Here is a 72089-nt window from a genome sequence, read left to right as displayed (position 1 = left end):
GTCACATGGATGCAACCGCACCTACAACTAGGAACGTTATCAAATGGTTAAGCAAGCGGTAACATAGCCAATCAGTGGTTTGCTAGGTTGTAGAAAGGTTGAAGATTTCATGGCAATGTTGAGAGGCAGACATTTAACAGGTGGGAGGCAAAGAGACATAACGAAAGAAATGAGAAAACTAGCATGGCATTGATTGTAATTGTATCTAGGGAAATGGTCATCTTGCATGTGTTCCCGCTTGGAAGAAGAACGAATCCGTGAAGCTGATGAACCGACGTAGTCGAACGTATCCTCACACTCTGAAGCGGTTTGGAACAGTATCGAGAAGAAACAACCCGGAACAACAAGCAACATACAATAACACCACACATATTCAAGACATGATGCACAACACATATGATGCATGTTCGGTTTAATTATGCAAGGCACGACACATCAATTCACAACAATCAAAACACTACACATTAAGTGAAGCTCAATATGCAGCGAGTTGCATATTGACGAAACTCCACATACGAATTATTTAGTTGACACCCGTTTAGGTACATCACAATATTAAATGTTTTTCAAACATGGAAGGAGGTGAAGCATAATTAAACTATCTATCTAGGCATTTTAAATGAGGTCGGAAACAACTGATAGCATCTTCGAACTGACCCCATATGTTATTTAGAATTCTGTCTAGATCTGAACTAACATGTTTTAAAATTAGTTAAACAACAGAATAAAGTAGTTCACGTGATTATACCAATCATTCTAGTCGATTTACATATAGAGATCCTTGCAAATGATGTCGGTGTTCTCGGAATGGGGGTACCCACACCTGCTTGTGTGCGGCCCAGGGCTGGCTCACTTCATCAACCCAACACCCTTAGGCTCGGCGTCACTCAAGGAAACGCCCTCGCGAGGGGCCAAGCCTCGCGAGGAGGAATGGCATCAAGACCCGCAGGGGGCCTCCTCAGGACCCCTCCGGAGCGGCAGATATTCCGAGGCAAGGCTCGACATCAGGAGTCAAGGATGACGTATGGGAAGGACAGGCGAGTAGCAGACAACAGGACGGCTTGGTTTCCCCTTTAGTGCAAAGTGGGCAAGGACGCACCGGGATTCCGAGGGCACCTTCCAAAGGTTTCCATTCTGGTGCAACAAGGCCGTCGCCGCCCGCTAGTAGGGCAGACGTAACCCCCGGGCCCGTCCCTGCAGCGTTGACATTCCTTTGAAGGCGAAGACCACCTTTCGGCAGGGGAGCATGTTCCCCTGTTCCCCTAAAAAATGGCCACTTTGGGATCCCTTCCCGCCGAAACTATAAGGGAAGAGGACCGGGGCCGCCACTATAAAGGGGTATAGGTTGTTTCGTAGAGGAGGGCGAACTATTCATTCTTCCACCAGCTCCATGCAAAACCACCTGGCCACCCGAGGCTCCCAGGCACTGTACTACTTCATCCACTAACCTACCCATGAAGCTTCCCACCAGAGGAGGAGTAGGGTATTATGCTACCCAGCGGCCCAGACCTGGGTAAACTGCCGTGTCCATTGTTTTCCTCACCATCAAGTGAGTTCTTTGCCTTGTTCATCGAGTAGCGAGTCGGATAAACCGAAGCTGCTAAGTGGTCTCCGCGCATGCCCCTAAGTTTGAATCCTTAGGGTTTCGCGGAGCTCGAAATCTGACATTTGGCATGCCAGGTAGGGGGCGCGTGTCGGAGCCTCCATGCCGACAGCAAGATCCAGATCTCAACTCAGCGACTCCATGGCAAGTGCAACCATGAACGAACGCTGGTCCACGGCGGTGGACGGCGTATGAGCAAGTAGGGCCTCCCCTGCGGTCGCAGGCATTCTTTGCGGATTGCAGGCGCCACCTTCCGGCCGTCACATCAAGCGTTTCCTACAGCACGGGGGCGGCTCACCCGAGGCCCGAGCCCCTAGAACGCCGTGTGTGGCCAGAGGTAAACATCACCTTCGGCCCCGACGATCACCCCAAGGCCACAACGGCCGCCGGGACGCTTCCCATGATGTGCACGCCGACCATATCCGGCGTGGCCTTCTCCAAACCCCTCATCGATGGCGGCGCAGGCCTCAACGTCATCTTAGTGGAGGCCATCGACGCGCTGCGGTTACCCTGAGAGAGGCGTGCGCCCTGAAAGCCTTTCTTTGGGGTGGTGGCATGATCCGTCACCCATGTGGGACGGTTTCGCCTCCCCGTCACATTAGGCACCTGCTCCAACTTCCGCACCGAGCAAATCGACTTCGACGTCGCCCACATCCACCTACCGTACAACGTAATACTCGGCTACCCTGCCCTCGCGCAGTTCATGGCGGCGACGCACCTGGGATACAACGTCCTCAAGATGCCTGGGAGCAACGGCATGCTCACCATCTGGGGGACATCAAGGACGCCTCACGGGTGCTCAAGCTCTCCCACAAGTCTACGGCCATGGCGCGTGCCAACTTCTGGGGCGAGGTGCGCGCCACGGAGGACCCAGGGGACGTCCACGACATCGTGCCCGTTAAGAAGAACCAGTTGTTCTCCGAGGACCGGACAGAGATGAAGCAAGTTCATATAAATGAAGGAAGCTCGGTTCCCACCTTCACCATTGGCGCCAACCTCCCTCAAGATCAAGAGAAGGCATTGGTGGGTTTCCTGAGGGCGAACAAGGACGCGTTCACTTGGAGCGCCTCTGACCTGGTAGGGGTCCCGAGCGACGCCATCGACCACCACCTCATGATGTGCCCAAACGCGGCTTGCATTTGCCTTTTTTGGTTTGGATTTGCTAATGCTCACAAAATCAAACTCGGGGCATTTCCAAATGAAGCCATTGTGAAAACTCATTTTAATTGCCACTCTTCGTAGCACGCTCTCTTCCTCTGAGTCGAGCATTGGCATGTCCCCACCTTCTCGTACCCCGCAAGCGGGGGCTGGGGGGCACGGTGCCGGCACCTCACCAAGGCCTTGGCGCCCGGAACCTCGCACGACACTCACAGATGAATCGGCAGACTCATGCCATCTGATACTCGCTCAAGAGTCCCATTCACGGTTCGGCGCACCATCATGGAGAGGAAACAAATTTGGTGTTTCCTTACAACATGTGTTTCTCTTGGGACAGCTTGAGCGCCTAAGGGGGCTCTTGAACATCGTTCCTCAGGAGCCTTACCGGTCAAGGACCACTTGGCACCCTGGTGCCAGGGCCTCGCCCCGTGAGGAACGACCTTGGTAACGGGTCATGCCTCGCGACGGCAGGGAAATGAGCGGGACTGGGACCTGTCGACGCAGATCTTCCTGAATGCAGACTAGGGATCTCTAGAAAACAGAATTCATGAGGGCTTGTTGGACGTCTAAGGGGGCTCCTGAGCATCGCACCTCAGGAACCTTACCGGTCACAAAGCCACCTCGTACCCAGGTGCCAGGGCCTTGTTCCACGAGGGACGACCTTAACGGGTCGTGCCTCATGGCAAAGAAATGTGCAGGACTGGGACCTGTCCATGTAGACTTGCTTGAATGTCTAAATGGGATCGTGAGCATAGAGCCTCACGAGCCTTATCGGTCAGAAAGCCACTAGGCACCCTGGTGCCAGAGCCTTGCCTCGTGAGGAGAGACCTTGGTAACGGGTCATGCCCCACGGAGGCAGGGAAGTGTGCGGGCCGCAACAAAGAGAAACCAACTGCTCAGCAAGCCCCTCGAGCGCCATAGTCATGCGTCACAACAAAGAAGTTCACTGCAAGTGTAACAAGCTAAGTATCCAAACCAACAGAGATGCAACGGTACTAACAAAAAGGACGACCACCCAAATCCATTACATGCACGAAGGGCCTATCCTAGTTTTCATGGACGTAAGACAGAAAGCAAGAAGGAGACATCTAGCGATGGCGATCCCGGAGGAGGGCTACCACCGAAGACGTGTGACACCCGCACAGCGACACTCCGTCCGTGTCCTCCTCCCCCTTCACAAGCACCACAGGAGGAAACAGGCGGCACCGTGCTTGGGGGCTCATCCCCGAGGTGAGGGCACGGCGGTGAGGCGGCTCGTGGTAGCTGCTGTCACCGCTGTCGCTCAGGCTCCTTCCGGAGGGGGTGTCGTTGCTGCTGGAGGAGCGGCACCCACCGCCGAAAACAGGCTCATCCATGGGATCGTCATTGCCGACATCCTCCGGGCAGCAACCCACATGCTCGCTCTCGTCCTCAAAGATCTTTACGAAGAGCATCGCCTCCCCATTGTCCTTGAAGTTGAGGTAGCGCCTTCCCTTCAGGCCTCAAGAGTGGGCGAATGGATGCCACCCACGGTTCAGGTACACGTAGCCGCGGGGGGTAACCTCGACTTCCACCCAGGACGCCCTGCCGCAGCAGCCGTCGGCCTGCAACCAGAGGCCCGGGGGGCTGCCGGGACGGCAGTACCTTCACGAAGAAGTCTGGAAGCTCGAACCAAGCAGCTTCCGGCCTCTCTACCCATGTCATGAACTCCATCACCGAGTCAGCCGAGTGAAGCTGCGGGGGTGGCGGCCTGGTGGCCATCGCCGACCTCCCACCTCGGCCGCTACGGGCGCCCGCGCCAATCAACGCTCTGTCGTCACCACCGATGGTGATTCCTGGGCGGGCAGAACCACGGCCGCGTCCACCGGAGGCCACTATAAGTGCCGTCGGGTACTTTAGAGGGCGGCCTCGGCCCCTCTTGTTAGGTGGGGCCGCGAGACCTTCAACGGAAGCCTTCCCCTTCTCGGCGACAGAGTATCTCCTCACCGGCGCCATATTGAGAGAATGGAGGGCTCAAGGTGGAAGATGAAGAAGACGGAGGCAATGTGAGCCTTATCGCCCTTGCCGAGTTAAATAGGTCGCCGAGAGCGAGCTCGCGTCCTCTCGCGTTCCTAGGCCCACACAGTTTGTAAGGGGCCGCGCCCGCGTGGCGTGTGCATAGGCATCGCCTCCAAGGAGCAATGATGGCTGGCGCAACATCCCGGCATCGCATCAGTTTGACCAGGCGCGTCTTCGGGCGCCTCGGGAACTGGAGGTGGTGCCACTTGACCGTGCGTCACGTGTGGAGCCTAGTCCGCAGACATTTAGGGCCCGCGACGCTTTAGGCTTCCCCCAACGGTTCGCCAGGAAGCTAGCCCGGGTGGTCTTTGGGCCCGGTGGCTACCGTCGACATTCTGGGAATGTGGGTACCCAGACCTGCGTGCATGTGGTCCAGGTCTGGCCCACTTCAGCAATCAAACACCCGCAGGCTCGGCGTCACTCAAGTCAAGGCCCTCGCGAGGGGCTAAGCCTCGCGAGGAGGAACGGCATCAAGACCCGCAGGGGCCCTCCTCAGGACCCCTCTAGAGTGGAGGATATCCTGAGGCAAGGCTCGGCCTTAGGAGTCTAGGATAATGTATGGGAAGGACAAGCGAGCAGCAGACAGCAGGATGGCGCGGTTTCCCCTTTAGTGCGAAGGGGGCAAGGACGTACCAGGATTCCGAGGGCACCTTCCAAAGGTTCCCATTCTCGTGCAACAAGGAAGTTGCCGCCCGCTAGTAGGGCAAACGTCACCCCCGGGGCCGTCCCTGTAGCGTTGAAAGTCAGTTTGCAGGCGAGGACCACCTTTGTGTAGGGGAGCATGTTCCCCTGTTCCCCTTCAAAACTGGCCACTTTGGGATCCCTTCCCACCAAAACTATAATGGAAGAGGACAGGGCCGCCACTATAAGGGGGGTATAGGTTGCTTCGTAGAGGAGGGCGAACTCTTCATTCTTCCACCAGCTCCACGCAAAACCACCCAGCCTCCGGAGGCTCCCAAGCAGTTTACTAGTTATCCACTAACCTCTCCATGAAGCAATCCACCAAAGCAGGAGTAGGGTATTACGCTTCCCGGCGGCCCGAACCTGGGTAAACTATCGTGTCCCTTGTTTTCCTCACCGTCGAGTGAGTTCTTTTCCTTTTTCATCGAGTAGCGAGTCGGGTGAACCGAAGCTTCCAAGCGGTCTCCACGCGCGCCCCTGAGTTCGAATTCTTAGGGTTTTCCGGAGCTCGAAATCCGACAAACGGAGCTACGGTTCAGAAGATATGATCACCACAAGATATGATGCCATGAATGTCGTATGTATGCAAATGATAGTCGCAAGCATTGCAATCCCTGATGGCACCAAGTTATAATGAAACTATTCGAGATTGTAAGCATGTTTCATATACTAGATGACCCGGTTGCGCCCGTGGCGCAAGAAGCTGGTTAGAAGTGATGTTAGTAGTAAGTAAGTAGGAGATGTATCTGGAATTACAGATATTAGAATGGCTTACATCGGCTTACACAAGCACTTATATAGAGGCAGCTTCACAACTCATTTAGGCATTTCTTAGTTTGATTGTGTCCTTGAGAGGTGTGAATGTACGAATAGGCAGAGTGTCATAGTCAGATAATACTTGCATACTATACTTCCACATGTATTTCAGGGCATGTAACCCATTGCGCCCCCGACGCAGGAACCCGAAGGAGGTGAATTTATTAGCTTAGTAATATTATTTTTGGTGACCATTAACTATATATTTTTTGCTGGGAATTTCCATCTGAAAAAGTGTAGTCTAAAAACGTTTTTAACCGACGGAGTTTGTTTGTACAATGAAATATCATACCTCCTAACAGCACCTAAGTGTGAACTTGAAAATATAAACATAACAAGTAACTTTACAATGTATATAATAATACAAGCTTGTGAGGTCCACCAGATTCTGCTTCAAAATGCAACAAGAAATAAAACATGGATTCTATATAGCAGCACTGATATACATGGATAAAAACACAAGTGTCTTACATGACGAGGTTGAAAAAGACAGGTAGTATGCACTATGCACCTAGTGTTACAATCAAAACAAAAGACATGGGTAGTAAGGCAAAATGACATTGGCTACATAATGTTTGTACTATGTTTGATCAGATAAGCACTAACATAGGAGAGTGGTACTCTACTGTTAGCAATTAGATATATAGCTGAAATACTCTACTAATAGTACCTGGGCATGGCGATCATGGTGGAAAAACCCATGTGTTAAAGTGATCTATATAGATACTCACAATCATAGTGCAACACCCATCACTGTCAAAGATGATCTCATCATCGAGGATGCTCATAATGTTAAGTGGGAACAAAGTCTAAATTATGCTCCAGTCATCATGGTGATCTAACCAAGAAATTAGTACAAGAGTCTGAACCTGATTTGCTATAAAACTCATTCTTCTATCGGCAATGTTGCAATCTTGCAAGTAAAAATACCGCTTGACTCCACAATCACAAACAGTTACTGCATCAGCTGAAACAAATGGTACAAATGATAAGAACATTTAGAAAATTCTCATATCCAAATCTAGTGCATTTGCTGAAATAAGATTTCCAAAGACAACAGTAAATACAAGTAAAAGCGGACGCACACTCCAAATCTATCCATTCAAAAACACATCAAGCACTACTGAAATTGAGAATTTTGCCGTCTGCCTTGCCTTTGCCATCTGCTGACGCATGGCAAAGGTACTATTTGCCGTCAGTTGACACAGTGCTAACGGCAAAGAGGTGGCTGATGGCCAAGGTTTTATTTGCCGCCGGCCACCTCTTTGCCGTCTGCTGGCGGATGGCAAAGGGTGGGTAGATGGCAAAGCCCCCCCCCCCCCAACGGCCGAAACCCCACCCCTACCCACCCCGCCCGTGTGCCGTCCGCCACCCTCCCTTTGCAGATAGCAAAGAGGGCATGGCCCTAACGGCTCTAGCGCCTCTAACGGCTCCCACCCCGCATCCAATCCCTGCCCGCCTACCCCCCCTCTCTCTCTCTCGCGCGCGCCGTCGTCTGCCCACCCCGCCGCCGTTGTAGCCCCCCTCCCCAGCCACCCCACACCGCCGCCCTCCCGGCCGCCGCCCCCTCCCACCTTCCTCCCGACCGCTGCCCCCCTCCCACCTCCCTCCTGGCCGCCGCCCCCCTCCCACCTCCCTCCAAGCCGCCGCCGCCCCCTCCCACCTCCCTCTCGAACCCCCTCCCACCTCCCTCCCGGCCACCGCCGCCCCCTCCCACCTACTTCCCGGCCGCCGCCCCCCTCCCACCTCCCTCCCGGTCGCCGCCCCAGCCTCACCTCCCCTGTGCCGGCGACCCCGACGCCCTCCCCTCCGGTTAGTATGGTTTTTATAATATATTTTTTCCTATTTTTTCTTCTTCTTTTTTGCTAGAATGTCCGACCAATAAAAAGAAAAAGTAGAAAAGGTAGAAAAAGTAGAAGAAGAATATGTAGTTTAGTGCTAGGTTTAGTTTTTTTTTCTCTTTTTTATATTAAATTAGATAGTTAGTTTATTAGGTAGAAAAAGTTGATACAAAAGAAAAAAATAGATAGAAAAAAACCTTAGAAGAAAATAAGAGAATAATAAACTAGAAGAAAGAAGAAGAAGAAGAAGAAGAAGAAGAAGAAGAAGAAGAAGAAGAAGAAGAAAGAGGAGAGGAGGAGAAAGATAAAAGAAAGAAGAAGAAGAAGAAGAAGAGGAGGAGGAGGAGGAGGAGAAAAAAGACGAATAATAATAATAATAAGATGATCAAGAAGAAGAAGAAGAAAAAGAGGAGAGAGGAGAAGAAGAAAGAAGAGGACCCTGACCCCCGACGCGCGGCCCCGGACCACCGGCGCCCGACGCCACCAACCCCCGACCCTCGACCCCCTACCTCCGACGCCACTGACACCCGACTCCCGACCCTCGACAGCCGACACGACTGACCCCCGACACCCGACTCTCGACCCCTGACGCCCGACGCCACCAACCCTCGACGCCGACGCCACCAACCTCCGACCCTCGACCCCCGACCCCCGACGCCATTGTTGCCCTTCTTCCCTCTTTTCTCCTCTCTTTGTACCTCTCTTTCCTCCTCTCCTCTCTTCCCTCTTTTCTCCTCTCCTCTCTCTAAGTTGCTTATCCACCATTGTTGCCCTTCTTCTCTCTTCTTTCTACCTCTCTTCTATCCCCATTAAGGCACCCTCCACACTAATTATCCTCCATAAATGGCCTCTTCTAACTCTACCTTCCACATTTATTTGGCTCTCCCTCCTTCCATACATATAGATCTAGATAGCTAGGTCATCTCTCTCCCTCTCCACAAGTTATCTAGAGGCATCTCTCCTAACAACAACTACATCTAGCTATTTACTTAGACGTGCACAATCTCTCTCGGGATATAGGTGAGTAAAAAGTTGTGTATTTCAATAATGGGAATATGTGTGTTTGCGATATGAAGGAATTTGTGTGAGTGACATGCCCCGTGAGTTGCTTATGTTTTGCCGAAATGTTGATTTATTTCCGTTTCGGAGAATCTCGAGCAAACTCAATATGTCCTATTTTTAGGCAACGTCCCCGACCCTCGACCACCGACCCCGACGCCACTGACACCCGACTCCCGACCCCCGACCCCCGACGCCCGACACCACTGACCCCCGACCCCCAACTCCCGACGCCCGACACCACTGACCCCCGACCCCCGACCTCCAACCCCCGACTCCCGACCCCCGACCCCCGACCCCCGACGCCACTAACCTCGACCCCCGACCCCCTACCCCCGACCCCCGATGCCACTAACCCCCAACCCCAGGCCCCCGACACCTCTTTGGCCCCTTGTTGATTGAAAAGACCCCAACCCCCGATGCTAGTGACCCTCGACCCCCGATGACATTGACCCCCGACCATCGACGTATTTAACCCGACTCCCGACCACCGACACCCGACATCACTGACCCTCGACGACACTGACTCCCGACACCACTAAGCTGTTGGAAATATGCCCTAGAGGCAATAATAAATTAGTTATTATTATATTTCTTTTTTCATGATAATCGTTTATTATCCATGCTATAATTGTATTGATTGGAAACACAGTGCATGTGTGGATACATAGACAAAGCAATGTCCCTAGTAAGCCTCTAGTTGACTAGCTCGTTGATCAAAGATGGTCAAGGTTTCCTGACCATAGGCAAGTTTTGTCACTTGATAACGGGATCACATCATTAGGAGAATCATGTGATGGACTAGACCCAAACTAATAGACGTAGCATGTTGATCGTGTCATTTTGTTGCTACTGTTTTCTGCGTGTCAAGTATTTGTTCCTATGACCATGAGATCATATAACTCACTGACACCGGAGGAATGCTCTGTGTGTATCAAACGTCGCAACGTAACTGGGTGACTATAAAGATGCTCTACAGGTATCTCCGAAGGTGTTCGTTGAGTTAGTATGGATCAAGACTGGGATTTGTCACTCCGTATGACGGAGAGGTATCTCGGGGCCCACTCGGTAATACAATATCACACACAAGCCTTGCAAGCAATGTGACTTAGTGTAAGTTGCGGGATCTTGTATTAGGGAACGAGTAAAGAGACTTTTCGGTAAACGATATTGAAATAGGTATGCGGATACTGACGATCGAATCTCGGGCAAGTAACATACCGAAGGACAAAGGGAATGACATACGGGATTATATGAATCCTTGGCACTGAGGTTCAAACGATAAGATATTCGTAGAATATGTAGGATCTAATATGGGCATCCAGGTCCCGCTATTGGATATTGACCGAGGAGTGTCTCGGGTCATGTCTACATAGTTCTCGAACCCGCGGGGTCTGCACACTTAAGGTTCGACGTTGTTTTATGCGTATTATAGTTATATGGTTGGTTACCGAATGTTGTTTGGAGTCCCGGATGATATCACGGACGTCACGAGCGTTTCCGGAATGGTCCGGAAACGAAGATTGATATATAGGATGACCTCATTTGGTTACCGGAAGGTTTTCGTGCATTACCGGAAAAGTTTCGGGCTCATCAGTATTGTACTGGGAGTGCCGGGAGGGGTGCCGTGGACCATCAGGAGGGGTTACACGCCCCAAGGGGTCTCATGGGCTATGGGAAGAGAATAACCAGCCCCTAGTGGGCTGGAATAAGTTCCCACTAAGGCCCATAAGGTTTGAGAAGAAAAAACACAAGGTGGAAAGAGTTTCCAAGTGGGAAGGTGGAATCCTACTCGAAGTAGGATTGGAGTAGGACTCCTCCACCTCCAATTTCGGTCAAACCTTTAGGTTTTGAGGTTGCCTCCTCCCCTCCCTCCCTCCTATATATAGTGGGGTTTTAGGGCTGATTTGAGACAACTTTTGCCACGGCAGCCCGACAACATACCTCCACGGTTTTTCCTCTAGATCGCGTTTCTACGGAGCTCGGGCGGAGCCCTGCTGAGATTAGATGACCACCAACCTCCGGAGCGCCGTCACGCTGCCGGAGAACTCATCTACCTCTCTGTCTCTCTTGCTGGATCAAGAAGGCCGAGATCATCGTCGAGCTGTACGTGTGCTGAACGCGGAGGTGCCGTCCGTTCGGCACTAGATCGGAGCGGATCGTGGGACGGATCGCTGGACGGTTCGTGGGACGGTTCACGGGGCGGATCGAGGGACGTGAGGACGTTCCACTACATCAACCGCATTTCTTAATGCTTCTGCTATGCGATCTACAAGGGTACATAGATCTGAAATCCCCTCTCGTAGATGGACATCACCATGATAGGTCTTCGTGCGCGTAGGAAAATATTGTTTCCCATGCGACGTTCCCCAACATAAGCCCCGACCCCCGACACCTCTTCTGCCTTCTGTTGAACGAGAAGGTGGTTTTCGGCCTTCTAGAGGCCCACGGGGTCATAATTTTGTAAATTATGAGTTAGGTCAGATATTTTCCAATTATGTTAATTATAAAAACATCGTATTTGTATTGATCGTGTGAATTTCAATGTGCAGTTGTTCGACGACCTCCACGTGTGTTGGACGAGCTCCGCCCTTGCGTTTGTTGGTGAGCACAAATGACTTCTCCTCCTACCCTCTTAATTTGCTCTGTCCCGGTCTTCGTGCCGATGAAACTTGCGTCTCCCGTACGAAAGGGCGACATCTAGAAATATGCATTTCTTTGCATATTTATAACCGACATCCTTTCGAATTGTCCAACATTATCCATGGACAGCCCGAGTATGTGTAGATTGGGTTTGTTTTCCCGTATGCTGTGCTCCGGATCCGATGCGTAATTACATCAGTGCCTCCCCTGTTGTTCTCCGGGTACACATCCTCTCTTAAGAACGGCCGTTTGATTAATAAATAAAAAGTTTGACTTGTCGAAACCAAATGTACAGTCTATGTGCGAGAAGAACGGCCAAGTCCCTCCGCCGATTCCAGTCATTAACGTGGCGGGGACGGTGAGTTTCATTTCAGTGCAGTGATCTTAAGAGTGTCCTCATGCTAACTACACATTGCAAACAATGTTTGGTGCAGAATATCTCCCGAAACGCATCGCACGACCCTTCTACAGTCGAGCCTTCTCCAGGGCAGCCTTCTCTAGGCGAAACAAGCCAGAGCCACCGTGCTTGACCCTAACTTAGGTATATTATTTATAGTGTTTTAATAAAAGATAGCTAGATGACATAATTACCTTAGTTAGCTCCAAAATGACCGATTTAATAAAAAAATGACCTATACTTAGCTAATTATCCTCGAAATGACATAATTAGCTCCAAAAAGGCATTCTTAGCCAATTTAGCCCGAAGAAGGGGACAAGAGGAGAAGAAAGAGGAAAAATGAAAGGAATGAAGAAGAAGAAGAGGAGAAGAAGAAGAATGAGAGGGAGGAGGATAAGAAGAAGGAGAAGGAGGAGAAGCAGGAGAAGGAGCTCCTCCTTCTCCTTCTTCCTCCTCCGTCTCCTTCTCCTTCTTCTTTTCTTCTTCTTCTCCTCTCCTTCTCCTTCTCCTCCTCCTCCTCCTCCTCCTCCTTCTTTTACTTCTTCTTCTCTTTCTATTCTTCTACGTAGCTTAGACTCATCCAAGAAAGGCTCAATTGGCTAATTATCTATCTAAATGACATAATTAGCTTAGTTAGCTCCAAAAAGGCATTCTTAGCCAATTTAGCCCAAAGAAGGGGACAAGAGGAGAAGAAAGAGGAAAAATAAAAGGAAGGAAGAAGAAGAAGAGGAGAAGAAGAAGAAGGAGAGGGAGGAGGATAAGAAGAAGGAGAAGAAGGAGGAGAAGAAGGAGAAGGAGCTCCTCCTTCTCCTTCTTCTTCCTCCTTCTTCCTCCTTCTCCTTCTCCTTCTTCTTTTCTTCTTCTTCTCCTCTTCCTTCTCCTTCTCCTCCTCCTCCTCCTCCTCCTCCTCCTCCTTTTACTTCTTCTTCTCTTTCTCTTTTTCTACGTAGCTTAGACTCATCCAAGAAGGGCTAAATTGGCTAATTATCAATCTAAATGACATAATTAGCTTAGTTAGCTCCAAAATGACCTATTTAATAAAAAATGACCTATACTTAGCTAATTATCCTCGAAATGACATAATTAGCTCCAAAAAGGCATTCTTAGCCAATTTAGCCCGAAGAAGGGGACAAGAGGAGAAGAAAGAGGAAAAATGAAAGGATGGAAGAAGAAGAAGAGGAGAAGAACAAGAAGGAGAGGGACGAGGATAAGAAGAAGGAGAAGAAGGAGAAGGGGCTCCTCCTTCTCCTTCTTCTTCCTCCTTCTTCCTCCTTCTCCTTCTCCTTCTTCTTTTCTTCTTCTTCTCCTCTTCCTTCTCCTTCTCCTCCTCCTCCTCCTCCTTCTTTTACTTCTTCTTCTCTTTCTCTTCTTCTACGTAGCTTAGACTCATCCAAGAAAGGCTAAATTGGCTAATTATCCATCTAAATGACATAATTAGCTGAGTTAGTTCCAAAATGACCTATTTAATAAAAAATGACCTATACTTAGCTAATTATCCTCGAAATGACATAATTAGCTCCAAAATGGCATTCTTAGCCAATTTAGCCCGAAGAAGGGGACAAGAGGAGAAGAAAGAGGAAAAATGAAAGGAAGGAAGAAGATGAAGAGGAGAATAACAAGAAGGAGAGGGAGGAGGATAAGAAGAAGGAGAAGGAGGAGAAGAAGGAGAAGGAGATCCTCCTTCTCCTTCTTCTTCCTCCTTCTTCCTCCTTCTCCTTCTCCTTCTTCTTTTCTTCTTCTTCTCCTCTTCCTTCTCCTTCTCCTCCTCCTCCTCCTCCTCCTCCTTCTTTTACTTCTTCTTCTCTTTCTCTTCTTCTACGTAGCTTAGACTCATCCAAGAAGGGCTAAATTGGCTAATTATCCATCTAAATGACATAATTAGCTTAGTTATCTCCAAAATGATCTATTTAATAAAAAATGACCTATACTTAGCTAATTATCCTCGAAATGACATAATTAGCTCCAAAAAGGCATTCTTAGCCAATTTAGCCCGAAGAAGGGGACAAGAGGAGAAGAAAGAGGAAAAATGAAAGGAAGGAAGAAGAAGAAGAGGAGAAGAAGAAGAAGGAGAGGGAGGAGGATAAGAAGAAGGAGAAGAAGGAGGAGAAGAAGGAGAAGCAGCTCCTCCTTCTCCTTCTTATTACTCCTTCTTCCTCCTTCTCCTTCTCCTTCTTCTTTTCTTTTCCTTCTCCTCTTCCTTCTCCTTCTCCTCCTCCTCCTCCTCCTTCTTTTACTTCTTCTTCTCTTTCTCTTCTTCTACGTACCTTAGAGTCATCCAAGAAAGGCTAAATTGGCTAATTATCCATCTAAATGACATAGTTAGCTTAGTTAGCTCCAAAATGACCTATTTAATAAAAAATGACCTATACTTAGCTAATTATCCTCGAAATGACATAATTAGCTCCAAAAAGGCATTCTTAGCCAATTTAGCCCGAAGAAGGGGACAAGAGGAGAAGAAAGAGGAAAAATGAAAGGAAGGAAGAAGAAGAAGAGGAGAAGAAGAAGAAGGAGATGGTGGAGGATAAGAAGAAGGAGAAGGAGGAGAAGAAGGAGAAGGAGCTCCTCCTTCTCCTTCTTCTTCCTCCTTCTTCCTCCTTCTCCTTCTCCTTCTTCTTTTCTTCTTCTTCTCCTCTTCCTTCTCCTTCTCCTCCTCCTCCTCCTCCTCCTCCTTCTTTTACTTCTTCTTATCTTTCTCTTCTTCTACGTAGCTTAGACTAATCCAAGAAGGGCTAAATTGGCTAATTATCCATCTAAATAACATAATTAGCTTAGTTAGCTCCAAAATGACCTATTTAATAAAAAATGATCTATACTTAGCTAATTATCCTGGAAATAACATAATTAGCTCCAAAAAGGCATTCTTAGCCAATTTAGCCCGAAGAAGGGGACAAGAGGAGAAGAAAGAGGAAAAATGAAAGGAAGGAAGAAGAAGAAGAGGAGAAGAAGAAGAAGGAGAGGGAGGAGGATAAGAAGAAGGAGAAGAAGGAGGAGAAGAAGGAGAAGGAGCTCCTCCTTCTCCTTCTTCTTCCTCCTTCTTCCTCCTTCTCCTTCTCCTTCTTCTTTTCTTCTTCTTCTCCTCTTCCTTCTCCTTCTCCTCCTCCTCCTCCTCCTCCTTTTACTTCTTCTTCTCTTTCTCTTCTTCTACGTAGCTTAGACTCATCCAAAAAAGGCTAAATTGGCTAATTATCCATCTAAATGACATAATTTGCTTAGTTAGCTCCAAAATGACCTATTTAATAAAAAATGACCTATACTTAGCTAATTATCCTCGAAATAACATAATTAGCTCCAAAAAGGCATTCTTAGCCAATTTAGCCCGAAGAAGGGGACAAGAGGAGAAGAAAGAGGAAAAATGAAAGGAAGGAAGAAGAAGAAGAGGAGAAGAACAAGAAGGAGAGGGAGGAGGATAAGAAGAAGGAGAAGGAGGAGAAGAAGGAGAAGGAGCTCCTCCTTCTCCTTCTTCTTCCTCCTTCTCATTCTCCTTGTTCTTTTCTTCTTCTTCTCCTCTTCCTTCTCCTTCTCCTCCTCCTCCTCCTCCTCCTTCTTTTACTTCTTCTTCTCTTTCTCTTCTTCTACGTAGCTTAGACTAATCCAAGAAGGGCTAAATTGGCCAATTATCCATCTAAATAACATAATTAGCTTAGTTAGCTCCAAAATGACCTATTTAATAAAAAATGATCTATACTTAGCTAATTATCCTCGAAATAACATAATTAGCTCCAAAAAGGCATTCTTAGCCAATTTAGCCCGAAGAAGGGGACAAGAGGAGAAGAAAGAGGAAAAATGAAAGGAAGGAAGAAGAAGAAGAGGAGAAGAAGAAGAAGGAGAGGGAGGAGGATAAGAAGAAGGAGAAGAAGGAGGAGAAGAAGGAGAAGCAGCTCCTCCTTCTCCTTCTTATTACTCCTTCTTCCTCCTTCTCCTTCTCCTTCTTCTTTTCTTTTCCTTCTCCTCTTCCTTCTCCTTCTCCTCCTCCTCCTCCTCCTTCTTTTACTTCTTCTTCTCTTTCTCTTCTTCTACGTACCTTAGAGTCATCCAAGAAAGGCTAAATTGGCTAATTATCCATCTAAATGACATAGTTAGCTTAGTTAGCTCCAAAATGACCTATTTAATAAAAAATGACCTATACTTAGCTAATTATCCTCGAAATGACATAATTAGCTCCAAAAAGGCATTCTTAGCCAATTTAGCCCGAAGAAGGGGACAAGAGGAGAAGAAAGAGGAAAAATGAAAGGAAGGAAGAAGAAGAAGAGGAGAAGAAGAAGAAGGAGAGGGTGGAGGATAAGAAGAAGGAGAAGGAGGAGAAGAAGGAGAAGGAGCTCCTCCTTCTCCTTCTTCTTCCTCCTTCTTCCTCCTTCTCCTTCTCCTTCTTCTTTTCTTCTTCTTCTCCTCTTCCTTCTCCTTCTCCTCCTCCTCCTCCTCCTCCTCCTTCTTTTACTTCTTCTTATCTTTCTCTTCTTCTACGTAGCTTAGACTAATCCAAGAAGGGCTAAATTGGCTAATTATCCATCTAAATAACATAATTAGCTTAGTTAGCTCCAAAATGACCTATTTAATAAAAAATGACCTATACTTAGCTAATTATCCTCGAAATAACATAATTAGCTCCAAAAAGGCATTCTTAGCCAATTTAGCCCGAAGAAGGGGACAAGAGGAGAAGAAAGAGGAAAAATGAAAGGAAGGAAGAAGAAGAAGAGGAGAAGAAGAAGAAGGAGAGGAAGGAGGATAAGAAGAAGGAGAAGAAGGAGAAGGAGCTCCTCCTTCTCCTTCTTCTTCCTCCTTCTTCCTCCTTCTCCTTCTCCTTCTTCTTTTCTTCTTCTTCTCCTCTTCCTTCTCCTTCTCCTCCTCCTCCTCCTCCTCCTTCTTTTACTTCTTCTTCTCTTTCTCTTCTTCTACGTAGCTTAGACTCATCCAAGAAGGGCTAAATTGGCTAATTATCCATCTAAATGACATAATTAGCTTAGTTATCTCCAAAATGATCTATTTAATAAAAAATGACCTATACTTAGCTAATTATCCTCGAAATGACATAATTAGCTCCAAAAAGGCATTCTTAGCCAATTTAGCCCGAAGAAGGGGACAAGAGGAGAAGAAAGAGGAAAAATGAAAGGAAGGAAGAAGAAGAAGAGGAGAAGAAGAAGAAGGAGAGGGAGGAGGATAAGAAGAAGGAGAAGAAGGAGGAGAAGAAGGAGAAGCAGCTCCTCCTTCTCCTTCTTATTACTCCTTCTTCCTCCTTCTCCTTCTCCTTCTTCTTTTCTTTTCCTTCTCCTCTTCCTTCTCCTTCTCCTCCTCCTCCTCCTCCTTCTTTTACTTCTTCTTCTCTTTCTCTTCTTCTACGTACCTTAGAGTCATCCAAGAAAGGCTAAATTGGCTAATTATCCATCTAAATGACATAGTTAGCTTAGTTAGCTCCAAAATGACCTATTTAATAAAAAATGACCTATACTTAGCTAATTATCCTCGAAATGACATAATTAGCTCCAAAAAGGCATTCTTAGCCAATTTAGCCCGAAGAAGGGGACAAGAGGAGAAGAAAGAGGAAAAATGAAAGGAAGGAAGAAGAAGAAGAGGAGAAGAAGAAGAAGGAGAGGGTGGAGGATAAGAAGAAGGAGAAGGAGGAGAAGAAGGAGAAGGAGCTCCTCCTTCTCCTTCTTCTTCCTCCTTCTTCCTCCTTCTCCTTCTCCTTCTTCTTTTCTTCTTCTTCTCCTCTTCCTTCTCCTTCTCCTCCTCCTCCTCCTCCTCCTCCTTCTTTTACTTCTTCTTATCTTTCTCTTCGTCTACGTAGCTTAGACTAATCCGAGAAGGGCTAAATTGGCTAATTATCCATCTAAATAACATAATTAGCTTAGTTAGCTCCAAAATGACCTATTTAATAAAAAATGATCTATAGTTAGCTAATTATCCTCGAAATAACATAATTAGCTCCAAAAAGGCATTCTTAGCCAATTTAGCCCGAAGAAGGGGACAAGAGGAGAAGAAAGAGGAAAAATGAAAGGAAGGAAGAAGAAGAAGAGGAGAAGAAGAAGAAGGAGAGGGAGGAGGATAAGAAGAAGGAGAAGAAGGAGGAGAAGAAGGAGAAGGAGCTCCTCCTTCTCCTTCTTCTTCCTCCTTCTTCCTCCTTCTCCTTCTCCTTCTTCTTTTCTTCTTCTTCTCCTCTTCCTTCTCCTTCTCCTCCTCCTCCTCCTCCTCCTTTTACTTCTTCTTCTCTTTCTCTTCTTCTACGTAGCTTAGACTCATCCAAAAAAGGCTAAATTGGCTAATTATCCATCTAAATGACATAATTAGCTTACTTAGCTCCAAAATGACCTATTTAATAAAAAATGACCTATACTTAGCTAATTATCCTCGAAATAACATAATTAGCTCCAAAAAGGCATTCTTAGCCAATTTAGCCCGAAGAAGGGGACAAGAGGAGAAGAAAGAGGGAAAATGAAAGGAAGGAAGAAGACGAAGAGGAGAAGAACAAGAAGGAGAGGGAGGAGGATAAGAAGAAGGAGAAGGAGGAGAAGAAGGAGAAGGAGCACCTCCTTCTCCTTCTTCTTCCTCCTTCTTCCTCCTTCTCATTCTCCTTGTTCTTTTCTTCTTCTTCTCCTCTTCCTTCTCCTTCTCCTCCTCCTCCTCCTCCTCCTTCTTTTACTTCTTCTTCTCTTTCTCTTCTTCTACGTAGCTTAGGCTCATCCAAGAAGGGCTAAATTAGCTAATTACCCATCTAAATTACATAATTAGCTTAGTTAGCTCCAAAATGACCTATTTAATAAAAAATGACCTATACTTAGCTAATTATCCTCGAAATGACATAATTAGCTCCAAAAAGGCATTCTTAGCCAATTTAGCCCGAAGAAGGGGACAAGAGGAGAAGAAAGAGGAAAAATGAAAGGAAGGAAGAAGAAGAAGAGGAGAAGAAGAAGAAGGAGAGGGTGGAGGATAAGAAGAAGGAGAAGGAGGAGAAGAAGGAGAAGGAGCTCCTCCTTCTCCTTCTTCTTCCTCCTTCTTCCTCCTTCTCCTTCTCCTTCTTCTTTTCTTCTTCTTCTCCTCTTCCTTCTCCTTCTCCTCCTCCTCCTCCTCCTCCTTCTTTTACTTCTTCTTATCTTTCTCTTCTTCTACGTAGCTTAGACTAATCCAAGAAGGGCTAAATTGGCTAATTATCCATCTAAATAACATAATTAGCTTAGTTAGCTCCAAAATGACCTATTTAATAAAAAATGATCTATACTTAGCTAATTATCCTCGAAATAACATAATTAGCTCCAAAAAGGCATTCTTAGCCAATTTAGCCCGAAGAAGGGGACAAGAGGAGAAGAAAGAGGAAAAATGAAAGGAAGGAAGAAGAAGAAGAGGAGAAGAAGAAGAAGGAGAGGGAGGAGGATAAGAAGAAGGAGAAGAAGGAGGAGAAGAAGGAGAAGGAGCTCCTCCTTCTCCTTCTTCTTCCTCCTTCTTCCTCCTTCTCCTTCTCCTTCTTCTTTTCTTCTTCTTCTCCTCTTCCTTCTCCTTCTCCTCCTCCTCCTCCTCCTCCTTTTACTTCTTCTTCTCTTTCTCTTCTTCTACGTAGCTTAGACTCATCCAAAAAAGGCTAAATTGGCTAATTATCCATCTAAATGACATAATTAGCTTACTTAGCTCCAAAATGACCTATTTAATAAAAAATGACCTATACTTAGCTAATTATCCTCGAAATAACATAATTAGCTCCAAAAAGGCATTCTTAGCCAATTTAGCCCGAAGAAGGGGACAAGAGGAGAAGAAAGAGGGAAAATGAAAGGAAGGAAGGAAGAAGAAGAAGAGGAGAAGAACAAGAAGGAGAGGGAGGATGATAAGAAGAAGGAGAAGGAGGAGAAGAAGGAGAAGGAGCACCTCCTTCTCCTTCTTCTTCCTCCTTCTTCCTCCTTCTCATTCTCCTTGTTCTTTTCTTCTTCTTCTCCTCTTCCTTCTCCTTCTCCTCCTCCTCCTCCTCCTCCTTCTTTTACTTCTTATTCTCTTTCTCTTCTTGTACGTAGCTTAGGCTCATCCAAGAAGGGCTAAATTAGCTAATTACCCATCTAAATTACATAATTAGCTTAGTTAGCTCCAAAATGACCTATTTAATAAAAAATGACCTATACTTAGCTAATTATCGTCGAAATGGCATAATTAGCTCCAAAAAGGCATTCTTAGCCAATTTAGCCCGAAGAAGGGGACAAGAGGAGAATAAAGAGGAAAAATGAAAGGAAGGAAGAAGAAGAAGAGGAGAAGAAGAAGAAGGAGAGGAAGGAGGATAAGAAGAAGGAGAAGAAGGAGAAGGAGCTCCTCCTTCTCCTTCTTCTTCCTCCTTCTTCCTCCTTCTCCTTCTCCTTCTTCTTTTCTTCTTCTTCTCCTCTTCCTTCTCCTTCTCCTCCTCCTCCTCCTCCTCCTTCTTTTACTTCTTCTTCTCTTTCTCTTCTTCTACGTAGCTTAGACTCATCCAAGAAGGGCTAAATTGGCTAATTATCCATCTAAATGACATAATTAGCTTAGTTATCTCCAAAATGATCTATTTAATAAAAAATGACCTATACTTAGCTAATTATCCTCGAAATGACATAATTAGCTCCAAAAAGGCATTCTTAGCCAATTTAGCCCGAAGAAGGGGACAAGAGGAGAAGAAAGAGGAAAAATGAAAGGAAGGAAGAAGAAGAAGAGGAGAAGAAGAAGAAGGAGAGGGAGGAGGATAAGAAGAAGGAGAAGAAGGAGGAGAAGAAGGAGAAGCAGCTCCTCCTTCTCCTTCTTATTACTCCTTCTTCCTCCTTCTCCTTCTCCTTCTTCTTTTCTTTTCCTTCTCCTCTTCCTTCTCCTTCTCCTCCTCCTCCTCCTCCTTCTTTTACTTCTTCTTCTCTTTCTCTTCTTCTACGTACCTTAGAGTCATCCAAGAAAGGCTAAATTGGCTAATTATCCATCTAAATGACATAGTTAGCTTAGTTAGCTCCAAAATGACCTATTTAATAAAAAATGACCTATACTTAGCTAATTATCCTCGAAATAACATAATTAGCTCCAAAAAGGCATTCTTAGCCAATTTAGCCCGAAGAAGGGGACAAGAGGAGAAGAAAGAGGGAAAATGAAAGGAAGGAAGGAAGAAGAAGAAGAGGAGAAGAACAAGAAGGAGAGGGAGGATGATAAGAAGAAGGAGAAGGAGGAGAAGAAGGAGAAGGAGCACCTCCTTCTCCTTCTTCTTCCTCCTTCTTCCTCCTTCTCATTCTCCTTGTTCTTTTCTTCTTCTTCTCCTCTTCCTTCTCCTTCTCCTCCTCCTCCTCCTCCTCCTTCTTTTACTTCTTATTCTCTTTCTCTTCTTCTACGTAGCTTAGGCTCATCCAAGAAGGGCTAAATTAGCTAATTACCCATCTAAATTACATAATTAGCTTAGTTAGCTCCAAAATGACCTATTTAATAAAAAATGACCTATACTTAGCTAATTATCGTCGAAATGGCATAATTAGCTCCAAAAAGGCATTCTTAGCCAATTTAGCCCGAAGAAGGGGACAAGAGGAGAATAAAGAGGAAAAATGAAAGGAAGGAAGAAGAAGAAGAGGAGAAGAAGAAGAAGGAGAGGAAGGAGGATAAGAAGAAGGAGAAGAAGGAGAAGGAGCTCCTCCTTCTCCTTCTTCTTCCTCCTTCTTCCTCCTTCTCCTTCTCCTTCTTCTTTTCTTCTTCTTCTCCTCTTCCTTCTCCTTCTCCTCCTCCTCCTCCTCCTCCTTCTTTTACTTCTTCTTCTCTTTCTCTTCTTCTACGTAGCTTAGACTCATCCAAGAAGGGCTAAATTGGCTAATTATCCATCTAAATGACATAATTAGCTTAGTTATCTCCAAAATGATCTATTTAATAAAAAATGACCTATACTTAGCTAATTATCCTCGAAATGACATAATTAGCTCCAAAAAGGCATTCTTAGCCAATTTAGCCCGAAGAAGGGGACAAGAGGAGAAGAAAGAGGAAAAATGAAAGGAAGGAAGAAGAAGAAGAGGAGAAGAAGAAGAAGGAGAGGGAGGAGGATAAGAAGAAGGAGAAGAAGGAGGAGAAGAAGGAGAAGCAGCTCCTCCTTCTCCTTCTTATTACTCCTTCTTCCTCCTTCTCCTTCTCCTTCTTCTTTTCTTTTCCTTCTCCTCTTCCTTCTCCTTCTCCTCCTCCTCCTCCTCCTTCTTTTACTTCTTCTTCTCTTTCTCTTCTTCTACGTACCTTAGAGTCATCCAAGAAAGGCTAAATTGGCTAATTATCCATCTAAATGACATAGTTAGCTTAGTTAGCTCCAAAATGACCTATTTAATAAAAAATGACCTATACTTAGCTAATTATCCTCGAAATGACATAATTAGCTCCAAAAAGGCATTCTTAGCCAATTTAGCCCGAAGAAGGGGACAAGAGGAGAAGAAAGAGGAAAAATGAAAGGAAGGAAGAAGAAGAAGAGGAGAAGAAGAAGAAGGAGAGGGTGGAGGATAAGAAGAAGGAGAAGGAGGAGAAGAAGGAGAAGGAGCTCCTCCTTCTCCTTCTTCTTCCTCCTTCTTCCTCCTTCTCCTTCTCCTTCTTCTTTTCTTCTTCTTCTCCTCTTCCTTCTCCTTCTCCTCCTCCTCCTCCTCCTCCTCCTTCTTTTACTTCTTCTTATCTTTCTCTTCTTCTACGTAGCTTAGACTAATCCAAGAAGGGCTAAATTGGCTAATTATCCATCTAAATAACATAATTAGCTTAGTTAGCTCCAAAATGACCTATTTAATAAAAAATGATCTATACTTAGCTAATTATCCTCGAAATAACATAATTAGCTCCAAAAAGGCATTCTTAGCCAATTTAGCCCGAAGAAGGGGACAAGAGGAGAAGAAAGAGGAAAAATGAAAGGAAGGAAGAAGAAGAAGAGGAGAAGAAGAAGAAGGAGAGGGAGGAGGATAAGAAGAAGGAGAAGAAGGAGGAGAAGAAGGAGAAGGAGCTCCTCCTTCTCCTTCTTCTTCCTCCTTCTTCCTCCTTCTCCTTCTCCTTCTTCTTTTCTTCTTCTTCTCCTCTTCCTTCTCCTTCTCCTCCTCCTCCTCCTCCTCCTTTTACTTCTTCTTCTCTTTCTCTTCTTCTACGTACCTTAGACTCATCCAAAAAAGGCTAAATTGGCTAATTATCCATCTAAATGACATAATTAGCTTACTTAGCTCCAAAATGACCTATTTAATAAAAAATGACCTATACTTAGCTAATTATCCTCGAAATAACATAATTAGCTCCAAAAAGGCATTCTTAGCCAATTTAGCCCGAAGAAGGGGACAAGAGGAGAAGAAAGAGGGAAAATGAAAGGAAGGAAGAAGAAGAAGAGGAGAAGAACAAGAAGGAGAGGGAGGAGGATAAGAAGAAGGAGAAGGAGGAGAAGAAGGAGAAGGAGCACCTCCTTCTCCTTCTTCTTCCTCCTTCTTCCTCCTTCTCATTCTCCTTGTTCTTTTCTTCTTCTTCTCCTCTTCCTTCTCCTTCTCCTCCTCCTCCTCCTCCTCCTTCTTTTACTTCTTCTTCTCTTTCTCTTCTTCTACGTAGCTTAGGCTCATCCAAGAAGGGCTAAATTAGCTAATTACCCATCTAAATTACATAATTAGCTTAGTTAGCTCCAAAATGACCTATTTAATAAAAAATGACCTATACTTAGCTAATTATCGTCGAAATGGCATAATTAGCTCCAAAAAGGCATTCTTAGACAATTTAGCCCGAAGAAGGGGACAAGAGGAGAAGAAAGAGGAAAAATGAAAGGAAGGAAGAAGAAGAAGAGGAGAAGAAGAAGAAGGAGAGGAAGGAGGATAAGAAGAAGGAGAAGAAGGAGAAGGAGCTCCTCCTTCTCCTTCTTCTTCCTCCTTCTTCCTCCTTCTCCTTCTCCTTCTTCTTTTCTTCTTCTTCTCCTCTTCCTTCTCCTTCTCCTCCTCCTCCTCCTCCTCCTCCTTCTTTTACTTCTTCTTCTCTTTCTCTTCTTCTACGTAGCTTAGACTCATCCAAGAAAGGCTAAATTGGCTAATTATCCATCTAAATGACATAATTAGCTTAGTTAGCTCCAAAATGACCTATTTAATAAAAAATGACCTATACTTAGCTAATTGTCCTCGAAATGACATAATTAGCTCCAAAAAGGCATTCTTAGCCAATTTAGCCCGAAGAAGGGGACAAGAGGAGAAGAAAGAGGAAAAATGAAAGGAAGGAAGAAGAAGAAGAGGAGAAGAAGAAGAAGGAGAGGGAGGAGGATAAGAAGAAGGAGAAGAAGGAGGAGAAGACGGAGAAGGAGCTCCTCCTTCTCCTTCTTCTTCCTCCTTCTTCCTCCTTCTCCTTCTTCTTCCTCCTTCTTGCTCCTTCTCCTTCTCCTTCTTCTTTTCTTCTTCTTCTCCTCTTCCTTCTCCTTCTCCTCCTCCTTCTTTTACTTATTATTCTATTTCTCTTCTTCTACGGAGCTTAGACTCATCCAAGAAAGGCTAAATTGGCTAATTATCCATCTAAATGACATAATTAGCTTAGTTAGCTCCAAAATGACCTAGTTAATAAAAAGTGACCTATACTTAGCTAATTATCCTCGAAATGACATAATTAGCTCCAAAAAGGCATTCTTAGCCAATTTAGCCCGAAGAAGGGGACAAGAGGAGAAGAAAGAGGAAAAATGAAAGGAAGGAAGAAGAAGAAGAGGAGAAGAAGAAGATGGAGAGGGAGGAGGATAATAAGAAGGAGAAGAAGGAGGAGAAGAAGGAGAAGGAGCTCCTCCTTCTCCTTATTCTTCCTCCTTCTTCCTCCTTCTCCTTTTCCTTCTTATTTTCTTCTTCTTCTCCTCTTCCTTCTCCTTCTCCTCCTCCTCCTCCTCCTTCTCCTCCTTCTTTTACTTCTTCTTCTCTTTCTCTTCTTCTACGTAGCTTAGACTCATCCAAGAAAGCTAAATTGGCTAACTATCCTACGAAATGACATAATTAGCTTAGTGAGCTCCTAAATGGTCTATTTAATAAAACATGACCTATAGTTAGCTAAGTTATCTCCTAAATGACATAATAAGGCTTACGTAGCTGCAACATGACCTATTCCCACTAAATTAGGTATTAAAGGGCCTATAATTAGCCTAGCTAGATCAAAAATGGCTTAATAAGCATAGTTTGCTCCGGAATGACCTATTTTACCCAAGTTAGCTCCGAAACGACCTATAGTTAGCTAGTGTTCCACCTAAATGACATAATTAGCTTAGTTAGCTCCTAAATGGTCTATACTTCGGTAATTTCTCTCCGAAATAACCTATATATACACTACTTCATCTAGTATTATTCTTCTAACTTTCTTATTTGTCATTTTGCAGATTACCTTCACTTCACGGGAAGCTTGGAAAATATTGATGGAATGCTTGAAGATGATTTCTTGTACCATGGGTTGTATTGAAACTATTGTAGTATATGAATATATGAAACTTTGTATGCACGTGGATGAAACTGGTGTAATATATGGTTTGGTACGGATGCAACTTGAAAGCTGGATATAAGAGGTTATTTTAATATGGTTATGAGTACGGAAAGAAATTTATTTATGTCAAATATATATATATATATCCTGATTATTGTTGAAAATGCTGGATATAACAAAAAATAAATAAAAAAGGGGTTGGTTCCCCTCTTTGCCTTCTGCCCCCACATGGCAAAGGGGGGAAGGCAGACGGCAAAGGGGGGAATCTGCCCCCCTCTCTCCCCGCTTTGCCGTCTGCCCCCACATGGCAAAGGGGGGAAGGCAGACGGCAAAGGGGGGAATCTACCCCCTCTTTCTCCCCTCTTTGTCGTCTTCCCACACATGTCAACGGGGGAAAGGAGACGGCAAAGGGGGGAATTTACCCCCTCTTTCTCCCCTCTTTGCCGTCTGCCCCCACATGGCAAAGGGGGGAAGGCAGATGGCAAAGAGAGAAGGCCTGCCGTTAACACTTAACGGGGACGTTGCAATATGTGCCGTCCCATTTATCTTGCCGTCTGCCCTCTCATGGCAAAGATTCTTTCCCGTCCGCTTTACAAAAGCAGACGGCAAAGAACCTCTTCACTGGATTTTTTTTACCGTCTATTTTGCCGTCTGCTGACCGACGGCAAAGCCTTTGTTGTCTGTGTTTCCCCCATTTGCCGTCCGTCGTGGCAGACGGCAAATTTCTGAATATCAGTAGTGAAGCAAACTAATGAGGCTAAGGATGATTCACTGGCAGTAGATTAATAGAAGTGCGAGATCGTAGAAGATTACAACATTGTATTATTGCTTCTTTCATTCAAAGGTGAAAGATAAGGAAGAATAATCATCACAAAACAACATTATGCTAAATGATAAGCATGTATTAGGAAAATTAAAATGTTCAATAAATATTTCACTAAAGTACGTATGATGCCATTAACATTCTGTAATGACTTCTTTGGAAGAACACATTTCACAACAATTTGAATAAACCAAAATAGGGACCGAAAGCTTTGCTCATTGGGGGAGTATCAAGATTCACAGTATAAATAAGATGATTCGTGCATCACTGATTCATGAAGAGAATAAGTATGTATGACCTTATAGAAACACCTTTCGTCTTAGTAACCTTAATTATCTTAACATACACCCTTCGTTGAGAGGACAAAAGGTTATAAGTAGTAAACCGACACCACCACCACCATGATAAGCTTTGACTGAAGATCAATTTTCCCATTCCGAAGCAAAGAGGAAAATAGGGAAGAAATCACCTGAGCAAAGTCAACAGAACAATGAGTAGATCCCAGTTATGTGTAGCACAGTCAAGGATAGAGTTGTGGTGGAATTTTCAAACTGAAGAAACACTCCCATTCATACATATCCCTCGTACTTATCGAGCTTCTCCGTCGTGCTGCACTCGGACACACCGACGAACTCCAGGCGAGTTATGCCGGTGTCACATCACATGATATGCCTTTGTAGGACTATTTTGATCGTCGCAAGTGTAAGTTGCATTCATACACAAGTATCCATATACATGTGCATAATCTAGTGAAAGGAATATGCTGTAACATCCCAAATTTTCAATTTGGAATGTTTTACAATTGTAGTTAAGCATCTATGCATTTTATTTGAATGATGGTGGCATTTGAATTCCTTTCAGTTTTTGATTCGAATTTATTTTGGCACAAGATTTGCACTCACAAATTTTTCTAACAAATACCTTTCCTAGCAAGTATGAGAGGCGGTAACATGACACCCCAAAAAGTCATAAGAAAAATAATGCCAAATTTTTAAAAATACAAAATTTGTTTTTTACTCGATTTAAAAAAATCATTTATAAATTTTTCTTTTGTGCAAAAGAAAATGTCCATGTTGCGGGAATTTTTTTCTGATCATTTGGGTATATAATACTTATATTTTCTGAGTAGGATTTATTTCTTTTCTTACGTTTTCTTTCCTATTTTTATATATGAGGAAAACTCCTGCGCGTATTAGGAAACCGTCATTGGGCCCGTAGGAAATCTAGCCCGAATCTTCTTCTTCTTCCTCCCGAGTTTTCTCTTTCCCTCTATGGTAGCCATAACTTTCCTACACCCTCGCCGGATCCGAGGGGATCTCCCTGCCCCTTCCATCCCAGCCCCTTCCGATAAATATTCATATCCTCCCCCTCTCTCCGTTCCCCACGAGAACCGCCCCTCCCCATCGCCGGAACGCCGCATGCCACCTCGCCAGAGTTCCTGACCGGAGCCGAAGCTCCCCAAGCTCCTGCTGCCTCCCACCATCACCACGAGCCGCGCCGACGCCACCAAGACCCGCCAAAGCACCCCCGCCGAGGCCTGGACCCCTCCACCGCCTCGGCTGGCCACCCAAGCCACCTCCCCATCCTCAACTACCTTCGACCGCCACATCAATCTCGCCGGAGACCCCCCGTCGCGGTGAGCCATGCCCTGTTTTGTTTCATCTGTTAGATCATCTATGAACGTCCTAAATTAGATCTACAGTTACCCTTTCGGTTTACTTAGAAAAAACCATGGTTTTCTATTAGTAACTATTAGCCGAAACATTTTCTTTTATTTAGCGGTCGTTCATTGTTTAGGCCCCTCAGCGCACACCCTCTAACAAATAGGAATCTGCCACGTAGCACCCTTGTTCAGTCTGTTGAAAATTTTATTTCTACTACTGTTATTAAAAACCAGAAAGTTTCTGATTTGTTTTGGCTTTAACTTTTATTCTATAAATCCAAATTATATGATCCTTTTTGCATTGGATCGTAAATTTTACAAAGTTTCTGTAGATAAAAAATTTGACCATGTTTAAATATTTGAAATTTGAGTTTAAACATATTTGAGTTAAACCTTGTTTTGTGATTATCTCAAGTTTAAAATTAGGTTTTGAGTTTCTTTTTGCTACTGATCACTAGTGATCTTATTTATAAGTAGGTTTAATTTCAGAATTTTTAGGATATATTATCTTAGGGTTTTCAACAAAACAATTTTTGTTTTAGTGTTTGTAGGTTATTTTTTCTCTCGTTTGATCTAGCTACTTTTATATTGTTGCTTTATTTTTTTACTTGTTGTTGTGTTGCTTGTTCTGTGAAATTGTTGTCTCCTTAGATCATCCGGAGTGCGAAGCTTGGTATCTAGAGGTGCTCGATCTTGACAGTCATCAACACGGCAAGTCACGTTGATCAAGTTTTACCTATGGTTTTATATGCATTTAGTTCAACCTTCTCCAGCAATTGCATGCAAAGTAGGTACATGGAAATTTGGATCTTGATGTAGTATCATGTGGTAGGCACCCATCACCCTTGTTACTTGACCCGGGATGATAATTTTATTTTGTTATCCTTATAGTAGATGGGGTTTTGGTTGAGTGTTTATCACGAGTCTTGTGATAATTTAATAATCAAGACCGGAAGATTTCAAGACTCTTAAAGACCTCGTCATGCAACACACCTTTGGGTGAAGGATGGTTTAGATGGGCCTGTGGATAACTCGGGATGCATGGGGAAGTGCCATGACATCTTGCAGAAAGCTTCACCCAGGCACAAAGAGATGCATGGATACTTCAAGACCCGAGGCTTACCTGCACAGCCACAAGTCATTATGGGCTGTCTTGGTTGGACATGGTGGTGACCCTGGACGAGCGGTGCTGCGAGATGTAGAAGAATGGTAGGATTGGATGGGCACCGACAGTGGCTCAGAGGAACCCGTTGGAAGACCATGTTTTGATCATCTGGTTCTCAAACACCTTGAAGTGCGAGGACTCCATTGGAGGCGATAAAATCTTGTGGCGAACGTGTGCAAAACTCGAAAGAGTACTCAAACCTAATCGATTAGCCGTGTCCACGGTCATGGACAACTTGAGCCGAAGGAACTGAAACTATTTGGAATTCTCAACACAAATAATATTAATGTTGTGGGTATTATTGATTAATTGGGTATGAGATAGGGTTGGTGGAACCATCTCACTAACAACCAACAATGTAGTAAAATTTTCTTTTAGCCCCTCTCTTGTTGTAGGAGAAAATTTTCTTTCCGCTAAAATTTTACAGCCGCACCTGCCATATATGCATATAGCATAGATGATAGTTTTTCACCTCTCTCTTTTGTGACTTGCTAGCATATTAAATACGCTGACCTACACGTCTGCAACATGTCATGTTGCAGAGTACTTTTCCAACCAGGAGTGAGGACACGATCTAATCTCGGTGATATGTCCTAGAGTCAGATGGACTCTACTACCTTTGAAGCTTCCGGTAGTCTTCGTTTAGCTTTATCTCATGAGTTGGCCTTCGGCCACTTTATTGTAATAAAGTACTCAGTATGAGATCCTATTAATAAAGTTGTGTGATTGAACTCTCGATATATACATTGATGTATTGTGTGTGTACCAGCATGATCTTGGGATGGTACAAAAACACCAGAGACTTGGCCGTTTCAGGTCGGGTCTTTACAGATATGGTATCAGAGAACACGCTAACCGTAGGACGTAACCTCTTGGATTGGAAAAGCCTGAGGAAGAAAAAAAATCTTATGTTATTAAACCTTCTATAATTCTCTTCTGCTCAATTCTGACTTCTCTCCGATTTTCCAATATTTTCTAGATGGCCACCTTCATCCCAGTTAAGGTCACGGAGTTTTGCTAGCCCGACGCAAAGATGCCCTTCGGCTAGGAGTTGGTGGAGATCGCCAGGGACATATGGATTGCTGTGCCAACCATCACCGGGAAACCTACCATGTCTTACCCGGTAGATGCATGCTACAGGATTGAGGTGCACATCCCTCGAAGGACTTTCGAGCCACGCACAGAACCTATGGACTTCAAGTTCATCGCACCCAGCTGGATTCTCGGAAGGGACATGGCGGTTCACTTTGCACTCACACATATCACGGAGGCATACAAAGGATGTCCCATTTCACCAGACTTATTTGCGGTCTCCGGGAGAGGAGCAGATGGTTAAATCATCTAGACGAGGACTGAAGATGCTCTCCTGTCCTATGCCCAGACCTTGGAGACACACATCTGGACTCTGGAGCTTCGTGTAATAAAGGCCAGAAAGAATATCAAGCAACTGACGCTCTGCGAACTCAACCTCGAAGCAGAAGCCCGAGAAGCCCACTACGAGCATGAAATAGAGGTGAAGGACTTCCGGGAGTGGATTGAGAAGATGAAGGCTCGCGTCGCATATCTGGTGGAAGAATTGGACATGGGAGAAAATCTTCACCCTGAAGGAGATGTAGCCCCCTTGATTAGGAACGAGGAGGACTACGAAGCAAGCTATGCCGACGGACCCACCACCATGCATTTCTAAGGAGGACACATAGACAAGTCTACCAATTTATCTTATCGTTAAGCGTTTAGGACGATGTTTAGGTTATCGCAAGTTTGTATCCCCGTGTTTGAACCTTTTAAGATGATTAATGAATAAATGTGTGGTGTGATAATTGTTTGTTGCATTTTCATATGGGTAGTGCATTTTCTCTTTAGACCCTTGTTCTATGCTAATTCCCATCCCTCTAAAACCCAGGTTGCCTCCGAGACGTGATGCTGCCTCCAACTTCCCGCCAGAACTCACTCAGTTGATCCAAAAGAAGAATACCCTGACGCAGTTGATCATTCAGAACCAGACCAACAACAACAACCATCATCCACCCGAGGCCGAAAATCTCACCTGTTTTCTGAGGTTGAATCCTCCAACTTTCTCCAGCAGCGTTGAGCCCATTGTGGCAGATGATTGGCTCCGCAACATGGAGAGGGAACTAATCACTGCTGGATGTACTGAAGTTGAGAAGGTGCGCTTTGCCGCACATCAACTTGAAGGACCCGCGGCTCCATGGTGGGAGAACTACACCACCAGATACCCCATTGCTGGTGTGACTTGGGAGCAGTTCAAGTGGGCCTTCCGCACCGCTCATGTCTTAGCTGGAGCCATGAGTCTAAAGAAGCGTTAGTTTTGCAACTTATGCTAGGGAAATTGCTCGGTGGCTCAGTATGTTGATGAGTTCATCATGTTGGCCTGATATGCACCTGGAGATGTGGCCGATGATGCGACCAAGTAGGAGAAGTTCATGGAAGGACTCAACGATGAGTTGAGCATTCAACTGACTGTGGCCAACTTCAACAACCACCAGGAGCTTGTAGACAAGGCCCCCATCTTGGAGGGAAAACAACAGCAGATTGAGAACCACAAAAGGAAGTATGGACATGGGAAGTTCAATTCTGGAGCTTAGCAGAAGCCCCATTACCCCCCTATTCAGGAAATACCGGAACTGGATCCGATAAGTTTGTAGAACACACCCACCATAACCACCCAGTGCGTAACCACGGAGGCCACAACCATGGAGGAAATGGGAAAACCCGCAACGAGAGCAACTTTAAGAATGACAATGGAGGTAATGGAATTTAGCACCATCCCGCTCCAGCTCAGAAGGATCTAAACCATATCACCTGCTTCAAGTGCCAGAAGACGGGACACTATGCCACTGAATGTCCCTAGAACAAGATGGGAAATGGAAACGACAATGGCAACTCAGAAGCAAAGAAGCCCAATCATTTTCCCCAAGCTCAGGTGATCCACATTGATGTTGAAGAGGTCTATGATCACCCCGATACGGTGGTTGGTAAGATTTTGCAAAGTTCACGTCCAGTACTGGTACTTTTTGATTCTGGTGCAACACATTCATTATAATCAAGTGCAGTTGTCGAAAAGTATAGTTTACCAACTAGAACCCTCGGTCAACCCATTAAGATCAGTTCCCCCGGGGGCATGATGAGAGCCGGGATAGGATGCCATGCACTGAACCTCAACATTGGGAACCATAAATTTCCCACCGACCTCATCATATTAGTCACAGGGATTGGACGTAATCCTAGGCATAGATTGGTTGACCAAGTACGAAGGAAACATTGATTGTGCCCTTAAGTCTTTTTTGCTCACCACCCCATAGCGAAAGCGGATTAAGTACGTTTCCCAACACCCACCATAGAGTAAACGGGTAAATTCTCTCATAGGAGTTGTACAAGAGGAAGTGCCTATTGTACAAGACTTTCCACATGTATTCCTGGAGGAATTGCCACGCATGCCACTGGATAGAGAGATTGAATTTCTAATCGAGTTATTGCCAGGGACATCACCATTATCCAAGAGACCCTATCGGATGCCCGCAAATGATTTAGAAGAAATCAAGAAGCAAATCAAGGAGTTATTGGACAAAGGGTATATTCGCCCAGGTTCGTCACCTTGGGGAGCCCCTGTTCTCTTGGTAGAGAAGAATGATAAATCCTTGAGAATGGTAGTCGATTATCGTGCATTGAACAAGGAGACTATCAAGAACAAGTATCCCTTGCCAATGATCAACGATTTGTTTGACAAGTTAGTTGGAGCCAATTGTTCTCCAAGGTCGATCTTCGATCAGCGTATCATCAATTGAAAATTCGTGAATAGGATATACCCAAGACAACCTTCACCACAAGGTATGGTCTATATGAGTACACAGTCATGTCATTTGGTTTGATTAATGCTCCTACATATTTTATGAGTATGATGAACAAGGTATTTATGGAATACCTGGAAAAGTTTGTCATGGTGTTCATCGATGACATACTGATATTCTACAAGAACGAGGAAGAACACAAGGAACACTTGCGTTTAGTTTTGGAGAAGTTGCGAGAACATCAGACACATTATGGTTGATGGAAGTTCAACAAATGTGAATTTTGGTTGATGGAAGTCGGATTCCTCAGACACATTATTTCGGGAGACGGAATAGTAGTGGATCCCGCCGAGGTTGCAGCAGTCACCGAATGCATAGCACCCACCTCAGTTAAGGAGATCCGCAGTTTTCTCGGACTTGCCGGATATTAGCGGAGGTTTATCGAGAACTTCTCGAAGATTGCTAAGCCCATGACAGAGTTGTTGAAGAAGGAGTCCAAGTGTAATTGGACCGAGGAATGTCAAGCCAGTTTCCAAGAGTTTAAGAAACGTTTCGTTACATCGCCAGTGCTGATATTGCCGAACATTCGGAAGGACTTTCAGGTGTATTGTGACGCATCATGTCATGGACTCGGAGGAGTGCTCATGCAAGAGGGAATAGTTGTTTTCTATGCATCCAGACAGCTCCAAACTCATGATTTGAACTATGCCACATATGATTTGGAGTTAGCATCTATAGTGCACACACTCAAGACCTGGACACATTTCCTTATCGGAAATAGTTGTGATATTTACACTGATCACAAGAGCCTGAAATATATTTTCACGCAGAAGGAGTTGAACCTCAGACAGAGGACATGGCTAGAGTTGATCAAGGACTATGACATGAGATTGCATTATCATCCAGGGAAGGCAAATGTTGTAGCAGATGCCTTGAGCCGTAAGAGTTATGTGAACACACTCTTAGCGGGAGGATTACCCCAGGAGTTAGTCGACGATTATAGAGAGGTCAAATTCGAGATAGTTCCAATAGGATATGTAGCCACGATGTAGATTCAATCCACCTTGACCGGAAGAATCCGTGAAGCCCAGAAGTCAGACTAGGAAATAGCTGAGATAAAGCAAAGAATGAATGACGGGAAGGCTAAAGGTTTTCGTAAGGATGAACACGGAACTATATGGTTTCAGGACCGTATCTATGCGCCCAATGATCGTGAACTCAGGAAGTTGATACTTCAGGAGGCCCAAGATTCCCCGTACTCGATACACCCGAGAAACACCAAGATGTATCCGGACTTAAAGTAAAGTTTCTGGTGGACCGGAATGAAGAAGGATATTGCCGAGTATGTAGCAATATGCGATGTTTGTCAGCGAGTAAAGGTCGAACATCAAAAACTAGCAGGATTACTTCAACCTTTGCCGATACCCGAGTGGAAATGGGAAAAGCTTGGTATGGACTTCATCACAGGATAACCCAGGACCCGTTCAGGTTATGATTCTATTTGGGTAGTGGTCGATCGTTTGACCAAGGTAGCTCACTTCATTCCCGTGAAGACTACCTACACGAGTGCTAAGCTGGCCAAGATATATATGACCAAGATCGTATGTCTGCATGGAGTTCTGAAGAGTATCGTGTCACATAGAGGAACCCAATTCACATCAAAGTTTGGCATCAACTACACGAAACCTTGGGAACAAGATTAGCGTTCAGTACAACTTTTCACCCATAGACCGATGGACAAACCGAGGGAGTCAACCAGATTCTGGAGGATATGCTGAGAGCCTGTGCACTAGACTATGGGTCTAGCTGGGACGACAATTTGCCTTACGCAGAGTGCTCATACAACAACAGCTATCAGACTAGTCTGAAGATGGCCCCTTTTGAAGCATTATACGGAAGGAGGTGCAGAAAACCATTGATGTGGGATGGTGTTGGAGACCAGAAACTTTTTGGTCCCGACCTTAACCGAGATTCTGAAGAGAAGGTCAAGCTGATTCATGACTGACTCAAGATAGCTCAGTCTAGATAGAAAAGTTATGCTGATAGCAAACACAAGGAAGTAACATACGTAGTGGGAGACCGAGCATACCTTCATGTGTCCCCACTTCGAGGAATCAAGTGGTTTGGTGTAAAAGGAAAGTTAGCACCCAGATTCATTGCCCCCTACAAAATTCTTGAACGTAGAGGTGATGTTGCTGAATTGCCGGAAGGATTGTCCGGAGTTCACGATGTATTCCATGTTTCCCAGTTGAAGAAATGTCGTGCCGAGATGGCTGATATTCCGTTGTGAGACACAGGGCCCCTAGAGGCCATACACCTTGACAGTGATCTGACTTATGAGGAGAAGCCCGTGAGGATTCTCGAGAATGCCAAAAGAGTTACTCGCAGCAAGACCAATAAGTTTTGCAAGGTTTTGTGGAGTCATCACACCGAGGAAGAAGCCACGTGGGAACGAGAAGAAGATCTTCGTCGAGACCACCCGCACCTATTTTCTAGGCAACCCGATTCTCGAGGACGAGATTCATCTTAAGGTGGGTAGGTTTGTAACATCCCAAATTTTCAATTTGGAATGTTTTATAATTGTAGCTAGGATCTATGCATTTTATTTGAATGATAGTGGCATTTGAATTTCGATCAGTATTTGATTCAAATTTATTTTGGCACAAGATTTTCACTCACAATTTTTTTTGATAAATACCTTGCCTAGCAAGTGTGAGAGGAGGTAACTTGACACGCCAAAAAGTCAAAAGAAAAATAATGCCAAAATTTTTAAAAGACAAAATTTGGTTTTTATTGGATTTAAAAAAAATAATTTTTCCTTTTGTGCAAAAGAAAATGTCCACGTTGCGGGAATTTTTTTGTGATCATTTTGGTAAAAAATACTTATATTTTTGGAGTAGGATTTATTTCTTTTCATAGGTTCCCTTTCCTATTTTTTAATAAAAGGAAAAATCCTACGCGTATTAGGAAAACGCGATTGGGCCCGTAGGAAATTTGGCCCGACTCTTCTTCTTTTTCCTCCCGAGTTTTCTCCTTCCTTCTACCGCAGCCAGAACTTTCCTACGCCTTCGCCGGATCCCAGGAGATCTCCCTGCCCTTTCCATCTCAGCCCCTCACGAGCCCCTATAGTACTCCTCTCCTCCCCTCTCTCCATTCCCCACGAGAACCGCCCCTCCCCATCGCCGGAACACCACACGCCGCCTCGTCGGAGTTCCTGACTGGAGCGGAAGCTCCCCAAGCTCCTGCTACCTCCCACCGTCACCCCGAGCCCCGCCGACGCCACCAAGACCCGCCCGAGCCCCCCCCACCCCCTGTCGCCGCCCATACCCCTCCACCGCCTCGGTCGACCACCAGAGCCACCTCCCCATCCGGAACCAACTTCGGCCGCCGCATCAATCTTGCCGGAGACCCCCAGCCGCGGTGAGCCATGCTCTATTTTGTTTCATCCGTTAGATCATCTATCAACGTCCTAGATTAGATCTCTAGTTACCCTTTCGGTTTAATTAGAAAAAACCACAGCTTTCTGTTAGTAACTATCAGCCGAAACATTTTCTTTTATTTTGTGTTCATTGGTTGGTTAGGCCCCGCAGCGCACACCCTCTATCCAATAGGACTCTGCCACGTAGCACCCTTGTTCACTCAGTTGAAATTTTTATTTTTGCTGCTGTTATTAAAAACCAGAAAGTTTCTGATTTGTTTTGGATTTAACTTTTATTCTATAACTCTAAATTAGATCATTCTTTTTGCACTGGATCACAAAGTTTATGTAGTTTCCGTAGATATAAAATTTGACAATGTTTGAATATTTGAAATTTGAGTTTAAACAGATTTGAGTTAAACCTTGTTTTGTGATTATCTGGAGTTTAAAAATAGGTTTTGAGTTGATTCTTTTTTCTACTGATCACTAGTGATATTATTTACCAGTAGATTTAATTTCCGAATTTTAGGATAATTTATCTTAGGGTTTTCAACAAAACAGTTTCTGTTTTAGTGTTTGTAGGATATGTTTGCTCTCGTTTGATCTAGCTACTTTTAAATTGTTGCTTTATTTTTTTACTTGATGTTGTGTTGCTTATTGTGTGAAATTTTTGTCTCCTTAGATCATCCGGAGTGCGAAGCTTGTTATCTAGAGGCGCTCAAGTTCAAAAGTCGTCAACAAGGCAAGTCATGTTGATCATGTTTTACCTATGGTTTTATATGCATTTAGTTCAACCTTCTCCATCGATTGCATGCAATGTAGGTACTTGGAAATTTGGATTTTGATGTAGTATCATGTGGTAGGCACCCATCAGCCTTGTTACTTGGCCCGGGACAATAATTTTATTTTTCTATGCTTTTAGTAGACGGGGTCTTGGTTGATTGTTTATCACGAGTGTTGTGAGAATTTAATAATCAACACCAGAAGATTTCAAGACTCTTCAAGACCTTGTCATGAAACACACCTCTAGGTGAAGGATGGTTTAGATGGCACCCTGGAGTAACCAGTGGATGACCCGGGATGAATGGGGAAGTGCCATGACATCTTGCGGAAAGCTTCACCCAGGCACGAAAAGATGGATGGATACTTGAAGACCTGTGGCTTACCTGCCCAGCCCCAACTCATTATGGGCTCTAGCTTGGTTGGACATCATGGTGACTCTGGATGGGCGGTGCTACAAGATGTAGAAGAACTATATGATTGGATGGACACTGACAATGGCTCAGAGGAACCCGTTGGAAGACCATGTTTTGATCATACGGTTCTCAAACACCCTGAAGTGCGAGGACTCCAACGGAGGCGATCAAATCTTCTAGGAATGTGTGCAAAACTCTGCAGAGTACTCAAACCTAATCAATTAGCCGTGTCTACGGCCATGGACAACTTGAGCCAAAGCAACTAAAACTATCTGGAATTCTCAACACAAATAATATTAATGATGTGGGTAATATTGATAACTCGGGTATGAGATATGGTTGGTGGACCATCTGATTGACAACCAACAATGTAGTAAATTTTGCTTTTATCCCCTCTCTTGTTGTAGGAGAAAGTTTGCTTTCTGCTTAAATTTTACAGCCCCACCTGCCATATATGTATATAGGATAGATGATACTTTTTCACCTCTCTCTTTTGTGACTTGCTGGCATATTCAATATACTGACCTACACGGCTGCAATGTGTTATGTTGCAGAGTACTTTTCCAACCAGGAGTGAGGACACGATCTACTCTCGGTGATATGCCATGGTGTTAGATGGACTCTACTACCTTTGAAGCTTCCGCTAGTCTTCGTTTAGTTTTATCTCATGAGTTGGCCTTCAGCCACTTTATTGTAATCTTTATTGTAATAAAGTACTTGATATGAGATCCGATTGAGTAAGCTGTGTGATTGAACTCCTGATATATACATTGACGTACTGTGTGTGTACCAGCAAGATCTTGGGATGGTACAGAAACATCAGAGACTTGGCCGTTGCAGATCGGGTGGCTACATATGCCTTTCATTATAGAATAACCATTCATCTTAATAAGTATATCACTCCTACAGGAGCTACAAGGCATAAGTAACCATCTACTTGCGATTTCCCAACCATTCGTATAAATATTAGACCACATGATATGTGTCCCTATCAAAAAGTGAAATTAGATGAAACACAACAATAATATTTTAGCATGACTGCATCCTAAAAATAAATGCAGGCACCTCTCAAAACTAAAAATAAAGAAGCCAAACTGGCATCTGGGCATTCTAAATAGTAAATGTCACTCATGCTTCCCACCATGAAAAATTCATGTGCTAGTTATTCATATCAAAGAAGGAGTACAAAACTAACAATGTGTGCACAACAATATGTTTCGCGAGTGGGGCTCCATGTTGTTCCACCTAGCTGCGAGGATGTAGCCCACAACAATACGTATTTTTCATTTTTCTCTTTCCCTTCAACCCCATGTATTCCCGATGCCATGCACTATGTAACATCCTCAACGATCTAAATAAAGTTCACGCAGGCGTAAGCCCGCTGTAGATGCATAAAAAATGTGGGCACACACAAGAAACATATGCATGCAAATTCCAGATATTTGAAAGAACCTTAGAAAAATATTACACAACCTTCTTTATAAAATTTATACCATACGTTGCTTAGGCCATAGCATTACCTGATTCTTTTCTAGGAAAACACAATCTGAACTCAACCTACAGCCTATCACTAAGGAATAAGATTTCAGAATAAGATAAATAATTTGCGTGTAAAGTACAAAGAAATTTGTAGCTACAACATGAGTTATGTGAACAAATTAACATCCAGTTAACTGAGCTGAAGCATCCAAAACAAATTCTGGTGAGTAGAGTACTTGGTAGCAGATAGATCATTAAAATTCATAGATATATCACTATAATACTCGATCCCCATCAATAATATATCATATAGGTTTATATCCTTGAACCTGCACCAAATCCATAAATTAGAGAACACTGTTTAAAGAAGAATGCATATGTAACACATGAAGAATGTTATCTCCTAAGTATAACTACTCTCTTGCACCCGAAAATAGGCAGACCAATCCACCATAATTTGACGTTTAAAGAGGATTTTCATTGGCGACGATAGCAAGTAAAGTCACCTAATAAGAATACTTAATTGCAGATCACATAAGAAATCGCTAAAATTGAGGATCAATGCTTATCCTAATATTTAAAGAGAAGGAAAAATATTGGAGGAAAAGAAGATCATTTCCAAATTGTTTCTGGGAGATATACACTGTTAGAAATTTTCAATCGAGAGATACTTGTCTTGTGCCATACATGACTCTGCTGAAGAAAACTATATGTTTTTTTGAACCCAGATAATTTTGCAGCCTAGTGATCAATGGTATGGTGACAATCGATTTGCATGTTGTTTTGAGCTTCTATCTTCCCCTACTTCTGAATTGATTTTTCTAGTAATTTTCAATGTGCATACATGTTGATTCAAATTGAAGTGTAACTACCACTTGAGTGAACGGGGGCTTGGTACAGGACATGTTTGTTTATCTGGATCATAAAACATTAACTCATTAGATTTAACCTGAAGTAATATTGTTTATTTAAGAAACAAAGGAGAAAGGTAAGGGTACACATGTAGTGCTATCATATGCATGATTTTCCTTTGGACTTAGGGACGTCGTGTCGATGTTTGTAATAACTAACAAGAAGCATTTCTGTTGTGTGCTTGGAATGAAATGAAGGTTCCCTAGTTTTGATCTCACTGAATAAGGTAGATGTATGTATCCATCTTCCATGGAAAGTCCCACGTTGAAAAGCTGCTCCCAGAACACTGTGTTCTGCTAGAGACTTCCTTGGACTATCACACAATCCCCTCCACTCTACTACTCATACTTTTAACTATTAATTAACCAGAAAAAGAATGTTTATAAATTGGAAAATATTGCACAATCTATAATATGACATATAAGGAAAAAAATGCCATACTATCTGATAAGAAACAATAAATGAAGCAAAAGAAGAGTAGTTGCCTTCTGGAAAGAGATATATTTAGCATAAGAAGAGAATGAACAAGCAAGTCGCAAGATCACATTCAATAGTATTTTCATCCAAAAATTTCAGTTAGTAACAACTATATATATCTTAGTGTTTGACAGATATAACAGTGTTGTGGTACTATACACAATCCATAGCAAAAAGGCTTCTCTACTTTGCTACTGAGATTTTTCACAAAGTAATCTATCTGTCCTTTTTAGATGGTACTTCTACATTGGTTTCCTAGTCTAATACTGAGTGGTTAACCTGCTTGTTTCACCAAGTATACAACCGCACTATTAGTTGTAGCACTGACTGATATATGTCATTTTCCTGTAACCCTAAATGACTCAATTGGTGATCGGTGCATACAAATCTTGGTCCGAGCAATGCAAAATCATGACTATTGTTCTTTCTTCATACATATAAAGTGCATGCTACTGATATTTATTGGAGTGATTGTACCTATTTCTTTGAAGTAATTTTCTTGTCTTACTACTTCATACATATACAATGCATGCTATTGACATTTATCACAGTGGATGTACCAATTTTTGTCAAGTAATTTTCTTGTCTCACTAAATCTACATATCTTCACAAAACTTCTTGAGTGTATTGAACATGAATATACACACCTGCGATTTAGCACTAACTTTACTACAGATTTGATTCAATTCACCATCATGAATGTGGCTACCACCATATGCAGTTGCCGTTAACAAAGGGACAAATAGTTTAGTTAGTTGTCACTTAACAAGAATCTAAACAATCCATGGCATTCATCTCCTAAGACACATTCAACGGCTGTGAAGAAGCAGTTACATGAAGATGAGGATTGAAACAAGGGCTAGAAGAGATGAGAAACATACGTAGTACAAATCCAATCTCTGTTCCTTTTTTCTCATTGTTGATTACCACCGTCGCCATTAGGAACATCTCAAAAATATGTCTTCTCAGCACCTGAATATCCCATGAGAAATAGTAGCAATAAAAAGGAACAAATTGGACTTAAATAGATCACTTAGTGTCCGTAAAATTCAGTGAGTATGTCAATAGTAGAACAGTAAACCAGGTAACAAAATGTCATTAAAAGAAAAACTTGTTGTACAAAATATAATAAATTAGGGTGTAAAAATAGCACTTCATCAAGATTCATTCCGCTTCTCCTTTTTCTCTCAGACCTGCATACATGTGTTCAGAAAAAACATAAATCAAGGAGTAGAAATTGAGGAATAAGATAAGACCTTGTTGCTCCTTGCCTCATATCCACCCCGCTCAACCTTCCCTACTACATGCCCACCAAAAAGACCACGTCAACCCTGCTCTCCTATAGAAGCAATCTTTATGCGATCCAGAAGCACAACTATCGGCGGCGGTAGATTGAGGAACATGTTGAGAGATGGATGGCAGTGCAGCTTGAGGGAAGGATGTGGCGGCCAACGCTGGTAGAGGAGGAAGGATAGAAGTGGAGGAGGAGGTGCACGAAAGTACTGGAGAGAGGGGAGAGGCAAACAGGATGTGGAGGCAGCTCGGGGCTCGAGGAGACAAGGGATTGGTGGTTAGGGTTTTCACTAGACGCCTCACACGTTGCTTGATGTCCATCCTTTTTCACAGCAGACAGACGTGAGGCACACTACAAAGCTGGGTACGCGGGCAAAGGAGGCCCGCCCGTCATCTACTGGAGCATGAAAGCACAACGTGTAGATGATTGGACGAACGGATTTTTGATAACGCTGTAAAATCATACGACCGGTAGAGATCGTGCGAACGAAAATCAGTGCGCGACGGAGAGGCCCTAAAACGGCGGGTAGCCTAGCGAGATTTATAGTAGAAATAACACGTTCCAAACGGAGCAACGGTTCAACAATTACAAGAAAATAGAGAAATAGCTATAATCTGCCAAAAACAGCAACATGACATTTCCTATACCCCAAAACAAGAAGCTACATAATTCTAAAATGCTCAAACATGGCATGAGGCAGTAGTAGTCATGATGCACAACAACACCCTACTAAATAGAAATAGCATGGAAGCATGGATCACTAGTGACTGAGCTCACAAAATGGCAAGTTGCACACAGTTTCAGACTTGGGGAAAATACATTTTGGACAGTGCAGTTTTCAACCAGAAGGCATATTGGCAGCGGAAAACAATATGCTACACGGCGTAGAATGTCATCAAAAATTACATGACGCTAGAGAATATTAAGCACTACAAATAACTCCATTGCACCAACCGCAAATGGGCTGCGGAACACTAGAAAATCTCATGGCAAGACAACAACAAAATATTACAGATTTCACACTTAGAAATATTTCAGCATCTCAAAAGAGCATTATTTTCTAGCATGTTGGCAACAAGCAAACAACACCTAAACATGGATTTCTATAGCAACCAAAATTACCAGGGGCTAACATACATGTCCAAGAGCATAACTCATGTTCACAAGTGATTCATATCATGCACGGAATAATTCACACAAAATAAAAAAGGGGCAATATGGCAAATATCATTCATGCTAACTTGCTCGAAAGATAAAACTAAATGCACAAATAAATTCTACCTCGAAAACATATATAATATGTGGGTTTTTGAATAACACTAATGCCAACACATATATGCAAGAATATGACCTAAACCCAACATAGCAAACTATTTATGCCACCTAAATGAAAACAACAAGAAAACTATTTTATTATGCATGGAAATGTGTTGCAAACAACATGAACATTTTACACGCTAGGTTTGAGAAATCCCAATACGTGCTTAAATAGCTACGAGATAATTCACCTAAACACGCATCACGTAATTCTATGCAAACAGCCGGTCAAACAGATCCAAACACACACGAAAGCCAAACAATATTAATCTACACAAAAATCTAGTCATTTTACATATATAACTTGTCTCGATCCGACGCACGGTTCAAAAGTTATGGACAGTTTAAAAATCAATGATTTTTTTCTGAAATCCGAGAATATTTTATACACACTTTTAAAAACAAAATTTTAATGATGACACGGGTGCGTGTGTGTGTGGTTGGTCTGAAAACAGTCAACGACAAAACGGAGAGAACCGACAACTAATAACGGATGCAAGTTTTGAAAACTGGCGGCAACAGAGTGCCGATGCAATGCGGATGATGCGCATATTGCGATGATGAATGCGACAAAAAAATAATTAACACAATGACAATGGAATAAAAGGGGAATCTTCTGGAGCGTCGGTCTCGGCTGTTACAGTCTTGCTCCAAATTGAGCTTCCCGAAGCATAGCTTCTCATGAGTTCTTGCAAGCTCTCTTTGATCTTCTAGAGTAGTTTCATGAGCTAAATTAAGAGTATTCAATTCTTGAGTTAGTCATTCAATCTCTTTCTTATCATCATCACTTGATTTCTCTTGACTAGCATGATAATTAGAAAGTTCACTTTCATTGCAATCACTAGTTTTATCAAAGAGCAAGTCATTTTCTCCTAACAAGTCATCCTCATCACTATTAAAATCAAGATACTCGGGGTGAGATACCTTGAGGCCTTTAGCCATGAAGCAGTTTCCGAACCCATCATTTGGTGAGTAAAATAGGTCGTAGGGGTTGGAGGAAACAAATGCAATGTCGGTAACACCTTCATCTTGTCTATAGTTGGAGTTGGAGTGGTAGCTTCTTTTGGATTGGTTGTCAGACTCAGAGCCAGAAACCCATTCACCAACATCAGCTTGATGTCTTCTTCTTGAGCCGCTCTTGGTGTATTTTTCCTTCTTCTCCGATTCTTTGCCTCTCCATGAGTGTCTTCGTTCATAACGATCTTCTCTACTCCTTCTCTCTCTGCGAGGTGACTCGTCCCGTGAGCTTCGTCTTCAAGGTGACTCTTTCCTTCGTTTGTAGGGGGCTGAGCACTCATTGGAGTAGTGTCCGAGCTTCGCACAGTTGAAGCAGTTTAGGTAACGACTAGACGAACGCTTCTCATCATGTCTTGATCTTGAGCTTCTCTCTTTGCCTTTACTCTTGTAGATCTTGTTGAATTTTCTGATCATGAGGCTTATCTCTTCATCAGTGACAAGATTGTCCTTTGAAGTAGCGGGAGCATCACATGAAGCTTTGTAAGCATCCTTGACTTGTTGTGCATCTCACCTTTGTCCTGGAGTGACATCACATGAGCAAAAATCCTACCAATGACTTCAGTTGGATTGAGATCATTGTAGTTTGGCATCATTTGGATCAATGTGCACACAGTGTCATACTTTCCATAAAGATCTCTAAGTATCTTTTTGATGATGACTTTGTCGGTCATCTCTTTGCTTTCTAAGCCAGCAATCTCATTGGTGATGAGAGATAGCCTAGAGTACATTTCAGCGACACCTTCACCATCCTTCATCTTGAACTTGTCAAGCAGACTTTGAAGCACACCCAACTTAGATTATGTGACCGAATTAGTATCTTCGTGCATATCGATCAAAGTATCCCACATTTCATTTGCATTCTGAAGACGACTGATTTTGTTGAATTCTTCTAGGCATAGACAGTTGAAGATGATGTTGCAGGCTTGTGCGTTGAGTTGCAACATCTTCAGTTCATCGGCTGTCGCATCATGATCCGGTTTATGCCCTTCTCAGAAGAGATTACCTTGCATACCAACACGAATAACAAACCAAGCGTGAGGATTAATACCAAGAATATGCATTTTCATCTTATGCTTCCAACTAGGAAAATTAGTGCCATCGAAGTAAGGACTTCTACGGTGATAATTTCCCTCACTAGACGGCATACTCTCCTAGGTTGTGAAACCAATGCAATAGAGACCAAATCTCTGATACCACTTGTAGGATTGAAAGTATGTCTAGAGGGGGGGGGTGATTAGACTACTTGAGAAGATAAAAATTTAGCCTTTTCCAATTTTAGTTGACGGGCAGATTTGGTAGTTATGGCAAGTCAAGTACACCCTACACATGCAGCTCTAAGAGTGTAGCAGCGGATTGTAAAGCATGCCAGTGTAAAGTAAGGAGTAAGGTAGGGAGATCAAACGCATGAGGTTGACACAGCTATTTTTGGAATGGTTCCGATAGGTGGTGCTATTCTACGTCTATGTTAGTGCAGACTTGAACCACGTAGGGTAACGGTTGCGAGAGTCCACGGAGGGCTCCACCCACAAGGGGTACACGAAGAAGCGGCCTTGTCTATTCCACCGCGGCTTCCGCCCACGAAGGACTAGCCTTACTCACGGTAGATCTTCACAAAGTAGGCGATATCCTTGCCCTTACAAAAATCTTGGTTCAACTCCACAACACAAAGTAGGATGCTCCCAAGCGACACCTAACAAATCTAGGGGGCACCACCCCCCAAAAGGTAATTGATGTGGTAGAACGATGAACTCCTTGCTCTTGTGCTTCTAAAGATAGTCTACTCAACACAAAATCATTCTCTCACATAATAGGCATGGTAGGAGAGATTGATTTGGTGGAAAGAAACTTCGGAGTCTAGAGATCAAGTTTCAAATGATTGGATTGGAATATCTTTGTCTCAACACATGAGTAGGTGGCTCTCTCTCAGAAAAATGGATCTAGAAATGATGTGTGTGTTCTGAGTGCTTCTCCCACGAATGAGAAGTGGGTGAAGGGGTATATATAGGCAGCACAAAAAATCCAACCGTTACACCTAAAGTGGCGAAATTGGTGACACCAAAGTCATAAACTCGGTGGTACTAAGTTGGGGAGCCTAGCAGACAGCAAAGAAGAGGCAGGCGACAAAGGGGTCCATGGCAGACGACAAGCTATGTGTGGGCCGAGCAGGCTGCCGTTAGCACTTGACGGAGGTGCCCGTAGATGTGTCGTCCCATATTCTTTGCCATTTGTTAGGCAATTTATAGAACCATGTATAGTTATGCTATTTCCACGGCAATGATCATGTATATACAGGAATCACGTCCATACGAAAATAGGCTGAATCCATCCTACACCTAGTACTATTACAATAACGATCGACTCCTATCCAGCATGCATCTAGAGTATTAAGAAAATAGAGTAATGCTTGGGGAACGATGATGTGATGTAGACAAAGTAAACTCAACAAATATGAACAAAACCCATCGTTTCATCCTTAGTGGTAGCAACACAAAGATGCATCTTGTCCCCTTCTATCAATAGGATATAGAAATTCACCAGGTTGAGCCCACTACAACTGAAAGAACAATTGCTCCCTAGATGGGTTTTGATAATTGATCACAACACATGCATTATTGGACTAATATGTTTATCCAAGTATATTTCAGAAAAGTTCAAAGGATGGTTTTGCTAAAGGCTTATGTGGAGATGCCCCTTGATGCAAGAAAGGAATAGTATTGGTCCAAGCTTCAAGCCAGAAGACTGCTCATTTTATAATTGTGAGAAATCTCGTTTGAGTCCATAGGAAAGTCAATACTATTAAAAGGGGGTGAGGTATTCGAATGAACTAGTTGCTCAAGTACTCAAAGTTAACCACCAAAATGCGCAGTCATTTCTCCCACATAACCATTCTCTCCAATTCCAGACACTCAAATTTGGTGCCACCAACGTTCCCATTTTGGCCACACCAAGTTTGACCTCAGACAGAACCCTAGCCATTCCCACCAAATCGGTACAACCGAAACCATATCGATGCTACCGAGTTCAAGGTGACCAACTTCATGTTGCCTCGGTACACAAAATAGGAATTTTCGAGTTTGCATATCGGTGTCACCGAATTGTTTCATCTGACCGTTAGCCACCTTTTCGGTGCCACTGAGTTTTTTATATTGGTCCCACTGAGATTCAAAAGTTACTTCCTTTAGTGCAAGCACTATATGGATCAGATACTTTGCCGTCTGCCATGGCAGACGGCAAAGGGGGACACCCCGGACGGCAAAGGCCTTTGTCGTCCGTGAGGAGACGGCAAACTGGACGGCAAACAAAAATCCGGTGAAGGTCCTCTTTGCCATCTGCATTGGTACAGATGACGGCAAAGGATCATTGCCGTGAGGGGGAAGACGACAAAGAATATCGGACAGCACATCTCCGGGCACCTCCGTCAAGTGCTAACGGCAGCCTGCTGGGCGCACATGTAGTTTGCCATCTGCCATGGACCCCTTTGCCATCAGCCTCTTCTTTGCCGTCTCCTAGGTGATGGCAAATACCTTATTTGTCGTCACTCACTAAAAAACGGACGGCAAAGAGCAGACTGATGGCAAAGATACTCTTTGCCATCAGTCTGGTCTTTGCCGTTCGCGAGCAGACGACAAAGAGCACGACAAGAGACTGCAAAGAGCACGGGGTGGCCCACCACGCACCCCCTCTCTCCCCGTAACGGCCCCTCTCTTTGCCGTTTGCCTTACAGCTCTTTGCCGTAGGGGGGTGGACGGCAAAGAGAGGGCACCCCTAACGGCCGTCTCTCCCACGCCACGTCCTCCTCTCTCCGACAGATCTCTCTCTATCTCTCTCACGTCTCTCTCCACGAGTGTCGCCTCCCTCGCCGTTCCCCCTCTGTCCGTGCCCTCGCCCTCGCCCTCGCCCTCCTCGTCGTCCTTCCTCCGCCCACGCCCTCGCCCTCACCCTCCTCGTCGTCCTCCCCCGCCCGCGCCCTCGCCCTGGGCCTCCCTGCCGCATCTGGCACCCTGCCCTTGCCCCTGCCGCAGTCGGCGCCCTGCCACCGCCCTATGACCCTGCCAGCGCCCTGCCCCCACCTCTACCGCAGTCGGCGCCCTGCCCCCGCCCGACGCCCCTGCCGGCACCGGTGCCACACTGGCCACACACACACCGCCCCGGCACCCACTGCCCCTGCAGGGGAGTTTTGTTTTTCCTTTTTTGCTTTATTTCCTATTTTTTCTTTGAAATTTTATAGTTAATTCAGATAGTTAGTTTAATTTCAGTTTTTTCTGTTATTTTGTATAGTTAGTTTTTTATCTATTTTTATGTTAAATTAGATAGTTAGTTTATTAGGTAGAAAATTAGATAGAAAAGAAAAAAATAGATAGAAAAGAAAAAAACTAGAAGAAAGAAGTAGAAGAAGAAGAAGAAGAAGAAGAAAGAGGAGAGGAGGAGAAAAAGAAAGGAAAGAACAAGAAGAAGAAGAGGAGGAGGAGGAGAAGGCGAAAAAAGAAGAAGAATAATAATAAATAAGAAGACAATAGAGAAGAAGAGGAAGAAGAAGACACCCGACGCCACTGACACCCGACACCCGACCCCCGACGCCCGACACCACTGACCCCCGACCCTTACCCCCAACCCCCGAAGTCACTCACACCCGACTCCCGACCCCCGACGCCCGACACCACTGACCCCGACCCCCGACTCCACTAACCCCTGACCCCGACACCACTGACCCCCAGCCGCCGACCCCCGACACTTCTTCAGCCTCCTGTTGACCGAAAAGACCCCTACCCCCGACACAACTGACCCTCGACCCCCGACGACACTGAGCCCGACCACCAACACCCGACACGACCTACCCTCGACGCCAATAAGCCCCGACCCCCGACACCTCTTCTGCCTAATTTTGAACGAGAAGGTGCTTTTCGGCCTTCTATAGGCCAACGGGGTCACAATTTTGTAAATTATGAGTTAGGTCACATATTTTCCGATTATGTTAATTCTAAAAACATCATATTTGTGTTGATCGGGTGAATTTCAATGTGCAGTTATTCGACGACCTCCACGTGCGTTGGACGAGCTCCGCCCCTGCGTTTGTTGGTAAGCACAAATGACTTCTTCTCCTGCCCCCTTAATTTGCTTTATTCCGGTCTTGATGCCGATGAAACTTGCTAGCTACAGGTTTCTTCAATCTTGAGTATGCGTGACCAGTATGCGTCTCCCGTTCGAGAGGGCGACATCTGTAAATATGCATGTCTTTGCATATTTATAACCGTCATCCTTTCGAATAGTCCAACGTTATCCATGGACAGCCCGAGTATGTGTAGATTGGGTTCGTTTTCCCGTATGCTCTGCTCCGCATCCAATGCAGAATTTCGTTAGGGCCTCCCCGTTGTTCTCCGGGTACACATCCTATGTGCTTATTGCCGAGACGTGTATCAGGAGAACAGCGGGGAGGTCCTGCCCAAATTCTGCGTTCGATATGGAGCAGAGCATGGGAATACGAACCCAATCTACACATACTCGGGTGGGATTAGGACCTATCTTTACCTATCAACGTGTAGGTTGCATGGACGTAATAAAACTGACAACTTGATTAGCGGATGAATATAGGTGACGATTTATATATTTAATTCTTGTGTGCCCATAGGTAGCTAGGCAAGATCAGTGATTGTGCTTGGATGTACACTGGTCATCCTAGTCAGAAAGACATGACCCATGAATGGTTGACAAAAACAGGGGGTTTGTGAGAGCCGCATTTGCAAATGGCCAGCAAAAAACATGGTGCCCCTGTCCCAACTACGAGAACTCGAAAAAGCAGAAAAAGTTTGAAATGGGTAAACACCTGCAGAAGTGGGGCTTTCCGCCTAATTATACAATCTGGACTTTTCATGGTGAGCCTGACCAACGTGCCAGAGCTGAGGTGATTCGTCGTCGCACCGACGAGCATGGTACTAGGACCGAAGACATGAGGCAAGACTTTGATGATGCTCGGGATTCGGACGATGAGATGGATGAATCTGCAAAGGCCTTCTATTTAATGTTGGAGTCTTCAAAACGTCCTCTCGACGAGTAGACTGACCTTTGTCAGCTCGATGCCATCTCGCAAGTAATGGCTCTAAAGGCTCAATTCAACCTAGGCAGAGAATGCTATGACGCGACGATGACAATATTTGGACACTTTCTACCCAAAGGCCATGTACTGCGTGCAAACCTATACCAGTCAGAGAAAATCCTCCGTGTACTTAAGATGTCCTATGAGAAGATACATGCGTGCGAGAATGGATGTGCCTTATTTAGGCTTGAGTATGCGGCCTTGAACTATTGCCCCATTTGCAATTCTTCCAGGTATATTGTGGTAGACAACGGTATGGGTGAGAAAAAATCACACCAAAATCCCCATTAGTGTTCTTCGGTATTTGCCAATCGTACCAAGACTTCAACGTCTTTTCATGGTCTTAGAGATGGCCAGACCGATGACATGGCAAAAATTGGGCAAAAGAACCGAACAATATTTGGATGGGAACAAGACGCTGGTACTCACTTCCGATGGTTTTGGGCAGAAGCACTTCTATGCATTATATAAGGATAAATCTAAATATGCCCTAGAGGCAATAAAAAATTAGTTATTATTATATTTCTTTGTTTGTGATAATCGTTTATTATCCATGCTATAATTGTATTGATTGGAAACTCACATACATGTGTGGATACATAGACAAAACATTGTCCCTAGTAGGCCTCTAGTTGACAATCTAGTTGATCAAAGATGGTCAAGGTTTCCTAACCATAGACAAGTGCTTGCACTTGATAACGGGATCACATCATTAGGAGAATCATGTGATGGAGAAGACCAAACTATGAATGTAGCATATTGATCGTGTCATTTTATTGCTATTGTTTTCTGCGTGTCAAGTATTTGTTCCAATGACCATGAGATCATATAACTCACTGGCACCGGAGGAATATCTTGTGTGCAATAAACGTTGCAACGTAACTTGGTGACTATAAAGGTGCTCTACAGGTATCTCCGAAGGTGTCCCTTGAGTTAGTATGGATCAACACTAGGATTTGTCACTCCGTGTGACGGAGAGGTATCTCGGGGCCCACTCGGTAATACAACATCACACACAAGCCCTGCAAGCAATGTGACTAAAGAGACTTGCCGGTAACGAGATTGAAATAGGTATGCGGATACCGACAATCGAGTCTCGAGCAAGTAACATACCGAAGGACAAAGGGAATGACATACGGGATTATATGAATCCTTGATACTAAGGTTCAACCGATAAGATCTTCGGAGAATATGTAGGATCCAATATGCGCATCCAGGTCCCGCAATTGGATATTGACCGAGGAGTGCCTCGGGGCATGTCTACATAGTTCTCGAACCCGCATGGTCTGCACACTTAAGGTTTGATGATGTTTTAGTATAATTGAGTTATATGTGTGGTTACCGAATGTTGTTCGGAGTGCCAGATGAGATCACAGACGTCACGGGGGTTTCTAGAATGGTTCGGAAATGGAGATTGATATATAGGATGGTTTTGTTTGGTTACCGGAAGGTTTTTGGGCATTACCGACATTGTACTGGGAGCGACGAATGGGTTCTGGAAGTTCACCGGAGGGGGGCAACCCACACGGTGGAAGCCCAATGGCCCTAGGGGTGGCGCACCAGACCTTAGTGGGCTGGTGGGACAGCCAAAGAGGCCCTTGGCGCCATAAGAAGAAAACCAAAGAAAAAAAGGGGAGGTCAGAAGGAAGAGAAGGACTCCACTTTCCAATCCTATTTGGAGTTGCAATCCTACTCTCCTCCTAGCCGGCGCCCCCTTGGGGACTTGGTCCTCAAGGCAAGCCTCCTCCCCATCCCTCCTATATATAGTGGTGATTTAGGGCTGATTTGAGACAACTTTTGCCACGTGCAACTCAGATCTAGACACCATAGTTTTACCTCTAGATCGTATTTCTACGGAGCTCGGGCGGAGCCGTGCAGGAGTAGATGCTCACCACCACCGGAGCGCCGTCACGCTGCCGGAGAACTCATCTACTTTTCTCCGTCTTGCTTGCTGGATCAAGAAGGCCAAGACTATCGTCGAGCTGTACGTGTGCTGAACGCGGAGGTGCCGTTCGTTCGGCACTAGATCAGAATGGATCGTGGGACAGATCGCGGGACTGTTCGTGGGACGGTTCTTGGGGAAAATCGAGGGACGTGAGGATGTTCCACTACATCAACCGCGCTGTGCGATCTACAAGGGTACGTAGATCCAAATCTCATCTCGTAGATGGACATCACCATGATAGGTCTTCGTGTGCGTAGGAAATTTTTTGTTTCCCATGCAACGTTCCCCAACAGTGGAATCATGAGCTAGGTTCATGCGTAGATGTTATCTCGAGTAGAACACAAAGGGTTTTGTGGATGGTGATGTTCAATTTTCTGCCCTCCTTAGTCTTTTCTCGATTCAGCAGTATTGTTGGATTAAAGCGGCCCGGACCGACATTATTCGTACGCTTACGAAAGACTGGTTTCATCGATTGACATGCAACCTCGTTGCATAAAGATGACTCGCGGGTGTCGGTTTCTTCAACTTTAGTTTAATTGGTTTTGACCGAGGCGGTCCTTGGAGAGGTTAAATAGGAATTTGCACATCTCCCTTGTGGTTTTTGCGTAAGTAAGATGCGATCATACTGGATACTAGTAGCATCCACGTAAAAGATGCAACATCAAATTAGAGGACGTCTAACTTGTTTTTGGAGGGTATGCTTTTGATATGATATGGACAATCATGTGATGTGATATATTGGATATATGATATGATCATGTTGTAATAGTTAATATCGACTTGTACGTCGATGGTACGGCAACCGATAGGAGCCATAGGGTTGTCTTTAAACTAACGTTTGTGTTTGCAGATGTGTTTACGATATTGCTAGGACATAGCTTCAGTAGTATTAGCATAAGTAGACCGACAACCCCGATGGAGACACGTTGATGGAGATCGTGGTGTGGAACCGGTGACAAGAAGATCATGCCGGTGCTTTGGTGATGGAGATCAAGAAGCACAAGATGATGACCATATCATGTCACTTATGAACTGCATGTGATGTTAATCCTTTTATGCACCTTAGATTGCTTAGAACGATGGAACCATTATGAGGTGATCTCTCACTGAAATTTCAAGACAAAATTGTGTTCTCCCCAACTGTGCACCGTTGCTACAGTTCGTCGTTTCAAGACACCACGTGATGATCGGGTGTGATAGACTCAACGTTCACATACAACGGGTGCAAAACAGTTGCACACGCGGAACACTCGGGTTATGCTTGGCGAGCTCAGCATGTGCAGACAAGGCCCTGGAACACATGAGACCGAAAGGTCGAGCATGAATCATATAGTTGATATGATTAGCATAGAGATACTTACCACTCAAACTATTCTCAACTCTCGTGATGATCGGACTGAGTTAGTGGATTTGGATCACGTACCACTCAAATGACTAGAGAGATGTACTTTTTGAGTGGGAGTTCTTAAGTAATATGATTAATTGAACTAATTATCATGAACATAGTCTAATGGTCTTTGTGAATTACAATGTAGCTTACGCTATATCTCTACCGTTTTTATATGTTCCTAGAGAAAATTTAGTTGAAAGTTGATAGTAGCAACTTTGCGGACTGAGTCCCTAAAACTGAGGATTGTCCTCATTGCCGCACAGAAGGCTTATATCCTTAATGCACTACTCGGTGTGCTGCACCTCGAGCGTCGTCTGTGGATGTTGTGAACATCTGACATACACATTTTTGATGACAACGTGATAGTTCAGTGCATAATACTTAATAGCTTAGAACCAAGGCACCGAAGACGTTTTGAGACGTTGCAGAACATATGAGATGTTCTAAGAGATGAAATTGAGATTTCATGCTTGTGCCTTTGTTAAGAGGTATGAGACCTCCAACAAGATTCTTTGTCTACAAAGTAAAGGAGAAAAGCTCAAATCGTTGAGCATGTTCTCAGATTGTGTGAGTACAACAATCGCTTGAATCAAGTGGGAGTCAATCTTCCAGATGAGATAGTGATGGTTCTCCAAAGTCACTGCCACTAAGCTGTTGGCGCTTCGTGAAGAACTAGAACATATCAAGGATAGATATGATGATCCTTGAGCGATTGGCACTGTTTGAAACTGCGAAAGTGGTAATCAAGAAGGAGCATCAATAGTTGATAGTTACTAAAACCACTAGTTTCAAGAAGGGCAAGGGCTAGAAGGGACACTTCATGAAACGGGAAACCACTTGCTGCTCTAATGAAGAAACCCAAGATTGAACCCAAACCCGAGACTAAGTGCTTCTGTTATGAGGGGAACGATCACTGAGGCGAAGCTACCGTAGATACTTGGTAGATAAGAAGGCTGGCAAAGTCAACAAATATATGTTTGATATAAATGATATTGATGTGTACTTTACTAGTACTCCTAGTAGCACGAGGGTATTAGATACCGGTTCGATTGCTAAGTGATTAGTAACACGAAATAAAAGCTACGGAATAAACGGAGACTAGCTAAAGGCGAGGTGATGATACGTGTTGGAAGTGTTTCCAAGGTTGATGTGCTCAAACATCGCACGCTCCCTCTAGCATCGGGATTGGTGTTAAACCTAAATAATTGTTATTTGGTGTTTGTGTTGAGCATGAACATGATTAGATCGTGTTTATTGCAATATGATTATTCATTTAAAGAGAATAATGGTTATTCTATTTTCTTGAATAAATACCTTCAATGGTTTATTGAATCTCGATCGTAGTGTTACACATGGTCATAATATTGGTGCCAAAAGATACAAAGTAATAATGATAGTACCCCTTACTTGTGGCACTGCCGCTTGAGTCATGTTGGTGAAAAATGAATGAAGAAGCTCCATGCTGACGGATCTTTTTACTCACTCATTTTTGACACGTTTGAGACATGCAAACCATACCTGTTGGTATAAACGCATGAAGAAACTCCACACAGATGGATAGTTTGGACTCACTTGATTTTGAATCACTTGAGACATGCAAAATCATACCACATGGAACAAGAGAGTAACTTGTTGGGAGTAATACATTTTTTATGTGTGCAGGCCAATGAGTGCTGAGGCACGCAGTGGATATCTTTATGTTCTTACTTCACTTACAATTTGAGTAGATACAGGAATATTTACTTGATGAATCACATGTCTGAAATATTGTAATGTTCAAAGCTATTTCCGAGTGAAGATCGTCGTGACAAGAGGATAAACTCTCTATGATATGATCATAGAGATGAATATCTGAGTTGCGAGTTCTTGGTACGCAGTTAAGACAATGTGGAAATTGCTTCACAATTTATACCACCTAGAACACCATAGTGTGGTGGTGTGTACGAACATCATAACCGCACCCTATTTGATGTGGTGCATACTATGATGTCTCTTATCGAATTACCACTATCTTTTATGGGTTATGCATTAGAGACAACCACATTCACTTTAAATAGGGCACCGCGTATTCCAGTTGAGATGACACAGTATAGATTATGGTTCGGAGAAACCTAAGTTGTCGTTTCTTGAAAGTTTGGGGCTGCGATGCTTATGTGAAAAAGTTTCAGTCTGATAACCTCGAACCCAAAGAGGATAAATGCATCTTCATAGGATATCCAAAACAGTTGGATACATCTCCTATCTCAGATCAGGAAGCAAAGTGTTTTTTCTAGAAACGGTTCCTTTCTAGAGGAAAGGTTTCTCTTGAAAGAATTGAGTGGGAGGGTGGTGAAACTTGATGAGGTTAGTGAACCGTCACTTCAAACAGTGTCTAGCAGGGCGCAGGAAGATGTTCTAGTGGCGCCTACACCAATTGAAGTGGAAGCTGATGATGGTGATCATTGAGCTTCGGATGAAGTTGATACAAACATCGTAGGTCGACAAAGGTCGTTTACTACTACAGAGTGGTATGGTAACCCTGTCTTGGAGGTCATGTTGTTGAACAACAATGAACCTACGAGCTATGGAGAAGTGATGGTGGGCCTGGACTTCGAAAAATGGCTGGAGGCCATGAAATCCGAGAAAGCATCCATGAAAGAAAACATAGTGTGGACTTTCGAAGAACTGCTTGATGGTCATAGGACTATTAAGTAAAGATGGATCTTTAAAAGGAAGACAGACAATGATGGTGAAAAGTCACTATTAAGAAAAGCTCGACTTGTCGCGAATATGTTTCCGACAAGATCAAAGAGTTGACCATGATGAGACTTTCTCACTCGTAGCGATGCTAAAAGTCTGTTAGAATTATGTTAGTAGTTGATGCATTATTTATGAAATATTGCACAAAGGATGTCAAAACATTGTTTCCTCGACGGTTTCCTTGAGCAAAGGTTGTATGTGATACAACCAGAAGGTTTTGTTGATCCTAAGGATACTAACAAGTATGCAAGCTCCAGCGATCCTTCAATGGACTGGTGGAAGCATCTCAGAGTTGGAATATACACTTTGATGAGATGATCAAAGCTTTTGGGTTTGTGCAAGGTTTATGAGAAACTTGTATTTCCAAAGATGTGAGTGGGAGCACTATAGAATTTCTCATAAGCATATGTGGTTGACATATTGTTGATCGGCAGTAATGTAGAATTTCTGTGAAGCATAAAAGGTTGTTTGAAAGGAGTTTTTCAAAGGAAGACCTGTATAGAGCTATTTGAACATTGAGCATCAAGATCTATAGAGATAGAGCAAGAGCTAATAGAACTTTCAAATGAAATACATGCCTTGACATGTTTTTGAAGGAGTTCAAAATAGATCGGGAAAGAAGGAGTTCTTGGCTGTGTTGTAAGGTGTGAATCTGAGTAAGACTCAAAAGCCCGATCACGGCAGAAGAAAGAGAAAGTACGAAGGTCGTACCCTATGACTTAGCCGTAGACTCTAAAGTATGCCAAGTTGTGTACCGCACCTGATGTGTGCCTTGCCATGAGTCTATCAAGGGGTACCAAAAGGTGACCCAGGATTGAATCACCAAACAGCGGTCAAAGTTAACCTTAGTAACAAGTGGACTATGGGTTTTTTTCTCGATTATGGAGGTGATTAAAGAGTACGTCGTAAAGGGTTACGTCGATGCAAGCTTTGACACTAATCCGAAGAACTATGAGTTGTAAAACGGATTCTTATAGTAGAGTAGATATTTGGAGTATTTCTGAATAGCACGTAGTAGCAGCATCTATAAGATGACATAAAGATTTGTAAAGCACACACGGATCTGAAAGTTTCAAAACCATTGATTAAAACCTCTCTCACGAGCAAGACGTGATCAAACCCCAGAACTATATGGGTGTTGGATTCGTTAAAATCACATGGTGATGTGAACTAGATTATTGACTCTAGTGCAAATGGGAGACTGTTGGAAATATGCCCTAGAGGCAATAATAAATTAGTTATTATTATATTTATTTGTTCATGATAATCGTTTATTATCCATGCTATAATTGCATTGATTGGAAACTCAAATACATGTGTGGATACATAGCCAAAACACTGTCCCTAGTAAGGCTCTAGTTGACTAGCTCGTTGATCAAAGATGGTTAAGGTTTCCTAACCATCGACAAGTGTTGTCACTTGATAACGGGATCACATCATTAGGAGAATCATGTGATGGACAAGACCCAAACTATGAACATAGCATATTGATCGTGTCGTTTTATTTCTATTGTTTTCTGCGTGTCAAGTATTTGTTCCGATGACCATGAGATCATATAACTCAGTGGCACCGGAGGAATACCTTGTGTGCATCAAATGTTGCAACGTAACTGGGTGACTATAAAGGTGTTGTATAGGTATCAACGAAGGTGTTCGTTGAGTTAGTATGGATCAAGACTGGGATTTGTCACTCCGTGTGACGGAGAGGTATCTCGGGGCCCACTCGGTAATACAACATGACACACAAGCCTTGCAAGCAATGTGACGAGATGTAAGTCACGGGATCTTGTATTACGGAACGAGTAAAGAGACTTGCCGGTAATGAGATTCAAATAGGTATGCGGATACCGATGATCGAATCTCGGGCAAGTAACATACTGAAAGACAAAGGGAACGACATACGGGATTATACGAATCCTTGACACTGAGGAGTGCCTCGGGGCATGTCTCAACCGACAAGATCTTCGGAGAATATGTAGGATCCAATACAGGCATTCAGGTCCCGCTATTGGATATTGACCGAGGAGTGCCTCGGGGCATGTCTACATAGTTCTTGAACACACAGGGTATGCACACTTAAGGTTTGATGATGTTTTAGTATAGTTGAGTTATATGTGTGGTTACCGAATGTTGTTCGGAGTTCCGGATGAGATCACATACGTCACGAGGGTTTCTCGAATGGTCCGGAAACGAAGATTGATATATAGGGTGGTTTTGTTTGGTTACCGGAAGGTTTTCGGGCATAACCGGCATTGTACCGGGAGTGACGAATGGGTTCTGGAAGTTCACCGGGAGGGGATCAACCAACCCGGGGGAAGCCCAATGGCCCTAGGGGTGGCGCACCAGCCCTTAGTGGGCTGGTGGGACAGCCCGAGAGGGCCTTGGCACCATAAGAAGAAAACCAAAGATAAAAAAGGGGTGGTGGGAAGGAAGACAAGGACTCCACTTTCCAATCCTATTTGGAGTAGGATTGGAGCAAGAATCCTACTCTCCTCCTCGCCGGCTACCTCTTGGGGACTTGGTCCTCAAGGCAAGCCTCCTCCCCCTCCCTCCTATATATAGTGGTGATTTAGGGCTGATATGAGACAACTTTTGCCACGTGCAACTCAGATCTAGACACCATAGTTTTACCTCTAGATCGTATTTCTACGGAGCTCGGGCGGAGCGCTGCAGGAGTAGTTCCTCATTACCACAGGAGTAGTTCGGCACTAGATCGGAATGGATCGCGGGAAGGATCGCGGGATGGTTTGTGAGACGGTTCGTCGGGCGGATCGAGGGACGTTAGGACGTTCCACTAAATCAACCGCGTTTCTTAACGCTTCCTGCTGTGCGATCTACAATGGTACATAGATCCAAATCTCCTCTCGTAGATGGACATCACCATGATAGGTCTTCGTGTGCGTAGGAATTTTTTTGTTTCCCATGCAACGTTCCCCAACACCTGACCATAAGTTCAGAAAAGACAAGAAGAATTTCATCAAATGTAGAGTTGTCAAAAACACTGCACTAGCTGCGTTGATAGGCCAATAGACCCTTGATCAGTTATACGCTCTCGAGCCTGATCCTTTGCGTCCAGGGTACTTCAAAGGGTATAATACGGAACACGCCTGGAATCACAAGTCATGCTTATGGGATCTGCCTTACTTCAAAGACCTCCTTTGCCCACACAACATCGACGTGATGCACACTTAAAAGAATATTGCGGAGGACATTTTGGGTACATTGTTCGGCATAGAGGAGAAGTCAAAAGACAATCCTAAGGATAGAATCGACCTGGAGGCTCTATGTGATAGACCTTTACAAAACTTGCGACAACAGAAAGGAAATCAAATCATAGCGAAGCCAAAGGCATGGTTCAATCTTGAAAGGCCAGCTATGAGGGAAATGCCATTGTGGGTTAATATGCGGTTGATGTTCCCTCATGGGTATGCTGCGAATCTAAAGAGGGGACCGAGTCTTCAGAAATTGAAAATATTTGGTCTCAAGAATCATGATTGGCACATATGGATTGAGCGGGTAATGCCGGTGATGTTGCGTGGCTTTATCCCTGAGGATGAAAGGCTAGTACTGGTAGAGCTGAGCTATTTCTTCTGTTCTCTTTGTGCGAAAGAACTATCAGCTGGCATGCTAGATGAAATGGAAGAGTTGGCGGTGGAGTGGATCTGCAAATTCGAAAAGATCTTTCGACCGGGATGTTTAATCCAATGCAGCATTTGCTTTTGCATCTCCCGACCGAGGCAAGATTGGGAGGGGCGTTCAAAATCGATGGTGCTACTCAACTAAGAGGATGCAGAAGACGCTTCGAGCTAAATGTAAAAATAAACATAGAATTGAAGCATCGATGGCCAAGGCATTCATTACTGAGGAAGCGGCAAACTTCGTGATAGCACACTACGAAGCTAAAAATAATTATTTGCATAACCCGAAGCCTCGATACAATGATGGTGATCCTAAAAAAGGTCGATCCAACTTCAGCCTATTGAAATGGAAGCTCGCACCATCCAGTGCTTCGAAAGGGAAATCGTTGGATGTCGAAGAATGGCGTACCATTTCATTCTATATCTTTACCAACCTAATAGAAGTGCGGCCGTACATCGAGTAAGTTCTCGGTAAATTATTGTTCCACAACTTCTAATTCCTTTGAACTACTCTTATTCCCGGATATTTGATATAGTCGATACATCGCCGAATTCTCTGATGGAGCGGTCATCAAAAAGTATTCCGTCGAAGAGTATGAGCTTCTCGCAAAGCATGGAGGCGACTATCCCGGTTTTATTTCTTGGTTCAAACAAAGGGTAATTAATTACCATTAATGGGCCATTCGATTTCTTGGTCTCATTTGTGGCTAATGCATCCATTCTTTCGTATTAAACTTGTAGGCTAATGCAGAGTCTATGGACTCCAAGTTGAGAGAAGTCGCTAATGGTTTTGACTATAAGGTCCTTTTATTTGACAAATAGAACATCAACGGGTATCACTTTCGTACCTTTGGCAAAGAGATATCTATGCCCGACCTAAAGACTACAAATTGTTCTGTCTCTGCTATCGGGGAAGGAGGCACCGAGTATTATGGAAGAGTTGAAGCAATTTATGAACTTCTATTCTTGGTGAAAACCCACTGACTGTCATAGTCTTCAAATGTTATTGGTTTGAGCCGAGGGAGACTAGAGGGACTCATGAACATATAGGACTAGTCAAAATCAACCAAATCACCCACTTAGATGGTACCGATGTCTATATTACGGCTCAACAGGAGGCACAAGTTTTCTATATACCATGGGCCTGCCAAACTGATCGAAATCTGAAAGGTTGGGATGTCGTTTATGAAGTGCCACCACATTTTAGACCACCTACCCTCAATGAAGAGGATTACGAACCTCACATTAACCCAGACACATATGAAGGAGAATTCTTCCAAGAAACACGTATGTCCAAGAAACCTTTCAAGAACCGCTCTACTTCACCCCAGAAGATTGAAGTAGACAGCAACAGTGAATCCGTCTTAACCCCTGAGCCCGAACAGGAAGAGCTAGAAGAAGAAGAGGTTACTACTGTGGATGACCTATAAATTCTTGACCAATTACATAATGGTGTACTTCCACATGTTCTTCCTGGTAGTGATGACGATGATGCATTTATTGTTGATAGTGATGATCATGATGCATTTATCGACGCCGAAGCATATACAGACAAGCACGATTGTTATTAGTTCAGGTCAGGTATTCCACTATTACTATATATAAATTCTGAGTTCATGTTAGGTATTCCATTTTTATTAGTCATGTTGGTATTTATGATGATGATACACTTAAATTATATACATTTTATTACTCATGTTGGTATTTATGTTGTACTAATTTCATTTACTCTTTGTGATGAGAGGTGTTGAAAGATAGTGGGAAAGGGTCGAAAGCACTCCACGGCACCTTCTTCGTCGGTGGTTGGTGGGATGGGTACTTCCATTCCCGCCTCGCCTCTTCGGAGAGCGTTGCTCTCTACACTCCATGGAGTGGCCGATTCTTCGACTCTCGCGGCCCCCGTGAGAGGAGGTCGACCCCCCGCGAAGCCGAGAGGTACTAAAGGTATTACTCATGTTGGTATTTATGTTGTACTCATGTTGGTATTTATGTTGTTGTCACATCCCTGATCCGTATTAAGGTTTAGCAAGTTGTGCTCATGTCTTCTTTCTTTGCAACCAAGAAAATGAAATGAAATCCAAAAGCAAAGCAAAGATAACCAAAGCAAAACCCTAGCCACCCCTTATTCAAAAACAATTCAACTATTGCCAAAATCAATGAATCCAAAATGGTCCTTAGAAAAGTTCATCTTTTCTGATAAATGTTGAAAACAAGATATCAGCGGAGAAGCATATTTTCAAACTACTTTTGGCATTTTATTTTAGTTTTGAAAGTCACTGAAATCAATTATATAGTTGTTTTCAAATGATTTAAAGTTTCCAAAGATGTTGAAAACTCTATGTGTAGTTGGAAATATTTCAACTAACACCCCATTATTTTTAAAACTATTTTTGATTTAGTTTTGGAGCCAAAATAAACAGAAACAAATGTCAGGACAATAAAAAGAAACTTGAAAGAAGAAGAAAAAAGAAAGAAAACTATCTAACGCTTACCTGAGGCCCAGCCAACCTCCACGCCTGTCATCTTCCTCCTTCGCCAGTCGGAGCAGGAGGTGGACGCCGCTCCTCCCGGCGCACCCACGCATGTACGTGGATGTCTGCTTCACCCCGATGCGCTGGAGAGGGAGGATAAGTCTCCCGGGATGCATTCCCACCTCTTCCCCTCCTCATTCACGCTCTCTCCTCTCTCTCTTCCTCGGCAGCCATGACCCCGAGTTCGAGCTCGAGGTAGCTGTCGCTCCGGCTGTCCTCCCTCACCCCTGAGTGTGTCATTCGGTCCGCCTCGTCGAGCTGGTCGTCTCTGCAAAGGAAAGAAGCCCCCGAGCCCTGCATCGCCGGATCTCCATCGTCTTCAACCTCGGATCCCCGGAGCTCGCCGCCGTCGTTCTCCCTTCTCCGACCGCCCCCGAGCCCGGTCTCGTCGCCTCTACACTCCCCGTGAGCCCAGGATGGTTTTCCCCACATTTTCCCCCTCGATCCCTTCCTCTTTCGCCCGATTCCACCTGAGCCCGACGAGATCCACCGCGGGAGCTCGTCGCCGGTAGTTCTCCGATGAACGACTGATCATTCTAAGGCCACCAATAGCTTCAGCGCGTTGGGTAGATGTTGTAGGAGCTAAACCTCACACGAATTGGCTTCGGTTTCGATGACCTCGTCGTTGCCCGATCTCCGGCAGCCGCCGAGCTCGTCGCCGGCATCATCTCCATCCACCTTAGCCTCTGTTCTATGCAAAAATGGAACCGCGGCTGAGTACTCGTTCCTGTGGTGCCCTCCGCGTGACGTTCCATAGCCGGAATAGAAGACCCGAGCCCCTCCGCCGTCTCTGTTGTCGCCGGAGCTCACCGCCGGCGAGTTCCACCTTGCTGCCGGTGGATCTAAGCCTCCCTGAGTCACTGACATGTGGGGCCACCTTCAAACTAATTAAGTTTAATAAAAATAAAAATAACTTATTTAATTAACCTAAACAGACACTGACAGGTGGGTCCTACTCTGTTAATTAACTATTTAAGTTAAAATTTAACTAAAACTGGCCAGAGTCACTTACCAGTGGGTCCCACTGGGTAGGTTTGACTTTCAACGCCAGCTGACCTATTGATGTAATGCTGATGCAATAAAACCTTTTTCTGTTTCAAAATAATTCAGAATAAGTTCAAAACTTTGGAAATTAATAGAAATTTGAATATAACTCCAAATCAGACAAATCATATTTGTAAATTGATTAGAAAAACCCCACGAACACAATGGTGCTACTTTGATGCATGAAAAACAAAGTTATAAAACAGCATCAGGTCAAATCAATTAAAGGAAGTTAATAAATAAATCCTTTCAATTGGAAGTTGAATTTGAATTCAAACCCACACCAAACCAAATATTTGGCAATCACATTAGCTCATGCTACATTACTTTTCATGGCATGCTCATACATCATATTGTTGCATATGAGTGTTATTGATTGTTGTTGTTATTCCGGTAGGCTCCGCCCTCCGGATTCAACTGAATATCCGACTGACGGATATCACCGCTCTGTTGAGCAACAATGCAAGCAACAATTTTGATCATCCCGATAAATCCCATGTTCTTGCTCCTCCTCTTACTTATTGCATTAGGTCAAAATGTTTTCAATACTTTTACCACGTTAGTTCAACCCACTTCCTTTGCATGACCTGTCCTTGTCATAGTAAATAGTTGTACCTTGCAACCTAGCATACCTGGTAGATGCTTGAACTCTCATGTGCCTTGTCCCGCTATGCATGCTATGCTTAGAGTTATGTATGGTCTGTCATCTAGATGATGAACAGGATCGTGAGAATGTGTTCAGTTAATAAATGTTGTGTGTTGAACCTGATTTGGTAAAGGTACCGGTGAAAGGCTATTTAGGAGTACATGGCGGGTTGTTTCATCGGAACCGTCCTTAGGAACTGAGTTCCGTGTATGTAATCCAAGAAAATATACTACCACATGCTGGTCCCTGAAACATGACCCCGCTCGACTTATTAATCGCTTAGTACTCAGTCTAGGAGTTGCAAGTAGTTTCTGGTGTTTATAGTCATGCTGGAGGCCGTGCGTAGCGCTGACCTTAGAGGTGGTCTATGATGCGATAGGCAGTGGCAGGGTGTACCAAGTGGCACCCGGATGGTGGGCTTGGGAACCCTACGCACATCGTTTGGGGCCCTGGCAGAAACCTCGGTCGGACTTCCGTGCGGGTTACCCTCAGATAGGCGATAAACCTCGACTAGATATTAGATTGGTTAACGGTCATGGCCGACTCCCTCGCTGGGCTTCCGCTTGAAGGTTGCCGAGGTGCATGACGTGCACATGGCGATAAGTGGCGAGAGCATGTGTCAAGAAGTACACCCCTGCAGGGTTATGATCTATTCGAATAGCCGTGTCCGCGGATATGGACTACTTGGAAACATATATTGTTCATAGAGAATTATAATGGCTACTCATAAAAATGTAAAGATAAGTGTGAGTGTCGTGGATGGCATTTCCGTAGGGAGACGGAATGATTCCACGATGGAGTATTGTTGTGGTGTTAGTGGACTCGTGTGCGAGAAAACAAAGTTGTCAAAGCTATTTGAAAATGCAATTTTGTCTAGCCAAGAGTCAAATGCTGGCTTTCTGCATGAAACCCCAGAACTCCTTGTTGATACATTGCATGAGCAGATAGATTATCCTAAAGTCTTGCTGAGTACTTTTGTACTCACGTTTGCTTTATAAATTGTTGCAGAGTTTGTTAATGACCCTAATGGAGGGTTCTATCTAGACGTTGATGACGACGAGTAGCTGGTGTCCGAGCTACAATCTGGCCCTAGGTTGGGGATATAGATAGTCAGGCCATGTGCCTTTTACCTTTCCAGCTGTCTGTACTCAGATAGTTTTAAGCTTCCGCTGGCTTGTAAGACTTGTTTGAATGACTTGTGATGATGGGTCGTGAGACCCCTATCTATGTAATATTATGTGTGAGGCTCTTCCGAGCCTTCTAAATAAAGTTTGTATGTTTATGGTTATGTTGGATGCCATCGATGTATCTATGCATATCGGTATGCCATGCGTATGTGTGTTGTACTTGATATGTATGGGGTTCGAATACCTAGTCGTATGCCTTAGTAGCACTCCTTACGGGGAAATGCCCCTTTGTGATTCCATCGAGCCATGGTAGTTCGCTACTGCTCCGGACACGTTGGTTGACCGACATGTGTCCTTCTTAGCTGCTGTGTGTGTCCCTTTAGGGAAATGTCACGCGTTGTAATGTAGTCCTTGTAGCTTGCTACGACTCGTCTACATTCGCTGATGACCGACACCTGCTTTGGTGGGTCATGTATGTCTGTCCCTGTACAAAACTGCTGCTTGAGTTTATGACTAGACATGTCGATCCAGGTTCTTTGACATGGAATGCTAGCGACACAATTGCATACGCGAGTCAAAAGGCGCAAACGGTCCTGGCTAAGGTAAGGCTGCAGCCGTGGGGATAACCGTGCGTCAGACCGCAAAGAGATGTGATTTGGTACCGGCTGGATTCCTATGGCTTAGGATCGGGGTCCCGACAGTTGTACTCATGTTTGTATTTATATACATTTTATTACTCATGTTGGTATTTATGTTGTACTAAAGGAACACGTGGCCGCGAGAGAGGTAGCGTGGTGGCTGCCATGCCTTCCTCGCCGCCACCCCAAGCTGATTCACCTGAGCACAAGAGTGCTAGGGTGGATTCGTCTGAGGTGGAGGCTACACAGTCTCCGGTTCACGAGCCTCAGGTCGACGAGCCTCAGGTCGACGAGCCTTCGACCCACGAGACCCGTGTCCCAGAGGCTTCGTTCCAGGCGACTCCGGAGCAAAGCAGGGATGAGGGTACGTCCGATAGACCCAGTGGGATACCTGGGCTGATCTGGGTCAGCCTGAGCCAAGTGGCCATGTTGATAGTGAATAGAAGCTGGGTGAGGGGGTCACCGTCTACCAGCGTGGTAGTTTGGGGCTCCCGCTCGTACCGGTGACCCAGGAGCAGAGGTGGTTGATTAAGACAAATTGGGACAAGTAAGTTAATTTACTGTTATTTAACCTATTGCCTTCACGTTTTCTCAAATATCTAATGTTTTGGCTTTAATTTGTCATACTTCAGGGATTGTATTGTTGCCAAGGGTGTCCGCAACCCTAACAACGTCCTTGGTGTGCTTTTCCGTCAAAACTTCCCGGGGTTTGTTACGTTGCCCGGTCGGGAGCGAGAGGTAGGAATGACCTGGGAGCACTACTTGGGTGCCCCGGCCCCGCTGGAGGTGGAGTTCGACGGTGTTTTGTGCCACACGAGGGCCGACATGGTGATCCGACAGTTCTGGGTAATTTCTCCTTTACACAATTATAAATCAACCATAGATAGTTATTGTACTAATCGGTGTTGTCTCGTTTGCAGACCTACTACAGGTGTGAGGAGGGATATGAGGAGGACGCGACAAAGGTTATCGAAACCGAATGTCGCCACCTACTTCAAAACTTTTGGCGCGAGGCTCGGGTGCAGGCAGTTTGAGACTACTATGCCTCACGGCGTCTTAGGAAGGACAAGGCGAAGTACCGCGATTCTAAGATGGAGAAGGAGCATTACATCAAGGTAATTACATATTATTAAGGCCTTGTAGTTAGTTTCCTTGATTTGATTCTTACGCGTTGCGCTCAAATTTCTCTTTATTAACTTAGGTGCCGCCGAGATGGTGTGTAGATAATATGGATTGTTGGGAGGCCTTGGTGGATCAGTGGTGCTCCAAAACATGGGAGGCCAGCCACAACAACGCCAAGGAGAGGCGTGGTAAAATGGTTGGTGTGCCACACCATCAAGGGAGCATCAACTTAATCCTATTTGGCGAGAACTGGGTATGTGTATTGCTTCATGCCTCATGCAATTCATTCTTAATGTTATCGTGATCCCTTTAATAATACATTTATCATTTTTCTCTCTCTTTTAGGCGTATCACAATAAGACGGAGGTGCCACAAATGTACGACCTGTATGGGATGGCCCATACTGCCTCGTACAAGAAGGTCAAGGCATTCCCTGAGTCTGACCTCGAGCATCCAGAAAACTTCACCAACATCTCCTCCCACCACAAGCTCGTAAAGTACGGAGATCACAACAAGGCGAGGAAAGGGGAGGACTTTAACCCGAGCGAGGGGCCTATTGATCCAGAGCTGGTGACGATAGCTGGGAATCGGAGGCCCCGTGGCTCGATCGCCATTGGAGACGGCCTTATACATTGTCCTAGCACTCTCCGGTAGATAAAGGCACGTCAGACGAGCTCCTGTCCTGAGATAACACCTCGTCCACGGCCAGTCGAGCTTGCCATCGAGGTTAGTTTAATGGACTCAACTATCTTTCCGCATTATGTTTTGCGTGGCAACCAATATGATTAAAATGCTAACAATGAGTTGTGTTTCAGGCTGCTATTCTGAAAGAGAGAGAGGCAATGCAGGCGCTTTTGGCGGAGAAGGATAAGGAGATGAAGGAGTTGGAGGAGAGGACGGCTGCATTGTGAGAGGCGGAGAGGGCACGGAATGATGCGTCTAACAGGTCCATGTACGAGCTCTTCGTGGTAAGTTTCTTCTTCATATTATTTGAAATCTTGCATTTTAATGTTTGTTTCATTAATAACTATAAAAATTTGACTTGTCAAAACCAAATGTACAGTCTATGTGCAAGAAGACCGGCCACGTCCCTCCGGCTATGCCAGTCATTAACATGGTGGGGACGATGAGTTTCATTTCAATGAAGTGATCTCAAGAATGTCATCATGCCAATGACACATTGCAAACGATGTTTGGTGCAAAATATCTCTTGAAAGGCATCGCACGACCCTTTTACAATGGACCCTTCTCCAAGGCAGCCTTCTCCAGGTGAAACAAGCCAGAGCCAACGTGCTTCACCGCCGTGATGACGATAATGGTATGTTATTTCTAGTGTTTTGCTTAACAACCGCATAATGGTCCAGTATGGCTTAATAAGCATAGTTAGCTCCAAAATGACATATTTAACCCATGTTAGCTCCAAAACGACATATAGTTAGCTTGGCTTCCACCTAAATGACATAATTAGCTTAGTTAGCTCCAAAATGACCTATTTAATAAAGAATGACCTATACTTAGCTAAGTTCTCTCCTAAATGACATAATAAGGCTTATATAGCTCCAATATGAACTATTCCCCCTAACTTAGATATTAAATGTCCTATAATTAGCTTAACTAGCTCCAAACTGGCTTAATAAGCATAGTTAGCTCCAAAGTGACCTTTTTACCCAAGTTAGCTCCAAAATGACATATAGTTAGCTAGGCTTCCACCTAAATGATATAATTAGCTTAGTTAGCTCCAAAATGGTCTATTTAAAAAAATGACCTATACTTAGATAATTATTCTCGAAAATGACATAATTAGCTCCAAAAAGGCATAATTAGCCAATTTAGCTCGAAGAAGAGGACAAGAGGAGAAGAAAGAGCAAAATAAAAAGAAGGAATAAGAAAAAGAAGAGAAAAAGACGAGAAGAAGAAGAGAAGAAGAAGGAGAAGGAGGAGATGGAGGAGATGGAGCCCTCCTTCTTCACCTTCTTCTTATCCTTCTTCTTCTCTCCTCCTTCTTCTCCTTCTTCTTACCCTTCTTCTTCTTTTCTTCTTTTCTTCTTGCTTATTCTTCTCCTTCTCCTCCTCCTCCTCCTCCTCCTTCTTCTCTTCTTCTTCCTTCTTCTCTTCTTGCTTCTTCTCTTTCTTCTTCTACATAGCTTCTTCTCCCCAACAAGGACATACTTAGCAAATTATCATCCAAAATGACATAATTAGATTAGTTAGCTCCAAAATGGTCTATCTAATAACAAATGACCTATACTTAGCTAATTATCCTCGAAAATGACATAATTAGCTCCAAAAAGGCATAATTAGCTAATTTAGCTCGAAGAAGAGGACAAGACGAGACGAATGAGGAAAAATGAAAAGAAGGAATAAGAAAAAGAAGAGAAGAAGAAGAGAAGGAGAAGGAGAAGGAGGAGAAGGAGCCCTCCTTCTTCTCCTTCTTCTTCTCCTTCTTCGTCTCTCCTCCTTCTTCTCCTTATTCTTCCCCTTCTTCTTTTCTTCTTCTTTTGTTCTTGCTTCTTCTTCTACTTCTCCTTCTTATCCTCCTCCTCCTCCTTCTTCTGTTCTTCTTCCTTCTTCTCTTCTTGTTTCTTCTCTTTCTTCTTCTACGTATCTTATTTTCCCCAACAAAGACATACTTAGCTAATTATCATCCAAAATGACATAATTAGCTTAGTTAGCTCCAAAATGGTATATTTCATAAAAAATGGCCTATACTTAGCTAATTATCCTCCAAAACGACATAATTAGCTCCAAAAAGGCATACCTAACTAATTTAGCTCGAAGAAGAGGACAAGAGGAGAAGAAAGTGGAAAAATGAAAAGAAGGAAGAAGAAGAAGAAGATAAGAAGAAGAGAAGGAGAAGGAGAATTAGGAGAAGGAGTCCTCCTTCTTCTCCTTCTTCTTCTCCTTCTTCTTATCTCCTCCTTCTTCTCCTCCTTCTTCTCCTTCTTCTTCTCTTCTTCTTTTATTCTTCTTCTCCTCCTCCTTCTCCTTCTCCTTCTCCTCGTCCTCCTCCTCATCCTTCTTCTTATTTTTCTTCTTCATTCTTCTTCTGTTCATGCTTCTTCTATTTCTTCTTCTACGTAGCTTATTTTCGCCAACAAAGTTATAGTTAGCTAATTATCCTCCAAAATGACATAATTGGCTTAGTTATCTCCAAAGTGGTCTATTTAATAAAAAATGACCTATACTTAGCTAAAAATCCTCCAAAATGGCATAATTAGCTCCAAAAAGGCATGATTAGCTAATTTAGCTCGAAGAAGAGGACAAGAGGAGAAGAAAGAGGAAAAATGAAAAGAAGGAAGGAGAAGAAGAAGAGAAGAAGAAGAAGGAGGAGAATGAGCTTCTCCTTGTCAAAGTTTCATTTCTCCTCTTCTCCTCTTCTTGGAGCTAAATTAGCTAATTATGTCTTTTTGGAGCTAAATGGATATGAAACTTACTTATTTCTTCTCCTCTTCATCTAGTCTTCTTCTTCTAACTTACTTATTTCCCATTTTGCAGATTACATTCACTTCACGGAAGCTTGGATTATATTGAGTGCTTCAATATGGTGTCTTCTAAAATGGCTTCACGGAAGCTTGGATGGAAACTATTGTAGTAAACGGATATGAAACTTTGTATGTATGGATGAAACTAGTGTAATACATGGTTTGGTACGGATGAAACTTGCATAATATGTATGTATTATGGATGAAACTTATTTTAATATGGTTATGAGTATGGGGCAGTTTGTGTGAAATATATTATGTATTCTGGATTATGGATGAATCTGTCAATATATATATATATATATATATATATATATATATATATATATATATATCTATATTCCTAATCTGTGTTGAAATTGCTGGATATTATTAAAAATAAAATAAACAGTGGCAGTTTGGACCCTTTGCCATCTGCCACCGACAACAAAGGAGCTACAACGTATGGCAATGGGACCAACTCGGCCTTTTGAATCAGGAATGGGTGCCTTCTTGGCCGTCTGCCATGCTTGTGGGAATACGGCAAAGGGGCAAAGGGCATACGATAAAGGGGCAAACGAGAGGGGCTTTGGTGGTACCTTTGCACTCAGCCCACCAGCATGGAAAATGGCAAAGGGGTCCTTGGCGGACGGCAAACTATCTATGGGCCCAGCAGGCTGCCGTTAGTACTTGACGGAGGTGCCCGTAGATGTGCAGTCCCATATTATTTGCCATCTGCCCCCTCATGACAAAGATCGTTTGGCGTCAGCTGTCCCAATGCAGACAACTAAGAGGCCCTTCACCGGATTTTTTTTGCCGTCCAGTTTGTCGTTTGCCGTCCGGGGTGTCCCCCTTTGCCGTCTGCCGTGGCAAACGGCAAAGTATCCGATCCCTGTAGTGCTTGCACTAAAGGAAGAAACTTTTGAATCTCGGTGGGACCAATATACACAACTCAATGGCACCGAAAAGGTGGCTAACGGTCAGATGAAACAACTCGGTGACACTGATACGCAAACTCGGAAATTCCTATTTTGTGTACCGAGTCAACAGGAAGTTGGTCACCTTGAACTCGGTAGCGTCTATATGGTTTTGGTTGCACCGATTTGGTGGGAATGGCTAGGGTTCTGTCTGAGGTCAAACTCGGTGTGGCCGAAATGGGAAAGTTGGTGGCACCGAATTTGAGTGTGTGGAATTGGACAGAATGGTTATATGGGAGAAATGACTGAGTATTTTGGTGTCTAACTTTGAGTACTTGAGCAACTAGTTCATTCTAATACCTCGCCCCCTTTTAATAGTATTGGCTTTCCTATGGATTGAAACATGATTTCTCACAATTATAAAATGAGGAGTCTTCTAGCTCGAAGCTTGGGCCAATCCTATTCTTTTCTTGCATCGAGGGGCATATCCACATAAGCCTTTAGCAAAATCATCTTTCGAACGTTTCTAAAATATACTTGGATAAACATATTAGTCCAGTAATGCATATGTTGTGATCAATTATCAAAACCACACTAGGGAGAAATTGT

At 44.0% G+C, this 72089-nt stretch overlaps 1 long non-coding RNA gene across 1 annotated transcript; it reads right to left on the bottom strand.

Moving 5' to 3' along the window:
• Positions 1-38539: 38539 nt before the first annotated feature.
• LOC123402635 lies at positions 38540-42178 on the bottom strand. Its single transcript, XR_006611318.1, has 2 exons — positions 41445-42178; positions 38540-39503 (listed from the first exon to the last, which is right to left on the bottom strand). It is a non-coding gene; the product is annotated as an uncharacterized LOC123402635 (long non-coding RNA).
• Between the last annotated feature and the right edge of the window lie 29911 nt (positions 42179-72089).

This window comes from Hordeum vulgare, chromosome 6H, assembly GCF_904849725.1.
Source record: "Hordeum vulgare subsp. vulgare chromosome 6H, MorexV3_pseudomolecules_assembly, whole genome shotgun sequence".
NCBI lineage: Eukaryota > Viridiplantae > Streptophyta > Magnoliopsida > Poales > Poaceae > Hordeum > Hordeum vulgare.
Note: the sequence above shows the minus strand (reverse complement) of the source record. Positions and strands in the feature narration are given on the sequence as shown.